Raw genomic sequence first — 63,915 nt, 5'->3', positions numbered from 1 at the left:
CCAGCACGCACTTGGCTTCTGTCTCCGGCTGTGAAAGCGCAAGTGGTGGTGGTGAGACGTCGTTGACACTCACACAGTGGAATAGCGAAGAGTGCTCGCCAAGCGGTGCTGGAACAAATCCAGATGGTGAATACACCGAGACACCTCCCGAAACAAGCGACGACCCAGAGGAGGACGATACTGCAGGCGATGACGCGCAGGAACAGAATACTGTACCATTGTATGAGGAAGCAGAAATTTTGGCCAACTGCATCGATGAATTTGGCTATGAAACACTACCAAACTCATCTACAAAGAAATATGAAGCAATTGCTTTGATACTTTCATTTGCCACAGGCCATTCTCTGACTTGGGCATCTGTACACGACTTGTTGCGACTTATAAACACCTCGTTTGGATCTGAAGCTCTGCCACGAAGTGCCTATATGCTTAGGAAGCTTTGGAATCCAAAAGTAGCAAAGTGTGTGACAGAATACTACTATTGTGACAATGCACTACTTGAACAGGATGAAAGTTCAGAACTGATATGCTCCGTGTGCTCAGGCAGGTATGAACAGAGAGAGCTAAAACCCTAAGGTAGCTTCTTTAGCATTCTAAATTTTGCTGAACAGATAAAACATGCAGTGCAGAAAAACAGTGAGGTCCTTTACAGCAACCTGGACAATATAGAGTAGCATCAAAATCCTGAGGTGATAAGGGATATCACGGACGGAGTTCTCCAGAAAAAACTAAGAGACGATAGTGTCATTTCGAAGTCAGACTTAACCGTCACCTTTAACACAGACGGGAGCCCAGTGTGGGCCTCATCAAAAATGTCTGTGTGGCCCATTCAAGTTAACATCAATGAGTTGCCAGTAAGTGTCCGGTTTAAAAACTGTATGGTTGTTGGCCTTTGGTTTGGGAGAAAACACCCAAACATGCCAATGTTCTTGGACAAGTTTGTCGAGGAAGTAAATCGAACACCAGGAATAACATGGAAGCATGGGTCTGACTGCATATTCTCCAAAGTTGTGCCACTCTGCTGCTGCGTAGACACACCTGCATGGGCTCTTGTACAAAACCACGTGGCATTCAATGGCTACTTCCCGTGCACATGGTGCTATGTAGCAGGGGAATACAGAAATGGTGAGTTAGCTTGTCTTTTGTTTTCAGCCCTTTAATAGAAATGCTGGTTGCATGTTTCCTTATGTAAAATTCATGCATGGTATTTCCCCCGGCTCTTGAGTATTTCCGGTTTGTTCAAGCTGGACAGGTGCATCATAGCAGCTCATACACAGTCAGTCAAGAGTGACAGCGGTGTGGTGATCTCGAAAGCTGGCGAGCTGTTAAGGATTGAGAGAATTTTGAGGGTTGGAGCTCAGGGCGAGCAGAAATCTTATATTCTGTGCAGGAAGCTTGTCGAGAGCACAACTTGTACATTGGCACTGCCAAACCACATTAAAGCATGTTTCTTGTCACAGCTTGAAGCGTTCCAGGTTATTGAGCCAGGAGACATTGCACAACCTTGCCTCTTTATTTATTTTTCATGTGATGAAATCTCTTATGTGTGCTTACTCCCGAACACCATAGAGCGGGACTAAATCAAGGAAGTGGTACCTTGGAAGGAATAATGCATCTTGTATGTAGAGCCTGAAGTCTCAGGGTTTAACCCTATTCTTCCCTGAATTTGCACCGGAATTGAACGTTGCCTCTTTAGGGTGAAACTGTATTTTTACGCGGAAAATTCCCCCCACTGGGGTGTGTATAGGAATGCACTAAGTTACTTCTTCGGCAGCACTAATTTACTTATTTGGCAGCAAATGCAGTTCCGTTACCGTTACATTATCGTTCATACCAAACCCCTACAGTTATCTTGCGTAATTGACCCTGACTTCTTTCCAAATTTAGCATACTGGACATTTTTCACTGCAGTTCGCATTAATTTTCTATACATGTTTATTCACCTGATTTTTGCCCCTTGCCTTCCAACGAAAACAGCTCCATGGCTGCCTTCAGTCAGTGCCATAGCAATACGGTTGTACACCGGGGCATTCAGCTTCTGACTTCGCAGGTCGGCAATGCTATCGTCCCACAGGTTGATGAGATGTCGCGTCACACCCTCCGACCAAACAAATTACTTTTTTTTTTTTACTTTGTTCGGCAAGCAGAGTTACTTGCGAAGATTCCGTGGAGGCAGCCACCCTGCTTTAAGGTTGACTCGACAATGGTTGTGGAGTTCAGTCGAAACTCAACCGTGCTCGTGTAGTCAACCATGGTTGGCACCACCGTGTAACACCCTCGACCATAGATGAACTCAACTGTGTATAAGTCTTCATGGCAGTTATACTTTGGCATAAACATCATACGGGACATAGAGTACATCTGTTACATAGTGAATCATCTAAACTTGAGAAGCATACATATGGCTAGTGCAATTTATTTCCTCGTGCCTCTCTGTCTTCTGAGAGTTTGGTCTGTTGTGGTGTTCGATGATCCGGGATGGTTCGATGAGGTAACGTCCTACAGGCAAAGCACTCAACAACAACAGGATTTAATCACACTATTTACAACAACAACAAAATTGGCTTACAGCATGTTGTGAACACAAACCCGATGGGGCGAAGACCAGGCCCCAGACCATCTGGTAGTTGAAGTCCCCGCTTGAGCTACCCAAAATCGGCGTGCGCCGACTTAAATGGCCCAAACTTGGACACTGCCCATAACTTTCACGTCCTAGTGGGAACGTTTACAGGAAAACGGAACTAACCATTTAATTGGGACAATGAACTAGGTTAGGCACGTGACAGTACGTCGAAAACTCCACCCCTACCCAAGGTAGATCTAAAAATCCTGTCCGCCATCTTGGACACGACGTAGTTTCCACAGCGCTTTGGGGATCAAGGGATTATCTAAGCTGACCACAAAGGTGAGGTCGCCATGAGGGTCACCACGCAGTGACACGAGGCTGGCCAGCATGAGCGGAACCATACACACCACATGGAGAGCCCGAGAGTCCTTGACTGAGATGCAGCTTGCATGCTCTTCTTCAGCGTCGTTGATATGCACAACTCTTACATGGCTGCATACGAAATCATTTGTTTTAAATATGCTGTACCTTCCTAATTCATAACTGCAAAATCTCCTGGTTTTAGACCCTGGGATTTAGGCTGTTTTATGTGGTTGTACGATCGAGAAACAAACCTCTGGAAAACACACTTTCCCTCTTTATCTATTGAAGCACTTGCTTTTGGTCTTGCCACATCGACAAAATTTCGAACCCATCTCAGCCCGACTGTCATTGCCATCGTCGCGACAGTTTCTCTCGTTTCCAGGCAACGAGTGCAGGCGGTGTAGTTTATGGTAAGCGAAATGCATGTGCAGACTATGTGAAAGGCTAAGGCGCTGAAACAATTGCGCGTCAACGCGGTTGACGGCTTTAACAATAGCCAGGCACAGCTGTACCCCACTGTTGTGATATATTATGTAGAGGAGTCTTGCCTGGCTGAGAGCCAACAGCTTTGTTTAAGCTCTCTGGGAAGTCAGGATGGGCCTTTAAAGTTCAGAGGCATTGCTGAGGTAATGCTTGGTATTTTATTCATACAAGGGAGAAACGCTGAGTGTGGGTGACAGTTCAGCCTCGTGAAAAGAACAAGAACACAGTTTTGGGCCTCTATGTCTGAGAAGACTCTTGTGCACGTTCTTTAGACAAAGTGTCAAGGAGTGGCTCTGTCACAGCCAGGGAGAGGAATTTCTGAAGAGAGTAACGTTAGCTGCTGCAAAATTTTCGCAGTAATAAAGTTATGCCTGATAAATTGCAGTGGCCAAGCCATCTGTTGTATGTGTAAGCCCTCCTCTCATTTATGTACACACAAGACAACATTACGTTGGAAATCCATATAGAACACATAGGCACATGTGTTGCTCGTGTGCCAGGAAAACCCGAATCATCATCATCAGCATAGGCACATTACACAATTTTTATGATACGGAAGTACGCAATAGCGTTGCCCGCAGATTGCATGGACATGTGCAATCGTTATGCGCACTACACTCTAAATCTCACACTGCTTGACTACCGCTTATTCAGGAGTGACAAAATTGCAAAAATGTCGCCACTGAATTAGCTGGTTTCTACGCGGCTTCGAACCACATCCTCTGTGCTGGCCATCAGGCGGTACCTTGGGGTTTGCATTTCCACTCGTGCTCTTTCACACACCCTTTCCCCCAATTCACTCACCCGCTGCCTCGCCCTGGCTGACAAAAATGTGCACAATATACAGATCAAATTCACATTATTTTCCAGTGTCACGTTATCTATGCATGAAATTCTTACGTATACAGGCATATATAAAAGAGAATTCGACATATTTCACCATGCTTTACCGTGGTTATCCATAAGATGTGTAACACTCCTGCGCTGGGAGCACGACCGGAGGAGCAGGAAAAAGAAACATGCACACGCGTAAAACACTTTTGCCTGTTGAGTTGTCGAAGTCACAGCGTGAAGTTTGATTTCGATAGTCTTTCACGGAACGCAAACTCTGTTGACACACAAAAGTTCGTCGGAGCGTGGTGCACTGCGATGCTTCACTCTGGATTAGTAGCTGCTTCATCCACGTCAAAGGCCAAGCAAACACAACGGACTGCCGGGAATACCTGCTGATGAAATATTCGGATCAGAACTCCGACCAAGCAGTTCAGGTTTCATACCTACGTGCAGTGATCTGCTGTGCTTCTAGGTGGCCCTGTCGCACGATCTACGAATCCTGCAAAGTTGAGTGAAAACACGGTAAACCTTGAGATACGGTTATCCGGGACACACGACGAGCTACATTAGGTAGCTTAGGAAACACGTTAAAGATAAGACATTATGCTCGACTCCCCCTCGATCTCTTCAACCCCGCAATAAAGAACAAGATTTGAAAATGAGCATGGTTCAAAAAAAAAAAAAAAAGAAGAGAATAAAAGAAACCATTCAGCAAGGTAGAATTCTGCGCTCACCTGTGCCCTCGAGTTATCTCCGTATGGCATTTGGCACAGCAGCAATCACGGGGACCTGCAAGTTTCAAACGAAAAATTAAAAACTGCTTCTGCTCACACTTAGCCCTAAATCGTTGCACGCTAACTCAACGAGGCCAACACCGATCCTTCGACTCGTGTAAGAAAGAACAGACAGTACAATGGACCTTTTTCACATACGCGTCGTATCCTAGCAGCTCTCGAAGGAACCATGCTCGGCGCGTGTCAAAACCAATCCACGTGGATAGCACAAAGGACCAAAACCGGTCAAGGATGGGGCCGACAAGTTCGCGCCATTCGTGCGGTCTCCCCACTGGTCTGCACTTCTGTCGTCCCCATAGTGCGCCATCTAGTGAAGACGGAGATAATCCTCTCCGGCGCCTCAAGGTCATATGCATGAGCATAGGCCATTGTGAAAAAGGTCCATTAGCGGGTGTTGGAGGACTGATGCGTAAATGACAGACACCATAGTTCTCGATAGCATGACCACCCAGAAAATGTTGTCAAACTGCAAAAGAATAACCGCGAAACAATGAAATGCGGTCACCCGTTCTCCCCATTCTCCCCGTTCCAGGAGCAAGGAAGAAATATAAAAATTAAAAATAGAGACATAGGAAAACACATCACATTTGCGGTACTGCATGGTGTTGTCCATGTCTCAATTTTGAAAATTCTTCCTCCTTCAATATGTACTAGCGAGCTTTTGTGCCGTTTTTTCTTTTTTAAACTGAATATTATCATTGTTTATTTCTTTTTTCTCTTTAGCTTATTTTTCATTGCTCTCAATGGGTGCCACTGAGTGCAAGTTGTCACCGACACACATCAGTGCCAAAACATTCGTTATTCATTGGGGATGACATGAAATATAAAAATATGCTCTGTCTACGAATGCACAAAACTGCCAAGTACAAGACATCGTACAAACACTCGAGTTACAATGTGGCGAAATGTCACGAATCAGGTACATCTCAGGCGGTGGAAAGCATAAACTTTGTCCCTTTCAGCCCTGAATTTTTTAATAATGGCAGATTTTTTTACTTGCTTGACTTTTATTATATACAGTCTAAGAAAGTGAAATATGCCAAAGGCGTCACTCAGATGTTTCCGGTATAAAATATCCGAGCCCGTACTAAAGTAGTACGTCAGGGCTGAGTGGTTGTGAAAAGACGAAAAATGGAATGTGTTAAAAATGATTTATTTTCAAAAAATTGTGACATTTCTTCTTTTTTTATGGCCTCAGGGACTCCTCCCTAGTACAGAACGATACCTCAGTGCACATGGAAGGGAAACAATTTCTCACATTTGACATGCAGAGATGAACGTTGCATTTTTCGCACTTTGTCTTAGAACAACCTTGGCATCCTTCAAGCTTTCAGCGCTGCTGCTCTTCTGTTGACAAGGGCCAATGGCCAATCTGATCTTAGCGAAGACAGGGGTGCTACGGCTGCGCCAATTGCGCAATTTTGATACAAGGTTGATTTCTTGCGCCATCGTGCGCCGAAAACGTGAAATCGGCGGAAATTGCGCCATAAGAGCAAAAGTCGAAAGCTCTCAGCTGGGTGCACCCCTCTGGAGGCCCGGCGGCGGCGGCGGGGCCGCCGAGCTGATCTCTTTTTTTCGCCGTGGGTTCGAATAATGCTCATATGCAGAGTACTGCACCGAATATAAAAACAAAAGAGGGTGAACCATTGCAGAACATGAGACCATAAAGTTCTGTTTAAACCAGAGAGATTTTAGAGCGTTTTTGGTCGAAAAGCAGACTTTGCACCGAATTGCCACGTTGGCGGCGTGCAGACGTTTTGGGCCGGCGGCGGCGCGCACCTCTACCGCCAGGGTGTCTCCTGCGTCTCCTGCTGTTTGTGTGGCGGGTGCCTCGGTGGCGTTAACTGTATGCAGCGACAAGCGTAGGTGTGTGTCAAGATAAGCAAACGTAATTAGCTCTTCCACATATATTATATAGCCTTACCCGTAATGCTTCCCAGTTGCGTCCCTTATCAATAAATTCATCGCAATATACTGTTTTCGAGACGTATGGGCGGCCGCGCTGTTCACTGTAAACAGCGCAGCCGCCCAAACCGAAAGTGTAAATTACACTTTCGGTTTTCACAAGGGTGGTCCCAGTTCCGACTTTTGTGGCAATACCTTGGCTAGCTTTGATCGCATATAGCGACCGTTTTTTGCTTTGTTGCTTAGTTACAACACAGAGATCGCTTTTCTGAGCTTAGTTGCGTGAGAGATTCGCATCAATTTAATGGTTGCGTTTGTCGCCGCAGGTCGGAGCACCAAATTCAGTTGAACTGTGCTAAATGAAGCGGATTCCAACAATGACCTCATCAGCGTTTGGTGCAAACCAGAATTTAAGGACACTGATGCTGTGTGCGTCCTTTGCAACGTCGTAATTTCGTGCGCTCAGCATGGCGTGGCTGCTGTTAACTTTAACTTAACAACGTTTCCTAACTTTCTTCACCGAGTTATACTTTCTACTTTGTGTCGGACACACTCATGGACTTAATACATGCGGGAAATGTATTAGCAGAGTCCTTTCTTGTTAACACGGACTAAGGCTATACCTATGCTTCTTCAGATGTGGTTATTTTCCTTGGTGCCATTAAAAATGTGAAATGCTGTGCTCCAAGTTGATCCAGAACATGACATTTTTGTGCTCCAGTATGCTCCAAAGTATGCAAAATTACTGCTCCAAGGAGCTCCAAAACTCAAATTGAACTGCTCCAAAAAGTGCTCCAAAATCAGTTTTGCCCGTAGCACCCCTGCGAAGATCATCCACTGGTATCGGACTGAAAAGATTTTGTTTCTTGGTCGGCTGAAGAGGTGAGGTTGATTGCCGTCCACGTTTCCTTGCCTGGTGAGGCATGCTGCATTTGCACAGGGCTTCAATGACGCCGAGTGTGAAGTCTAGTAGGTCCATTTGGCTCTTTGTATCTATCCCGTGGTATACAGCCTGGCGCCTGTATTCCAACCAGAAGTTTGTGACTGCAAGGTTCATGAAGTGCGTTATTACGCGCATTGTCCACTTTCTTGAACGGATAGAGGTCTGGTAGAGGGCAACAAGAAAATCTGTCTTGTCCACACCCTCCACGCTGTTATGTACCCTAACGACCTCAGGCCGCTTGACTTCAATGAAGGCGGCATCCGCTTTACTCCACCGTATGACCTTGTCTTCATTCCCATACGAAATTGGATGCCAAGCTTACGGCTCTATTATCCATCCAGCGAGTTATGGCAATTGTGCCGTCTCTGGTTACGTGACAGTCCCACACCCACGCCCCTCACTTTTCAGCTCCTTTCCTGACTTCAGAGGACATTTCTCCATGCGGTTCGGCAAACAGTTGAGACTGGAACATAGGTGTCCAGTATAGGCGTAGTCTCGGGTAGCGCAACACTCCCATGGCCAAACGTAGCGAAATAAGCTTTCGGACCTCTTCTTCGTTCGTCTCACAGACTTCCCCTCTTTGTAAACCGAATACATGTTTGTCTTATCTGGTAGTTCAACAAACACGCTCTTCGGAACGTAACGGGAGAAGTATTCAAAAGGGGTTGGGATGGAACCTTAATTCCCAAATTTTCGTCATATTCCCCACGAAATTTCGTGGAAGGAGTCTTGAATTTTTTCCTGGACTATGAGGTTGCCTTCATTTTCCGGTTGTGGGGTTCCTTGGACTGCTTCTCAACAACACCAGACTTGTCGTATTTGTCTTCGCTTTCCGTTTCAGGGTGATTCCACCGAAAATCAGCCAAGCATGGAACCTCGACACCACCGACCTCACCGTAAAAAAAAATGTGTTACCACATCGCAAATGATGAAAAAAGACCATAAAATAAACTTCCATGTTATAACCGTTCTCGAGGGAGAGGAGGAGAAAGAAATGCGGTGTATTCGTGCCTAGTCGTTTCGGCCTACTTTGAGCGCTTCCCAAGCGGCAGCGGTGGGCTGCACAGCAGTTAATATTTTTCTGCTTATCCTCTGGCAGGCGGACAATAGATTGATGGCTTCTTACTGGTTTGGCGCAAATAGCCACTATTTGAAAAAATGCCAAACTTGGTTGAGAGCGTTAAAATGGCTGCACTTTAAAGCTTTCTTCTGCGCAGTTCATTTACTACACAGACATTTAACACGCACTGATGTGTTTCGTCGTTAAAAGCTCTTTCTGTTGGTATCAAAATCATCATCATTTCATCAGCGCATCGCATCCATATTGGCCTGAACACAGAAGCTGCTTCATAACATTGGCAGATTTAGCACTCTTCTGACCCAAAAACCCCACCAAAAACATGCCTCGATTTTTTAATATGTTACGCAGGAATCCTTTCCCCGCACACCTACAAAAAATCGCGATTCGTTCTTCATCGGGCTTCACGCAGCGATTTTTTAAATGAACGTCGGGTACGCGCACTACGGGGTCACCCGCCGGGAACCCCCCCGGCGCTGAATTCATGCACAGTTTACTTGATTAACTTCGTAGGACAACACAGATAGAATTCTGAGTATACAACAACAACAGCAAGATAAACGATAACGACATATATATTTACACTGGTGACATGACTTTCTGTATTTTCTTTAGCTTGACATCTGTTGAGGATGCGGTTTGCTTCTCCCACATGTAATAGCAACGAAGTCCACCAATGGGCCGAACACCTTTCCACTCCTCCAGTTTTATTTCTCTGTACCTGTGCACATCTTCAGCTGGAAGATGCAGGAGTGTTATATCATGGATCCTCTTTGACAGTGCTGCTGTGAACCCTGCTGCATTCTGTATTGCCTCAGTTGCTGAAGAGCACAAGTTCTACATCGTTGCTGCGTGCTTGATGATGCCTCCAACTGCATCGCACACATTTTTGCCGTGACCCAGAGCCGAAAAAATCAATCTCTTGGCAGTGGCATTATGACTCATCTCAAAGTACTGGAACCTGTTTTTAAAATGAGCGGTTGCCCCATCGGAGACGTATACTGCGCCCCCGTACAGAGGGCCGTGGTCTTTCATGTGCTGTTCGATGGTCGACAAACAAAGCAGGGCTACTGCGCTATCATGTCGGGTGTCGTCGGATAAGATGGCGTAGCAGCGCGCTCCAGAGGATGCTGTCACTACGCACGTGAAGAGTGAAATTTGGTTTTTATGCCGATGGTTACTTTGAATCCTGTTCGGCAGAATGATCGTCCAGTTCCCGGAAAAGTCAAAATGAAGCACGACATGGCCAGGCCTCACAGCATACTTCTCCTGATGTATGGCTTCCCGCTGAATCTTCCTCACATAATCGTGATTCACAAAAGTACCGACCCAGCGCTGCAAAACGGCGAGGAATTCGCTCACTGTCACTGTCCGTCTTAGCAGTCCTCCGTTCTCTCATGTAGCAAACAGGATCTCCTCATCGTCGGGGTACCTAAACTTTCTGGTGTCAGGGCTTCCGAACCTGCACACTGGTCACAGTCTCCCGAGAGGCATGCTTCAGAGTTGATGTCATAGACGAACATATTGATGATCTCTTGTAACGTCAGCTCTTTCTTGCTGTTGTTTATGGCAGCTGTCGTCGTCAATTCAAAGTTTGCGCAATATGTACACGCGCGTTCTTCCCTGCAGGGACTACCAGTGACCCATATCGCTCGAATTGAGTAGAACTTGCTTAGGCTGAGCTTCACATTAGGATATTTAGTTTTAAATTTCCTATATGCTTCGTCGATAGAACAGGTCATATAACGCTTTGCTTTAGTCGTCTTTTGTCCCCCTTCCTTTACTTCTAAGACGTCTCTTGCTCTTGGGCTCTGGACGGAGCAGTCTAGTGCATCCACGGTGTAGAAGCTCATCGCTGCTAGCAAGTCCTCTCCCTTCAGGTGACCTCTTTCGTAGGGGTCAGGTATTGCCCACACATGCTTCTCTGCAACCAGTCTGTTTGATTTGCGAATCATACACCGCGTTGCTCCTGGAATGACTTTCTGTATGTCCCACTCTGACATGAAGCAAGGAAGCAGGGTGAGAATCTGGCAGCGTACTTGCTGTGACTTGCTTTCTCCATAGGCTGTTCTGATGTTCCGATGCAGCTCCTCATTCAGCCTATTGTTGGAACTTGGTGTCCCAAGTAGTGAAACATCAAAAGCCCCCTCGATCTGTCGGCGTGTCTTCACAGTAAGTGCTTCACTGATTTCCATCTGCTTTTTCCTCAGATACAGCATTGAAGGCTTTTTATGTTTCCTCACTGGTGTCACGTCGATTCCTTGTGTTTGTATGAGCTCGTTAATTTCTCCAATAGTTTCGTCGGGCGTTACGAAAGGCATATAATCGCCGTTGCTTCCAGACGACACTGACGTTGTCATTTCCTCTGATTGCATCAAAGTCTTTAGGTGAACAAAACAGTTCCCGCAGATCATGACTGATTCGCGTGCATTCGCTCTCCTCTCAGCACCAAGAGCAGATTTCAGGGCTTTCATACCGATGATAGACACATATCGGAAGTCCTTTGTACGTAGAACTTTCTTCTTGTGTCGACGGCAATTGTCTGCACAGTAAACACGTTCACTACTGTGCACCGAACTCATTCTTCTCAGAAGAAGGCAAATTGTCATTTGTCAAAGGAAAATTGTCATTTGGGTCGTGTGAACACGTGATATAGGGCTCCAACGGCGTGGGTTGAAGGAAGGGTACAGGTTCCCACAGCCTTGACGTCAACTGCTGTCGAAGTGCAAGGTCACCCGAGGAAGTGTCCAAACGCTTTTTCGCAGACACAGTGAGATTAGCAGTGGTCTTGGCGACGCATAGGAACGCGGTTGACTGTGCTCGAGCACGGCTTCCTAAGTAGTTGCGGCCTTTGGGAAGCTACGTTCCGCGCAATTCATATGTAAGCAGTTTTAGCACGGCACCATGTATTTACTCTGTACATGGACCCTGTTCATATAGGCCACAATACAAAGCGCAACGGGAAATTGTTCATGTTGCGTCCTAAAATTATTTTACAAATATCGACCACGTCTGGTGAACACGTATTCCATGTGCCAAGAGGGCCCATGTAGGCTGTGCATCCGTCGTGACTGAGGTTAGGTTAGGTCTGGTGAACACGTATTCCATGTGTCGAGATAGCCTATGTAGACTGAGCATTCGTTGTAATTGAGGTTAGGTTAAGTTAGGTTAGGTTAGGTTAGGTTAGGTTTTTGTATTTCACACGTTGGAGAGTCAATCACTTTGCGAAGAATGTGCTCAAGTCAAGACTGACCAAGGTTGGGTTAGGTTAGGTTTTTATGTATCTCACGCGTTGAAAGAGTGGCTTTAGGGGGACCATTTTGCCCTAATTGGGGATCATCAGTGCGGTGCAGGGTAGAGTACCCAAACGCATACGGTCGCCCGAAAAGGGTCCGTCAAATATATACAAATATTTACAAGTATTTACAAATATTTACAATATCTACAGTGTCACTTCTAGGCTTCAGTGTGATGTCCAGGTGTGTACAGGCGCTTAATGTCACTCAGCATCCTGTCGAAAGGGTCTTCGTGTTTGTTTGTACAGTCCAACCTCCAGAGGTATTCGGTGAGGTGGTGTGCCATGTTGTCGCTGGTCACTCCTCCTCTGGCAAGCCTGTGTCGGAGTGGCCTCCATTGTGATTCGATGTGGTTTGTGGTCACACCGGTGTCTGGATCCACAAACTGGTACTGATGATTGACGATCATGTGCTGGAAGCCTTCAGCGGATAGTCCACAGTAGCTTTTCCAGCAGTCAGTGTATATTGTGGTCCCCTTTTCCACATTGGCATCGATGAGGGCAAGGAGCGTGTTTTTGTCCCTTTTGTTGTCAGGACAAATAACAAGTCGGAGCTCCTTTGTGTCCACATCGATAAGCCCCAGGATCCAGGTCCCCTCCACAACACAACCACATTGGTATTTGTGTCTGCCTATGTTGCATTCGTCGATTTCTACGACGTGGTTTGTGCCGCCGATTTTTCCCCTGTGCACGTCTGAGAGGGAGTCAGTACACACTTCCCTGCAGTACGAATACCAGTCCGTGACTGTCGCCTCGGACATGGTACTGTCCAGGGATGCTTCTTTTACGTCTTGCCTGAAGGTAATTTTTGTTGTGAAGCAGTAGGTGAGTATCAGTACTTGCTCCGGCACCAATCGAATGTTCTCAAACCAGGTCCCGGTAGCGTAATTCCAAATCCCTACCCAGTACAACGGATAGCGCTTTATCTAGACATGGCGGGTAGCGCCTCACTGGTCTGGCAACCAACGTTGTTGATTAGTGAATAGTGATGTCTAGTCGTTCTTTTCTGCTAGGTAGGTGAATGCAGTTTATAGAATCAACAACTGCTATTTTAGTCTAATGATTCTTAGAATCAGTAGAATCATGTTGTAAACAAGAGTTGTGAGGCATTTGTGCGCAGTTCACACACAATCTTCAAGATTCTGGAATGCAACAACAATGCGATGAACTTTGTAGCTTTGTAGGGTATAAACGGTGCAATACTTTTGTACCGCAGTTATGAGACGTATGTTTCGTTATATGGGAGGTGGTGTGCGACACGTTTTCGCGAGTTACGTTGTCTCTTCTGCTGCGAATGAACGGTTACTCCAACGAGTTGGTAAGGAAGCTACTTTGGCTACATTTGTGCATCATTCTTATACGCAAATATATATTTTTCACTTTGAGAATAGGTTATTTATGGCATTTCAAACTTCCATACTGGTACATCTGTCATGCGTAGCTAAGAAAATAATGTATGTACTTCAAATAATGTATGTATTTCAAAATAAATGCAGGCATAACAGTATACCTCTGTTATCACACACAGTCAATTACTGGGATGGTACCTAATGGCCATAGCCATGGGATTTAGCATGAGGCACATTAAGGTCCACATTCACACTAAGGTTGTGCAACCTTTTTGTTCCACGCTTGTGCATGGTTTTCTTTTGCGGACAGCCTGCTGCCACCCTGTTGGATACCCTTGAAGATCCCACACGTCGTCTTGCAATTGAAGTTGGCTGAACCCGAATCTTAGCACCACGTCGAGTTGCACTGGTAAGTGCAGAGGCAACAGTCATTGCCACCCCCGTCGCCATGCTCTCATTTTTATTTGCCTGAACAGGCTCCAAATGTAAAAATGGACAGTCATCTTTGTGCCAGAAACGCAAGGCTCTCCCAGTGGTCGTGTAGGTTATGAGTGGGAGTTCAGTGAACGTGCGCCCCATAAGCAGGTCTACTGTTTGAGTTTGATCTAGAACCACCAGGAGAGAAACAGTCTTGCCCGCAGCTCTATTCATTTCTAGGCCTGCGGTGCAATTTCAGTCGTTCTTGTCGCAGGAACAGTCTGATTCCCAAGGCCATAAAGAGGCATTGCCTCCAGCTGGACCTCGGCACCACATAGCCCTGCGGCAGATTTGCGTAGGAGTCAGCTGGAGCTGCCAGTGTCGGTAGTTCCCAAGATGTCCGCTGCTCCATTCCAACACACCATTTTGGGGAGCACCTGTGGCTGCAGGACATCTATCGACAGCTTTCTTACAATGTTGGTGTCATTTCCGTTAGCGGAGTTTGAATATTGACACTGAGTGTGACCAGTTTTTCTGTATCTAAGGGAGAAAAGTGCACACTTGGGTTTCGGACAGTGTAGGGCGATATGACCATACTCGTTACGGTTGCAGCGCTTTGGGTCCCCTTGTCGTTTCCCAATGGAGGATGCAAGTCCTTTCCTTCCAAACCTTCGTTCTCGCTCTCGCCCTCCCGGTTCAAACTCTTAAATGTACTGCAATAAGTCGTCCTCATTATCGTGAACCCGTGCCACCAGCGAAATTGCGTAGCTACATCTATTGTAGTTATAGCGGAACTTGTTCTCCTAGGTCCCGATTCGCTCCCATGCACAATGTAATCCTTGCATTCTTTCATTCTGCTGCTGAACCCTCTCCTTCAAGTGCCTGAACTGCTCCGCCGCATTAGCTTGAATTACGAACATCTTCTTGAAGCATTCTTCTGATTCTTCTGGTTTGTACCAAATATCATGGCTAAAATTGTACTTTGTAGAGGCACAAGGAGCGGCAAAGCCTGTTCTGCCACAAAAAAGAAAAGAAAAAAAAAAAAAAAAAAACTTCTGCTACAGTGCTTGTTAAAGATAGTCACCCCTGCAGCACATCGGAACGGCAATGGCATCGCCGCTTGTGAGTGTAGTTAATTCCATTAAATGTGCATCGTTCATTATTGGCACCTTCTAAATTGTTGCACATTTGGTACCGACACCCAGGAAACCGGTGTTAGCACAAACTACCGACGAAGGTTTCAACTGAACTTGATTGGATTAGAGTGGACAACTTAGAACATCTGGAAAGGATATGTGCTACTTGTCGTTAGAAAGTTACGAGCAACATCAATGATATAGCATCTTTACTGACCACTACCCCATTGGATACCTCCAAGGTGAGACCGAAGCCTGCGTTTTTGGAAGTGGAAGTCGCGAGATTGACTGAATTAAATTTAGCTATCCAGGCTCTCGTGGATCAAGGCTTGTTGGAGAGCGAACGTGTGCCTTGCGATCGATACCTGGAATACCGCATCACTATCACGGTACAAGCGGCGCTATACTCGACAGTCAATCATGAAGACTGCGACATGCTGTATCAGCCACGTATGATGGAGCTTCCTATATTTGGGTCAAAAATGTCTGGCAGAGGACCGCTCTTCTGAAATAGTTCTCGAATCTATAGCTGGACTGGTTCAAAGGACTTGGATACTGGGAGCAAGTCTGACCTTGGGGACAAGAAAACTCCCTCGTCGCTTTTGAACATTGGGAACAACGAAAGCCCGAGCATAGAGCCCGGTACAGTGCAGAGATCGTAAGCCCCAACACAGTTGTGACGTGAGCTGACTCTGAAGCGGGCAGCCCTGAAAAGTCACGTTCTGCTGCGAAGCCAAGAGAGGCTCAAGAGGCAATGAGCAATGCTGTAGTCGAGGACAAGCTCTCATGTTCACTGAAAAATGAAGATGTGCCATCAAAACTTGGAGCCCGTTATGACAAAGTTTAATAGGACTTCAGCCTTGACAGGTGTGATGTCACTGAAGAAAGTGGAGAAAAGGTGAAAGACATGTTCACCTGCACTCTTGAAGTCTATCCGAGGACTCATCACAGTGAACCTCTCCAAGTGATCTACATTGGACTTCACAGGGCATGGTGGTAATGATACACTGATGTTCTCAATGTCCAAAGACTTCTACATTAGTGGGAGATGTTCGGGAACTGCTCAGGCAAACTTTCCCAAGAGTCCAGAGAGTGGTGTAGGCCCCTTGTGTCTGCAATGAGCAAACAAGGAATTCAGGATGGCTTAACACAGAGACTGGAGGGCATGAAGCCAGAGAGCTCAAGGAATCTCGTCCAAGACGAGCACAAAACTGCGACAAGCTCGGGGCGAATTATTCGCGTATCTTATTTTCAGAAGAGCTGCCAAGAAATGGTTCAGAGATGTACCTGGATGGCCTGATTGCACCACACCAAGCGGACGACGTGCACAAAAGCACGCATATGCAGTACTGCGGTGCGACTACATCGACCAAGTTTCTCTTGGATGACCTAGACGTCTTCCTGAAAGATTGCGAGATTTGAGAAGGACGCTGGGGACGACGTGTCCCTGAACAAAGTTACCATTTCAGGAGGAGAAATCAGAGTGACAGTTCAGGCCTGTCTGGAAAAAACATTTCTCCAGAACAGGATGAACGGATGTCCACGAATGGCGAGATGATTCTCCACAATTTCTCCAAAGACACTTCCACTTTAGAGGAGTGCCTGTATAGTCTCTTTGTAGGCTACAGCAGCAAGGTGATACCGAAACTGTCTGATCCTGACAATATCCTTGGAAGACATGGAGGATTTTCATGGGGTCCTGCACGTCGTTTTAAAAGCCGCTCGTGTCTATCCAATCAAGTCCGAAGGACTAAGCACAGGTACTCTGAAACACAGATAACACAACAGGTGCGTTATTTTTGAAAGAAAAGTGATGCACATGTGCTGCAGCAGTTTGTCACTAGTACACGGAGGTGTAGACGCAGTTCTGTACCAGTTGCACTGATTGCACACCTTTGGCCCCTAAAAAGAATGAGGAGGTGCACACCTCGTCATCTGCTATGGAGCGTTTTTCAGAGCAAGGTGGTGTTGGTGCTTGTTTTTCTTCAGTTTGTTTGTGCTTTGTCTGTACGAACAATTCGTAAGCGGTTATTGGTTGTAGCGTCATATTTTAATACAGCGCAAGTGCTCACAATAATGCTCAAATAATGGTTTCTGCACATGGTATGTTATCCTTTGGACAATTAGGTGAAAAGTCAAGTACTAGTTATCACTAATCCGCAGTGCGCACCTGCCTATGTTGTTCATCTGAATTGCATCATTCTAGCTTTTGGAGACGATACCATGCAGTTTTGCAAAGCAGACTGAGATGGAGGGGTACGAAAAGGCAAGGTGATGAACGTATGTATTTACAGTTTACTTCTGCATTAGGCTTGCAAACAAGAAGCATGACAGCTACTATTTACAAAGCAGACATAAATCTATCTTGATGTCACAAGTAAATACTCCCCACCTTGAATGATGCGCTCGCCATTATCCGACAACACTGGATCAAGCTACGAACGAAGTGCTCTACACCATCTTGTCATTTGCTACTCTGCACCCTGACGTTGCACGACCGGGATATGTGATTCAAGAAAATAGAGAACTAGTGCAGAACTAGGTCAGCACCTACCCAAAAAGAATGAGGACGTGCAGACGCAATGGGAGTGCACAGTGCTGCGCTCCTTGCACTAGTTCAGGAAGCGCAGGCAAAAAGAATGAACCTAAGCCCATCAAAGCTATAGCCTGACTAGGATAGAAAACATCTATGAAGCAACATCGAAGGAAATCTGCTAGGAACATTTTATGACACTTACACAAACTAAACTTGCAGTTCTTAGTAAATTCAGTATCTTACGCTTCGGTGCTGCCAGTTTCTTTGAGGTCAGAGCCCACTCGCCGCTCACACACTGTTTTAAGAACCTCTGCCGTGGTCTGCCGGTCATGTTTCGGCCTCGGAGTTCCTCAGGTGACCAGAGAGCCTGTGCTATCTGCCGCATAAACATGAAGTGCAAGGCACTCCCTATTGCATATGCGAGCTTTTCGCTGGGGACATGTTCCTTGCTCTCAAGGCCCCTCTCAAATGCAATGGAATGAGATGTGCGTGATGTGAACTATACTCGGAGCACAAGTTTAGTGAATCATATGGATAATACCGTCTACTTGAGGCTAACTCTAAGGTGCTTGATTATGTGTAAAACTAGACAGGTATAATTGCAAATTTAATTTTAGTTCCGTAACATTCTTCGGATCGGGTGCCTCCGCAATTGCTTTCACTTTTGTTGAAGTTGGATAGATGCCATCAGTGGTAGCTTTATGACCCAAGTACTAATATATATAAGCCGTATATTAAAAGGGAGTCTGGCCATTGGGAGGACTCACAAAAAGAGGCTCGACTTGTCAATCACAGTTTCGCTCCTCTGATTGGTTTGCTTTTTACCAAGGGGGTCGCCATGACACCATACTGCCACCCAAAATGGCGACGAAAACAAACACAGTGAAGCGGGGATTTTGTGACAAAAAATTTTCATATACTAACCTGATTTTACGCTGCAAATGTACATCCTAATATAAATTTCTCGGAAATCAGTTTCACCTTATGCTCATCCATCGATATCTAACTGAAAATAATACGAGAGGATAATAATACACGTTTTGTCGCCGGTGTTAGGCCTAGTGAACACGGTGATCACGATGAAATCATAACAAAAACGGCGCTGTGCTCTACAATCTTATTTTTAACAGCTGGATTTCATGGATATAAACGTTCTTGCCTCTTATATTTCAACTATTCATGTAGATTTGTTTAAAAATAATACCGACAACAGAATGTGTCCCAGCAGGTGGTTCTGCCGGCAGCGGTACAACGACGGAACCAGAAGACAATTCCCGACGTGCCTTACGCTCCCTAGGTGGCGCTTATCAAATTTGCACCAACAATCCACTACTTTTGCAGATTGAGAGAGGTATCCATTTCAATCCCATCCATTCCACTTGCCACCCAAAATGGCGCTGCCCATGTTGGATAGGGGGCAAATAGTGAGGATAGGGTGATTGATACTGCCCCATATTTCAAGACTTCATTGGTCGGAAAGCTGAAAAAGTGGGTGGAGCTTCAGGTATAGGCATGACCCATTAATGGCCAGACTCGCTTTTAATATACGGCTCTGGATAGTGGCAGCTACGTGCGTCGCCTGCGGGGACGCAAACTGTAGCGACTGGGAGCTGGTCCGGAAGCGGAATCCTGGTCCAGGTCCTGGAGAGGAGATGGCTGATGATCGGTCTCCTCTCCGTCGGGGTCTCGAAGGTGGTAAGCTTTCAGATCCGAGATGTATACTGGCCCAGTTTCCTTGCCAGTGTCGCAGCGACGGAGCCTGTAAGTGAGGCTGGAGGAGAACGCACTTACCTCGAATGGGCCGTCCCACCTATCTGCGAGCGAAGCTGCAAAGCCGCGTGATGCATCACTAAGCGGGTGAGTCCGTCGCAGGACAAGGTCACCGACGCTGTAGGTGAGATTCCATCGTTCACGGTTGTACTGGCGAGCCTGGTCCAACCTTGCGACGTCCAAGTTCTCCCGAGCCGTCCGAGCTGTGACGTCCAGTCGGCTGTGGAGGTCCTCAGCCTACCTTGAATAAGGAGGCTGGGTACTGCCATCCCGGAGGCCCAGAGCATTCTCTACTGGAAAAGGAGCCTCTCGTCCCAGTTCAGGAACGCCGGGGTGAAGCCTGTAGATCTGTTGACCGTCGTCCGTGTAGCGAACGCCAGCTCAGTCAGGCGAAGATTCCAATCACGGTGGTGCTGACTAGTAAAAGCAACCAACATCATCTTCAGGTTCCGATTAACACGTTCGGTAATATTAGCCTGAGGGTGATACGGGGAAGTCTTCTCGTGCTGAATGCCTAAGACAGTGCAAGAATCTGAGAACACCTTACTTGTAAAGTAGGTTGCGTTGTCAGTGATCTGCTGAGCGGGAAACCCGAACCGGCTAAAGGTGTCGAGTAGTCGTTCACATACTCTTTGGGAAGTCAGCGTCCTGAGAGGAAACAGCTCAACCCACTTTGTGAAATGATCAGTAACCACAAATAGGTACCAGGTTGGAAAAATGGTTGAAAAGTTTGCACCACATCACAAGCAACTATCTGCCAGGGCCTATTGCTCTGAACCGGCTGTAAGCGCCCAGGGGGTAAACCACCACGAGGTTTTGCTCTCTGGCATATCGGACAAGCACGAACTTACTTAGTTACGTCCTGCCTCATTCTTGGCCATGGCGCAACACGACATAACTTTTCATAAGTTTTCCTGCCACTGCTGTGACCTGCCAAGGCCGAGTCATGAAAGTAACGTATGAAAGACTTATGCAGCTTCCGTGGCACCACGACCCTGAATGGGGATGTAGCGTCGTCGTCATCCGCCTGAGGTATGTACCTGGACAGGATGCCATGCTCGCCCAGCAGATAGAAGTCGTGCCGTCCGTCAGTCGTTCTGGTGTCCACCGAGACCTGCTCAGCGAACCATTGAGACACCCGCTGACAAAGGCTGTCTGCTCTCTGAGTGTCTAGGAGCTGCTCTCTGCTCACGACCATGCCCCAGGACAAGGATCCGTCCCGTGCCACTTGTGCTGCTGCCAGGAGTTGAGAAGGTGCCTTGGTGCCTACCTCTTCCCCCTCCGGTAGAGGCGCACAGGATAGTGCGTCCGCTACCACGTTCGTGGAGCCCCGCCCGTACTCCATGTTGAAGGAGTAGCCTTGTAGCTTCAGGGCCCACCTGGCGAGACGTCCAGCTGGGTTGTGGAGCCGCTGCAGCCGTGAGAGTGCCTGGTGGTCAGTCTGGACGGTGAAAGTGCTGCCATCCAGGTAGAGATCAAACTTCCTGAGAGCGAAGATGATCGCCAGGCACTCCTTTTCCGTGACGGAATAGTTCCGTTCTGCCGGATTCAGCGTGTAACTTGCAAAAGCCACTGGACAGAGAATAGCGTCATGCTCCTGCAAGAGAACTGCACCAACACCATAATCGCTAGGATCTGTTTGCACAACAAACAGTTTATTTCGGGCAAATATAGCCTGGCCGTATTAGCGATTGCATGAGATAGAGCTCGGAAGGATTGTTCCTGCTGTTCTCCCCAATGCCAGCGTGTGTCTTTGCGCAACAACTGGTTAAGCGGCTGCTCTAACTGAGCACAGATAGGAATGAATTGCCGGTAAAAACCAACCATACCTAGAAAACGCTGCAAGGCTTTTACGTTACCGGGAACCGGAAACTCAATGATCGCCTTTAGCTTGTCATCGCTAGGACTGATGGTGCCTCCGTCCACCACAAAGTCGAGAAGGCTCATCCTAGGCGATGCCAGCTGCACTATTACGATTCGTGGAAACTTCTCTTTTGGGAGTGTCTTCCACTTACATACGTCAAATGGTGGTAGCTTGCACTCGTCCGTTGTGCACGCCAGCATAATGGTGAAATGGGAATGTTCGTGTTCTGTTGACATGCCTATCACATCTTTTGCCCCCTTGCACGGTCGACCGATACGGCATGTCGAACCAGATAGGCGTTTCATCCGCCTGTTTGTCACAGCAAGTAATCATGTGTCTGCCTCAGGTTGGTGACATGGCGTTGGAAGTTCGGGAGCTTATCTTCAAACTCCTCCGGCAACTTTCGGCATACAGACGACTGTCTCCGATACTGAGCGCCTTCTGACACATAAAGCGTCACAGCCACGAGTCACTTCCCTTGAACTGGGCTCTGTCCAGGCCTGTGGCACGAGCAGTCCTGACTGCTTTCGTACAGATCACTTCACAAGTCACTGGGAACGATCGCTGACGCAGATCGTGCACAAAAGCTACCAGATTGTCCTCTATTTGTGGATGCAGTGGTGCACGGCTACAAAACGCCTTCTTCCAGGAATTGTTGTCCCCTAGCGCGCTCTTTTGCTGCCTCCAGTATCGTAAGCACTTTTCTGACACGCCAAGGCGACGTTGCGCGCACATGTTTCTGTGTTCTTTCGCAAATGCAATGACCTCCAGCTTGAAACGAGCAGTGAACAGTCGTCTCATGGCAGCAGAGCGACGTTGCGTCAACACGAATGAGAACAAACTGAGAATGAGTACATGCGATGACAAACTCAAAGCGCGAACGCGGTGACCACGCCTGGCCGTCTACCCGCTCACGTAGGCCACATGACGGAGCATGTGTTTCCAGACAACCGCATGTTGTTCGGCTAACTGACTGGTATATAATACCCGGGCAGTTTTCAGCGTCCTGTTTTTGGGAAGAAAAAAACCTAGACCTATAGTCCGGTTTACACAGTAACAGGACCAGAGGTACGCATGCTACGTGCCATGCTACATTCACTAGTAAAATGTTCGCAGTGAATGTTGCTGCAGTAAAAGCTCGTTCGTTCACAAATCATTAAGTCGAATTTTTATATAATTTGAACTGATCGCTGTGGTCCTACCATGCTTTGTCAATGTGCAAGACAAGTCATTAAATTGCACAGAAGTAAGCTCCGCTGCTGATAATTCGAACTGCGTTCCACCATACCAGGACTCATTGAAATGCCGCTTGCAGCCTGCACGTCAGCAGGCTGCAGCCTTGCAGCCCTACGTCAATGCGGACAGCACCGCGGTTTTCTATGGAGTGTTGTCAGAGGAGGACATCGTTGCACAGGTGTCCATCAGGCAACGACCAACAGAACACGGTGGACACTTACCGACAGCAAAGCGGATAAGGAAGTCGAGAAGATGATAATCCGGCTCTCAGCATGGTCATGGATGCGCTCAAAGTTGTGCGGCTTTTCTTCAGCTTTGAAGAGGGACAAGGCGAATCACTTCGTCACATGCATGCACTCGAACAAAGCCTGCCGTCGATTAATTTTCGGAGGCAGAAGCAAATGATGATCACAGACTTTTTTCAGGAATAAAGTTTAGAAGGGTTCCTTGTCTCACTCATGCTTCACATAACTATTTCTTTGTTTCTTCTGAGTTCAAAGTTCGATTAGTTCAAACTCTTTTCACATCTCAGTGAGGTTTGAATTGACATGCTTTTATTGTAAAACCCCTATAACAAATTAGAATGATGACTGGTCAGATATTGGCAGGTTCATGTGGCATATTGATGGTACATAACTAATTTTTATATAATGAATCATTTCTGACCTACTCAACTAGACCCTGAAAGACTGCGTCAGTTGTTCTCCTGGAGAAGACACAGGCTGCTTCACACATTCTGTTTCGAAGGCATGACCTGTTTTCTCCAGGAGAGTTTCCTGCAGGCTTTGACACATGTCTCGCTTGAGCTGCACCTGTGTTTTTGTTTCCTCTAGCTCTACCCTGAGGTTTCAACCTCCTCTGGTGCTTCCTCGAGGAGACTCCTTGAAACAGGCTCATCTTGCCCAACCTTACATCATATGGTTTACAGGCAAAGACTTTGGGGGAAAATGCGGGTTCAACATAGAAAGATAACACTGAGGCAGATGAACACAGAGCAGACATTACAAAAAACAGAAGGCACACAAAATAAAAATAAACTCGAGACTTTTTCGGAGAAATTTTATATTGTAATTTTATCTTCAAATTATTGTCCATAAATTGCACATTTTTGCGTTTCGGAGCTCGTATTGGTTCATTTTTCTGTTTTCTTTTGTCGACCTTATGGTTGTTCGATGTATTGCTTTTTCTACTGTCTGACTTTTTGCTGTTTTGATTCTTCAGCCTTCTGAGTTTCCTCCTTCTCATAGCTAGGCTGTCTGATTTTTCTGCCTTATGAGATTTCGAAAGTAGGGGCCACACACCATGGAGTGAATTGGCATGAAGCAGGTAACATGTTGGACGGGATCAGCACTGCATGAGTTTTTGGGAATGTCTATGTCCTTTTTGTTGGTTCCAATCTTCATCTGTGCGTTCTAATAGCATAACAAAAAGAAAAGAAAAACAGTGCCCAAGATGTACTTCGTCGCCAGCTCCAAAAGCACCAACAGCTCAGGGAGCTATTTCCCTCGAGTGTTTCACGAAGGTATCTATGGGTTATATTTCTTTACAGACGGCCTTCCTTGCGCACTACGCTGATATTAGTCCAGTTCAGGTATAGAAGCACCGTCGAAACCGTCAAAGTACCCATGAATCAGGATATTTTCTGGCACTCAATGTACGTGTTGGTGGAAGCCGATAAAGCCAATCGTGTTACCAAAAAGTATCTGTGCAGTAAAATGTGTCTGCATATTTGACGATGCTGATAATTGTGACGAAAAGGAAGGATTTGACAAACGATTAGAATCTGGATACCCGCATCCAATCTATAGTACTTGTGTGCACACACATGGTAAATGATGCCCATCTAAAAATGTTTTCGTGAATCTCTTCTCTCAGTTTGTGTCCATACGGGCCAACAGGCAATACTGAATGCTTGGTGTGCAGATGCAGGCGATGTGGCATTAAAGTATGCCGAACTTTGCAATTCTGTTTTAATTGCGAGGGTGCTTTCCTTGTCTTTGTTTTCCTTGTATCACTACACATAACATGTGTGTGTTCATGTGTAATACATTGATTCGTTGTAATCCATATTCATTGTAATACGGTGTAGATTGCTTACAGTGTATGTCGCATGAGGAGGCTGATACCTGCACTTTAAGCGGTACCACATTATAACCAAAACATGGATTTTTTTTTAAAGTTAATGTGCATCCCTCATAGAAAACGCACCTTTCAAGCACTTCACACTAACTAAAGCAAAAACTCAATGCGAGAAGGGTTCGTATTGTGTGTGTCAACCAGAGTGGAAGAATGCGGTGATTTTCTATTGCCCCAACCTGGCAACAGCACTCTGGACCATGGCGTCATCGACAATACTCAGACACTTAAGAACCTCATTGTTCAGGTTGTTCTGAGCACAATAGCCCTTCAGCTTGCTCACGCATTCTAGTGCATCTATGTACGACACTTCCGACGCCGTCCCGTCCCAGTCACCATCGGAGTTGTCCTTCGGTAGGCACCCCTCCTCAGTGCCATGCACAGCTGCTATGATCAGTTTGTTTGTAGCTGTTGGTTCACAGATATTGATCTCATCACATTCTTCATTGAGGGAATCGTCGAAACTGTGTTCCGTTGAAACAGTGTTATTTCTGACGAGGTCATGCCAGAGGTCTTCAGCGTTAGCATCCTCATCGTCAGTTGTGTCTATGTTCGGCATGGTACAGCTGTCAAGCACGAATCCAGCCTTGCGAAAGCACTTGTATCTGAATGACCACATTGACAGAGTCACGAAACTGTCTCTTTGCGTCCTTCAAGATGTCCATGACTGGATGTTATGGAATTTTCGGGGGCATAGTTCCAGTGATGTACGGCTTCTCAGATGTTAAAGCATTTGCGTCTGTTCTTGGACAAGTTGATGAAAGCAGAGAGGTGCATATTGTACACTGTGTGTGCTTCAGCAAGTTATTCCAAACAGTCCTCTTTATTAGTGGGTAGTTGAAGCTCATCTGCATCCTATGGCTCTTTAATTGGGATATCCTGATGGCCTCTGACACACTAAGAAGCAGCTGTGCGTCACTTCCCGATGCATAGCTTCCCGATTTACTCGGAAGTGTAAATTGTGCTGTTGCGGTGCTCTGCAAAGCAGCTTTAAACTGGTGTGGTTCAGGAATTAGTCACCATTCGAATAGCTTTCCAAAGCATCTTGGGAAAGCGAGAAAACAAAACAAAGTCAAAGTTGTGCTTCTGGGTATATAGTTCCTGCAAGCTAGGACGTTGCTAGCAAAACACCTGTTTGGACAGGCTTCCACACCCTTTTTTCATCACCAATGCTGATGTTTTCCACTAACGTCATGAAGCTCTCCAAGAAAGCGACACCATCGTCCAGCTTATGCAGCTGTTCATCTGCTTCTGTATGGGAAAGTCATCATGGACCATTCGAAAACTTCATTGAAAAACCAGGCAGTTGTGAGTGCTTCTTTTTCGAGTTTCTCAGTGTAGACCAGGTACCGTTGAGCAGCAACCGTATCATGGTTGAAGAGGGTACATGCCAGACCAACTTTCATCTTGGAATAATGTACTAAATTTACACATTCTTTATTCAAACGTGGGGCCAGCTTTAGTTCATTTTCTTCATCCACCTCAATGAGTTGCTAAACCCATAAGAGAGATACCTTGGTTGTAGGTAGGCCATTCGTAATGAGATCATGTCGTATATATATTATATATATATATATATATATACACAAAGTGAAAATAGCCGAAGCTCTGTGTCAGCAGCTCTGCGTCACTTCCCGATGCATAGCTTCCCGATTTACGGACGGCTCGCTTTCACTGGCTGCACCTTCACCTGCAGCACGACCTGCAGCAGGGTCAAGTGGTAGAGGGTCTGTGGAATAAGGGTCGTCATCGAGCACAATTTCTTCGGAGCTGTAGTCCTCAGAATCACTTGGAACCGACGCGGCGTCACTTTCGTATTAGCATTATTCTCTTCTCACGAAATAAAACACCATTTTTAACACCATACTCCCAATTCAAATGGGGTGTAAAAAAGGTGTATTAGACGGTAAACACCTGTTTCAGCACCCCACTTTACACCCTTAATGATCGGCATTGGATAAAACGTGGTGTGTGTCGATATTGCACCTTTAGTAATGCTCTTCTTGCACCATTTGCGGAATAGAAAATGGTGTTTTATAAGAATGCACATTTTTTCAGCAAATAAAGGTGTAAAATGATTTACTGTGCAAGAACAAACGAGGTACTGACATAAGGGCATACATGGTTTTTGAAAGCTCAAGAGCAGGACAAATGGAAAGAAGGAAAAAATAAGGGCGTAATACCTTGCGCAGTACAAATACACAGTGAGAGTGTAATTATCAGGGACATCTTTGCATCTCACTTCTGCTGGTTCACAAGACCACTGCAGTCATGCCGCAACACATTAATCAACCACTAAAAACAAACAGCAACAACAACAAAAGAAGGAAAGAGAGATGACGAGTTCTTGCATACATCACCTGGCCATGTCATTATTACGTCTGGATCTGGATATTGGTTTCAGCAGCCAGGTTATTTCCAGTATCAATGCACATTTCCACACATTCCACAGATACTGGGTTTCACACATAACACATAGCACTCGGAAGAGTAAATTGTGCTGTTGCGGTGCTCTGCAAAGCAGCTTTAAACTGGTGTGGTTCAGGAATTAGTCTTCATTCGCATAGCTTTCCAAAGCATCTTGGGAAAGTGAGAAAACAAAACAAAGTCAAAGTTGTGCTTCTGGGTATATATTTCCTGCAAGCTAGGACGTTGCTAGCAAAACACCCCCACACACACATCTTGTCAACACCTCCCATGAAGTTGTTGTACTCCTTCACTATCTGTGGGCATGCTACATCAAAATGTTGCTTGCTAGCCTTGCACCAGCCGTTCACTGACGACATTTCACCAACACCGACATACATCGAAGCATGGTTGACCAAACCATTGTCCTGCCACCTCACTGCTGTGACGCCACCTTCTATCGTAACAGTGCTGTCGTAACTTCCCCTCCCTTCCTTACGCAGTTCTTTTTCGGACCTCAGCAGACAGCCCTCGAGCCTGTTGGAGCGGACTGTTCCGACAGTATGGATGCCCAGTGTCTTCAGCTCACAAAGTAGGCCAATCGACGTAAAATAGTTGTCGAAATACACCTTCACGTTACAGTTCTGTGGCAAGATCTGTATCAGTCACATGACGATTGAACCACGAAATCCCAAATTCTTGTGAGCCTCAGACACAATGGTTCCCTTCCCTTGATAGAGTTCGAAGTCCAATGCAAGGCCATCTGACGAGCAGCAGATGAACACTTTCACTCCTTCGGGGTTCGGCTTGTTGCGTACAAACTGCCTTGCAGCTACACATCCAGTGAAGGGAATAATTTGCTCAGCAACACTATTTTTTTCATCACGTGGAGGCTTGAGGCAGCATTTCCATACAGTCTCCAGCACAGGCTTGACCTTCCAGAACTTGTCTGTGCATCCATCTGGTCATGTCGGTTCGGTGATGTGCAGAGAGTTTCTGAGCTTGAAAAATGTGTTGACGTTCATTGCTTCAACGATACTCTTGATCTGTGTTGCCTGCTGCCATTACATGCATACATGTGGAAACTCCAGATTTCCCATAATCATGAAGACTCCGAAGAACATTTTCATTTCAGCAGGCGTTGTGTCAAGGATGGTGCCTGACGTGTGCAAGGCACAGATGTTGGTGCATCTTGCAAATTCATTGAAGAGTTTATCTGTAAAGTATCTCTGGAAGTATTCACAGGGTTCAAGCATTTTGTTGTTCGAATCTGTGATGACAGTGCATTCTGTTTCAGGGGGATGAAAGTTTGTTTTCCTTCAAGGAACCTTGGCTTTTCATGAACCTGACGCTCGTGGCTGTTGCTCCTCGGGTGACCTTTCAAGTACTTTCTGTAAAATTGCCCCTATTAAAAAAGCACCGCATGTGTGACCCATCAAAACCCGCTCCAATGTGAACAAGGTACGGGGTCCAATTAGTGGAATCCAATTCGACCCCATACAATGGCGTCCTATAGGATCTTGGAGGACTGGGTAGATCACACGGAGTGGATCCCAGTCGACAGATCGCATTGGATTTTATAGTGACCCCATTAGTATAGGTCTCATTAGATCCTGTTGGATGACTACCTATGAGGTCCCCGCTCGTGATATTGAGCCTGAATAACCGCACTAACTGAATCGAAAGACACGTGACAGTGAAGTTCAATGTTACAAAAATATTTATTGTGACTAGCAAAACAGTCAGGCTTGCTGACAGATAGGTAAAACGAGCAGTACAAATGTAAATGACCAGTTGTGACAGCAAGCCTGCCAAAAAAGTAAAACTAGTTGGGAAACTACAAAAGCGAATAACAAAACAAAGTAAGGTAAATGTAATACTCGTTGGGCACAGAGTCCCATTCCGACAAACAGTCAGACGAGCTTGGCGGCTCCTAAAACAAACACTAACATTGTAAAATCGCTTGTTGTGGCAGTACGCCTTATTCCAGTAAAACAGTAAAATGCTTATAGGAAGCCCAGGGGCCCTCAATCCTGGCAACAGAGTAAAACGGTTAAATGTCAGCTCCATGGTTCGCGAACCAGTGAAATTGATGCAATATTCTTGAAGCTCACCTATAACTGTGTCCTAAATGACCCTTCATTCTCCATTTAGGCCACAGTTGTTCCACGCACACAGAAGGCCACAGGCCTTCATTCTCCATTTAGGCCACAGTTGGAGTTGTGCTTTCAGAGTATTGCATCCGGTTTCATAGGCTCGCAGACCCTCGGACCTGACCGTTAAACAGGGCATACCCTAGTAACACAAAATGTTGCCGGAGCATTGTTACAATGTTGCCCCCAAACGTTGTCAAAACGTGGCTAATGTCCTTTTGAAGCCACATCCTAGTAACGTTACATGCGAACATTGCTCCAACATTGCCAGAATGTTTAAATTAGCTCTGCAACGTTGCTGCAATGATACTGCCACATGATGACAACATGCTTTCAACATTGTTCCAACATTGCTGCAATGTTACTGGCATATTTTTTCTCGTGGAGCCAACGTTATTCCAACATTGCCCCAACAGTAAAGCCACTATTACTGAACGTTCAGGTAACATTACAGGAATGTTGCCACCAGGATGATGGCGGCGGAAAATGCCGGCCCATGAAGCACAGTGTCTCCGCATGCAAGAACTGAACCACATGCTGAGAGTTTATGTTGGGAAAAGGGCGAGCACTGCATCAGTTCCCCCTTCATCTTGCTATGTTACCATGGGGAAGAGGCATTATACTTACAACGCTAGGTCAAGAGGAAACCAGTATAGTGCTCCCACTTTTCCGAGCAGACACTCCCAGCGTGTGCTACGATTTTGATGCGAAGCCACCGTGTGCTGTGCGCCAGCATTGTCTGAAACCCTTTACAGGTCAATCCCAGCATGCCCTCAGCCCCTGTTTACGGTCCTCAGAAATATTCTGGCTCCACCGTGGGACTTGTGGGTGGCTCAGATATGCGATTATGACAGGCTAATGGCGCTCAGGTAGATTATGGTGCAAAGCTTTTTATTTTAAAAAAGCTTTATTTATGTGTACAGTTACACAGATGGTGCTTGTTCCTCAGGGCTGCTGTTCCTGAAATGGAAATGTGAAACATGTTTAACATAGTTTAAAGCAACACATGACGGTGGCCGCAAAATGCAACACCAATGTTGGGCGAAGCAAATGAAACACCCAGAGCAATGTAACCACTGAAGAAAACAAGCATAAAGTGTACCAGAAGGAACCCCCTGTACTGGCATTCCAACTTCCAACCGAATAACCGAAGTGTTTGTTATATATTTGAAAACTACTTGTTTCGATTTGAACGTGATTTGACACTGGACCTATTCGATTTCATAAGACAATGCACCATTTGCACGGGTCTACCTTCCAATGTTCCATACGCTATCACTATACATGTGGCGCTAAACATATACACACAGCAGGGCTTGCACTCATCCCATTGCTCCCATTGGAAATGAGGAGGGAGCATCATAATGAGTACATATCTCTCATACCGTTTCTTCACCCTTGATGGAGCATAGCGTAGCCAGTCTGCAACGTACGTCTTCAGATGTGTGTCAGTTTCTTCCAGGAAATGCTTCCGTACTGCGCCTTGTATTGTCGAGAAAACAAAAAAAGGAACGAAGTCAGCTCACAAATTATGTGTACTTTTTTCCTATTTACCCCCAAAAAGCACTCTATTAACATAGTCATGCCATGTGTGGGTTCCACATTTGTGAATTCACACCTTCAGTTAAAGGCTTCCTGCACAGCCCAAAGCTGAACCAGTTTCCGACGTTCTGCCCCATCTGCGGAGGGCAACATTGTTGTCAAAAAAGCACCCCAAACATCTCCAGAACATTTGTCGTGATGTCGCATGCCATTTCTATCCTTTTCTCCTTTACTCTTAGTTGAGCTCACAACCAGGTAAAAATCAGGATGTTTCACTTCAGTCGTAAGAGAACACAATAGGCTGCTTGTCCAGTAGCCAATCAACCTTGCCAGGAAATCAAAGCTTGCAGAAACGGGCAATGACAACATACTCCACATAAATAATTGGAAAACAAAACCTAAGCTTGAGCGAAAAACGACTATACAGTAAACTCTGAACAACTAGACGCCCCCAGTATCCACCACTGTTTGTTTAAGTTAAACAGTAATTTGAGTTATTAAATGCATTGTACAACAAAGTAGATAGACCAGGAAAATCATGGTGGGTTTGAGTCAAGCATAAATTTCAACTTATCCGATTATGACTTAAAGGGAGCTCGCTGTATTTTAAAACTGTTCTGTTTTGAAGGTAAGCTCTACTAGCTGTGGCTGTGAACTTGGAGACAAGGAGAACGTTTTTAGTCACCTTCAAGTTTGTTTTGGTTTTGCGTTTAGTTTTGGTGTAGAAGCACTTTAAAAACTGGACCAGCAGGCTATGTATTCTTGTCATAGATGTTTTAGAACCTGCTAGCTAGGTAGTTCTACGACAGATAGCAATGCGAGTTTTGAGTCCAAGTTGAACAGCCAACCACTAAGAGAAACTAATGCTCCTTTTTACATCCCTGCAGTTCAGTAGATGTTGTACAAGAATGCTATTTTAGATCACTTGAAAGCAATGCACACAACTACACTGCCTCCAGTGGGCTATTGGCAACTGTGATGACAACCTACCAGTGACGACGTCCAACAGCTTGTAGCCCAAAAAGGCTTGTTTGCCTTTCCTTCCAGTCATGCAGAAGCCTTGAGCATACGAGTCCACCATGCACCGCCGCATGATGTGACGCACACAGTCTTGCGGTGAAGCCCCGCCAATAGTTGAGAGGTAGGACTCCTATGGATGAGAATGGACTGTCACATACGAAGGGGAAGAATTATTGCTACAAAATGGGCTGCTCAGCTTGGGAAAATTGGACATAACTGGGTTATTATTTTTTTTTCATTTGCACTACCATTGGCCATATTCACAGTCTGAATTACCCTTGCATTTTATTGCCCACTTGAAAGTGCGCAATCAGTAGATGCTTCCGTAAGCAAAAATACTGATGGCATAGCACATTAGACAAAAATAATTACAGGAAATGCAAGCTGTCCTTACAAGATCAGATCTGCTTTTGGGTGCATAGAGCTGTTTCTCAAGCTCATCAAGACTGCTGCTGGATGCTAGAGGTAGCAGTTCGAGCACTTGACTGTCTGGTGGCTCAGGTGCTGCTGGTGGAATGTGTGCTGAGAGTGCCGTTTCAATTCTTTTCAGACTCCCTGCTTGTATAGCTAGTTGTGTCTTTATCCCCTTCAATACCTTGAGGGTCTTGTGGTCTAATGCTGCAAAAGACAGAGGAATGACATTTCAGAATCTATGCCACAGCTGAGACTGCGAAACAGTGCAGTGTCTGAGGGCTTTTAACTGTAGGGGTAGCTATTGACGACAACAGGATTTCTTTGCCCTCCAGTACAACTCGATCTCTACACAAAGGTACGCAGCTGATATGGTCTCATATAAACGAATTACGTACAGCTATAATGTGAACATAACGTTTAAAAGCGCAGTTGAAGATAAGTGTTACAATCACAAGTGTTACTTGTGATAAGGTGCAAGATAATTTGTCAAGGCTATACTTACAAGACTTCGTGGGACTTTCTCTGGCCCTCACTTCATGGTTTCTTGGCCCTTGTGACAGTGACCTTGGGGGAGAGAGTGAGCGAGGAACCGACGCAGTTTGTGAAGTGCGAGGCTGAGATCCTGGTATCTTTGGAGGTCGTGGGCGTGGAATACACTGCGCTGTGAGTTGCTGTTCAGCAGGAGGTTCTGCCATTTCGTCTGAAACGGCTCCATCCACGGCATTCATGCTCTCTTCGTCAGAAGATAAAAAGCGTTGTGGTCGGCGACGCTTCCTCTTGAGGATGCAGATTTCGTCATTGTCGTTGTCGCTTGCTAGGTCTGACGTGATCGCTGCCTGGCGCTCTTTTTGTCTTGCCATTTCATAAGTCTCTGGGAAAAAAATAACAAAGTTATTGGCGCTTCCACAGATGATGTAAATGACAACCTACCGCACTGATAAAGCACCCGACACTTGTGTTCCGTCCAGTGTTTCACAGGCTTTTCACAATTCCGTATTGCATTTGCCAGCTTGGCAGCATTCTTGTATGGTGGCCACATTGCAGTGCCATGTGGAGTGACCCACAGTGTAGGAATTGCAGAAACCTCGTCACGTTCCTCATAGAACACGATACTGTACTGCGCAGTTCCTAGAACAGCGGAACATGGGGTTGATGATGATGCTTTGTTTGAAAAACAGTAACAAAGAAAAGTTCAAAGAAATGTCAAACAACAGTGCATGACACTGTGCACAGAACGCCCTCTAGTTGATTTTTCATAGCACGTCGCAAAGCTTAGGCAGTGCTTTTGCTGGTAAAGTCAACCGCTGATCCGCATCAGATCACGGCAACACAAAAATTACTGCCCGTGCCTCAGGACAGTTTAACAAAAAAAAAAGAAAGAAAAGAGGATGTAAGGGGCCCTCCAGTGGTGCATGACGTATTACTTGCATGTGTGCAAGAGAGGAAATATAGCGTAGCGGCCTGGTCCAGCTGGCAGGCACACACATTTGTGCTGAATGTCGTCTACACTCCAGACAGCATAATCTGTTGAAGGGCCCGTAACTGCAAATATGCCCAACTCAGAGGATGTCAGCGGCTGATGATATAGGTTCTCCAGCTTTGGAAAATACCGTCCGCAGATGCTCACGCCACTTGCAGTGCTTATAATGTTTACAATCCATACAATGTGGCCATCATTCAGCTTTGCACAGCAGTCTGTTCTTGAAAGCTTGAAAACAGTGTCTTCAATTTGAAGCATGGAGTACTGAGTGCAGGTGATCCCTGCAGGGGTTGGCCCGTTGGAATGCTGTCGTGAGGGCTCACATGACAACGCTGGTGGACACCCTAACCTGCACATCAATTGCTTTTCGCTGAGGCGGTGGACAGCCTGCTGCAGAGCCCTGGCGTGAGAGTTCAGTAACGATTTGATTTCGTGTAGAAAATTCTCGAACGGGAATGCTGAATACGCGTCAAGTGGGCCGAACCTTCGCACGTCATTCACGACGTGAAGCAAGGAATGGACGTTATACACGTAAATTCCACTTCCGTAGAGCTCACCAGCCTCAGCTACGAACTCCTGAAGAAGACGCTCTGCAGTATCAATGTGTGTCACGGAGAACTTCCTGCAGACCAGAATCGTCATGGAGACGTTGAACTTCATGAAATGTTTGAAATGAGCACGCCCCAGGGTGCCTTGTAAAGCTACAGCTCCGTAATAAAGCAGGAAGTTGCGAAATTCAACTGCTTTCCAGAGCTCCACGACATGGAGTGCTCTTGGCCTTCGTTTCATGTCGCTGGGGACGTGGGCATTTAAACGATTAAGATATTCCGAGACTTGTTTCTTTGACAGGTTACTCATCTTTGCTGGGTGCGGCTTGCTGGACGTCCAGTACTGAGTCAGCAATTTCTTCATTACTCCCAGGCACACTAAATGCATGTAATCTAACGGGAAACGACTCACAAGTCCCACATTTAAGGAGAGCAAAGGAGAATACCCATGGTGGTGATCTGGTTGTTGTTGCAGCTCTCATCAGTACGTAGTAGACTTCCGCACTCAGGGTAGATGACCTTGTTGTCGCAACTTGAATATATGCCTTTCTGAACACACTTCTCACAACCATAATAAGCAGTGTGTCCTTTGATGCACTTCAAAAATGCTCTAGCTGGTGCATCACATATGAATGCGTGCAGCACAACGCCGAACAGGTGATCATTGTGAGTAATGCCTTCCTTTAAAAGCTCATTCATTTCTTGCACAAAATCGCTCAAGTATGCGCTCAAATCTTGTGGCTTGCAATCACCTTCGTACAGTGCAGCAATGAATGGTGTACTGTTTGAACTTTCATTGAATCTTATAAGTATGGGCCAAAATTGCCTCCTTGAACTCCTTGATATGAGAAGCCCATCTATGTTGATGACCAAGGAAAGTGTGGAGCAGCTGCTGGGTATGTTGTCCTCAATAATGTGGCGAAGCAATGTGGCACGTATACCAAAGTAATGGTACACACCGTCCCCCAAAGATTTGAACTCAATTGACCGCGGCGTTTGCAAGAGCGTCCTTGCATCTTCGGGAAGATCGGGGTGGAAAGACTTCAGGGCTTTTAGCAGACTTGTCAGGTGGGAGGCAGGTACTTTTGTCTTGAGCGCCCACTGCTGCAACTTAACCTTTACACTGCCTGTGTCCGCTGCAGAATGGACAGTATGAGTAGTCGAGCGTCCAGAATTCACGTCTGTATCTGAGTGAACATCGAAGGCTTCATGCGACACACTGCCCAATGCATCTTCCGAATAGCCAGCGTAGGCGACAGAGACGACGCTCTCGTAATCTGAGCTGTCACTCTCTTGACTGCTCCCTGCGGCATCCACAGACCAATTGAGTATTGTCAGCGTGGCAGGCACCTGACCCTCTGGCACACCTTCCAAAGCGTCGTCACTTGGACTGTCAAACACTGTGTTATCCAGGAAGTTTTGTAGATCCATTGAAACATCATGCGAGATTCGCCTCCGTAACTGGCGAGAGCTCACATTATGCAACGAGCTTTTCAGCCTACACCGTTTCATAATCACAACAAAATCGTTCTGCGTCAGCGGTAGAGCGACTAGAGCGAAGAATGCGAAACGCGGCGTTCACTTTTGAAACTTGGCGCGCTGAGCGTCCCGCGTTCCCCATGTGTGATAGAGACGCAAGGACTATGCAAGAACATGCCAAGCTCTGCTATCGTCAAAACAACGTTAACAAAGAGGGTATACTCACCGAAATCCTTCAAAGCTGAAGAGGCCATGAAAGTGACTTCAAACTGTAACCTACGGTGGTTGCTCTACAACGCCCGACAGCAAAACGCACACCGGTATAACAACGACAAGCACCATTAATCATGTGGCCGCATCACAGCCGGGCTAGTGCGGCCGATGTTTCGTACAATAGTTGCGTAAATATGTGCGCCCCTCAAACCATGTACAGCGGTTATAAAATCGTTCGAAGGGGCAAAAGGCTCTCTGACGTCTTGGACGTTTGGTACAGTGGACAATCTCCTTCAAATGAAAATTTATATTGCAGGTACGCGATCCGGCTATGTTTGGACAATGTTGGGCAGCAATATTCGGTAAACGTTTTAGTGTGATGTTGTGGCGACGTTGCCGTGTGTAGAAAAAGGTTGACCAACATCTAGCAATGTTGCCACAATATTGTTGAATATTGCAAAACATTGCTCCACTATTTACAGCATTCGTAACGTTGCAGCAACGTTGTGGCAACAATACGTGTTACTAGGGTACAGGGGTCTGCGAGCTAAGGAAAACACCTCGTGAACACTTCGGAGCCTTATCCTCGTGAAACAGTGGGGTAATTACTTGATGTTGAAGTCTCAAGGCGAAGATCACCTACACCCGCGTTCGCAATACTTCTTGTGCCGTCAGTCATCCTAGCAATGTCCGTTAAGCCACCCACAAGACCAAATGAAGGTTCAGCATCATATGTTGAATGGGAACACAACTGGACTGGACTCGATGATGTGGATGGTGACCTTCAACCTTCAACAAATAAAGAATAGGTGATTCCTTGGGATGCCCAGAAGCCCCATCAAGGTTGACGTGTCGAATTTTTCGGTGGAGTACAGAACGTGTGCCTATAAGCCCCAGTAAACAAAAAGCGACAGTGCTTTGTTTTTAAACACTCACCAAGGCTTCTCGCATCTTTTGGATCTTGTAAGTTTTTGCAATGTCACGAATTTTGGACTGAAGAACGCTGCGGACGAACACCTGCTGCTCATTTCAGGTCCTCCTCAGGGACTGTTTTTCAGAGTATTTTTCGAACAAATCTGTAACAGTAAAAAGTAATGTGTGTTACTTCCATGTAGAAACAAAAACAAGCCATGACACTCACTGTACAGGGCCACAAGCTTGTTGTTGTGAACAGCATCGTTCACCTCAGCTCTGCTGGCTATGAGCCTATTTGATGGAAGTCCCGTGATACTCTTGTTGAGCAAGCTCGCAGTTGAAAAAAGGGAGATGGCCGCCTGCCTTAGTACCTTTTTCTCGTCTCCGAATGCAATGAGGTGGTTAAATTTCTCCACTGCCATCCAGATGCCGTTCCCTAGGTGTATCTAGTGTAACCTACGTTCCAAGACCGAAGGCTACATCAGATCACGTTGAAGCAATTCATTCATTCATAAATTCATAATTGAGGATATTCAAACCCGTCCTACCCACGCCGCTTACCTTTGTCGTAATACAGCTCGTGCACGGGTTCGGGAACAAAATGCATAACGGACCACCTCACTACACAAATGCAAAGACTTATACATTTTTTATACGGTGGGAAGAATTGAAAGACAGGAGGAAGCACCTAATTTACTAGGCTCTGTCTTAGATCTTAGACGCCAACACGCCAACAGAAATTTACAAGTTCAAAACAGATCCTGAGTTGATGCCGATGGCGATTGGTCGCATATGACGATGAGAGCATTATAGCTTTAGTTTGGGTTTGGAAAACCGGGAAAGCTCACGTCTCGCAGCGTAAAGCCAGAAACATATCGCATACATCATATTGCATAATCATTTCTTGCAACCTACCCAGGTACGTGGAGTTGTGCACATAACTTTGCACACTTTGGGGTATTTATTTATTTTATTTTATTTTTAATGTTTTCTTTATTTTTAATTATTTTATATTGGACCATAAATTATTTGCACACATTTGTGCAAATATTTTCGGCATTTTTTGCTTTATATAAGCCCAGGTTAACATCACAGCCAGGAACCTCACTCAATCCAGCGTGCTCGCTGGAACACCCCATTTCCAGCTCAGCTCTAGCAGGGTGCCATCCTGGTTTTCGAATGGAAGTTAAATGATTTCAGAATGGAAATTCCAACTGCTCTAAACCAAGCATGGAAATAGCCTTGGCCAGCCGAGATGTAGCCTGGGATCGCTTTTGCAGGTTGGTTCCACAGTTTGTCCAGGCTGGTTTGTTCTTCTAGGGATATCAAAATGCGTGTGTGTGAAAACTCATTACACTTTCTTTTGTCTCCAGTAAGCAACGGCGATAGCCAGTGCGAACTCTTGTTTTCTGACACGTACGCATCATGATTTTGGAGCCGTCAACCTGTGCTTGTACACGTGAAATGTGTTCTGTATAAAACTACCTCCCATGACATTCGCAGTTGGCTGCTACTTTGCTACTCACGTTCACAGCTCTTTAAAGCTGAAAAGATATGCACCGGATGTTAAGTACATTTCCTTGTGCTTTTTTTTTCTGGAGGTACAGCATCAGAGTTGAAAAAATTTAGAGTGAGACATGATTGTAAGAAAGTGAAAATCAAACGAGTCGCCCCGTGAAAATTCAGCTCGCACTTACTGTTAAATATAGTTTTGAAGGTGCCTCACAGAACATAATGTGATGCAATTGGCTTCTTTGAGGTCACAGTTCAATGAGGTTCAGACTTGTGGGGTTCACCTATGGCACTTCAATGATACCTTATAAGCCTCCAAGATGCATGGGGTATTGAGAAATTTGATCTACTTGAGGTCACATACGAACCCCTTGCCTTGTTCCAGACTTGTACACGTTACTAAAAAAAAGTAATTGATTACCGTTACCGTTACCTTCCACGAAAAAGTAATTTTTTACCGTTACAAATTACTTGCTGGAGAAAGTAATGAAGTAACGCCTTGAAAAGTAACGCGTTACTTTGCCAACTACTTTCGATATCTGAGAAAACGATTTGAATAAGATGTTGTTTCTGTCCTTTCGCTCCAGCGCTCTGAACATGCCGGATAGCTGAGGCCACGGCGCCAAGTCATTGCAGATAGTCGACATCGTTGTAATATCGACAGTATTCCGCACAAGACTGACAGGGGCTCATGGTCACAAGAGTGGCATTAGGTTATCGGGGTCGAGAGTTCTGTGAAAAGAGTCCCAACTGGAACTCCCACAAATGACTCATCAGGTTCACGGTACAACCTACACTCTTAAAAATGAACTTCACCGCATAGCACCCTCTTAGCCAACCATAATCTGGAATGATATCGTTATCTGCCCTGATTTGTTGAAAACGGGAGGCGTACGCCTTTTTTGTGACAATTATGAACAGCATAAGTGTCACAAAAAGGTGTACGCCTCCCGTTTTCAACAAATCAGGGCAGATAACGATACCATTCCAGATTATGGTTGGCTAAGAGCGTGCTATGAGGTGAAGTTCATCTTTAAGAGTGTACAGTCCAACTTACTGCATACAGGCCGGGTTACGGATAGATAGTACACATGAATGGGGAGAGGACAGTGGACTCAAAAATACACTACACGTGCGGAACACTGTGGCAATTGACCTCGGGGTCCTCGGGTAAGTAATTGTTGCGGGAAAAGTCCTAAAGATAAGGCAGCTGCCTTGCACCGAACTTGCAGAGGGCAGTTGGTTTTGTCTTCTCGCAGTGGTGAATCATCCCATATATGTGTGTGTGCGTCGTCCCGAACAATGTGGATTCTTTAGTTTCCAAGTAATCGATTGCTTGGTAATTGATTACTGAAAATTGTAATTAAATTACTCAAAAAATTACTGGGCCCCAAAAGTAATCGATTACGTTACAAATTACTCAAAAAAGTAATTGATTGCTAGTAACGCAATTACCCGTTACCCGTTACGTACAAGTCTGCATGGGTTGCATATAACACCTCTTGGGTCTTAGGTGGCACACCACAAACACATTAAGCCTTATTCGATGATCTAATGGGATTCTAAAAGATTTGTTGATAGGGCATGTAGAGAATAGGGCACATGTAGAATTGATGCAGTGACAATGCTCCGTAAAATTTCCCGTGCCAATTTTCATCGCAACGAAAGAATTACATAGCAGAGAAACAAAATGCAAGCAAACTTCTGTATGCTAGTTGTTGCTAGCTAATATCTTCTTGAATCACCCTTACTCAGGAGAGTTATGGTGACAACAAAGGAATTCCAATGTGTCAGGTATAGTATTTACAGAATTGAAAGAAGGTTGATTCCTTCTTTTTTGAACATTCCCGCCTTAGGCGACACTGAAGAATTGCTTGTCACTTGAACATATGACCACCATGCCGTCACTTTTCGCACATTAGCCAAAAAATGACATGCAATGCTACGTCAGAGGAGGTTTCAAAAAGCATTCGTTTCAAGGGCTGGTTATGCAAACTCTGCATATGCTGAAGATCTGACTTTGTCCTACAGAATATGCTGTTGGACATAGCGTATAGTGTTCATGTTTCCCCAGTGGTGTTTATAAGAAAAGGAACTTATCGCAGTGTAGAAACTCCACATTTGTGAAAATTTGGTGCAGCTGATCACATTGTCTCAAAGGGATGAAGATGGCCAATGTCTCCTAGGAGGCCAGACGCATACTGAATTTAGTTCCCTACTCTTTGAGAACCTGGCTGCCACAACGTGCTCTTTGACATCCTCTCTTTAGAGTGGCTCATTGGAGGTGGGAAGCTTCTTGACCTGCAGCTCTTCTTGGCATGCTCAAATGAGGGGCATGTGCTGCACTCAGTTACTTGTGCAGAAGCAAGTGCTTGTGCAAGCCGCTTTGCAAAATAATCTGACAGAGCAAGATAAGGTGATGCATGAGATGTCTACAGAATTCATTCAAAAGTGAAGGTACATACCGAATGTTGGTGGAGTCTTGATGGGGCAAGCGACTTGTTGCCCTTGTATGACTTTATAGGTTTTCACCTACTACATTTGAGCTCCTGCCAATGTCTCCGCTCGGCAACATTGTGCATTTTCATTGTAGTGCAGGATTGCATCCTCATCCAGTTGACACATAGATTTTGTTATATTTTGCGTTATGAAATGGCAGGTCACCAGTAGCTGGCCTGGAGAGCATGCCTTTGGGAGAAAGGGCCACAGACTTTGGTGCAAATCTTATAAGCAAGCTATGAAAAGACTCCAGCGCATAAGTCAGAAGGTTTGGAGACATTTGTGCAACATCGTTCAAGATATGCTGGTCGTCTGACCTTCTTGAATTTTCTGTAGGCTACAGAATCTGTAGTGGAGATGCAGTGTTACTATACATCAGGCAGTGTACTTTGGCATTGGCCTCACAAACAATTATAAAAGCAGCAGAATTTGTTGCACCCTTCAGGGTCAAGCCATGCTCCATCTGGAATGAGGTCATGGAGACACTGCAGATAGGAGTTGCTTATGTCTGTCATGAATGTTGATTATATGATGCTGCAAGCTGAGCCATATGTTAACTGTTAACTGGGCATCACCTCCACCGGCCTTCGCACACTAATACAAATGGTTTGATATTCCCTGGATCCAGGCATCTAGGCTGTGACAAGTAACACTCTTGCTGATGGTGCTCAGTTTTTTCCTTTATACCTAGAATGGTATACCGTGGAGCCAAATAACATACACATCATGATTCAACTCACTTTTTGATATGTGCCAGATGTCAGACATGTCTTGTGCCTGGATTGTGTGTTCACGAGAACCACAGAGCCCAACATAACACATGTGGTTCTACGGAATTCATACTGCGCACAACAGATTCAGAGTACAACACAACGCATGAAAGAAATGTGCACCTTCGACACCCGTTTCGTGCCCCTTTTTAAGCTTTTTTCCTAAGATTGCTCCAGAATTAGCTTGAAGAAGGTTAGCTTGACGTTGGACTGCCTCTGGCAAGGACTGTAAGGCTGTTATGGGGGGCTGGAGCTCAGAGGCTGCAAGATCAAAATTAGGATCAGATATACAGCTATGTACGGTGAAAGTTGCATCTTCAAAGTGTGCAATATAAACACAAAGACAAAAGCTGGTATTCAATGCAAAAAAAAAAAAAAAGAACGATTTTGGAACGGTTGTGAGAAGCTCGCAGCATGGGGTGTGATGAGAGACCTAAGTACAAAAGGTATCTTATATTGCGCTACCTCACAATGATATACTCAGGCTGAATAGACAGACTTGGCTTTGGAGCTAGAGGACAGCTACTAAGTTGACAACGTTGGATAAAAGTTATCGAGCTAAATCACCTACTATCACAGACTTACCATAGTGTTATGCCTTTAGACAGTACGACGCTAGGGATTATTTAATCATAACATGAAAATATTGTTTTACGAAAATAAATATAATCTGCCATCATAACTGCAAAGCTACGTGGTTGGTCACAGCGTAGTCTGGAATTTACAGTGACTATTGTGCAACTTATTTGCAAACACGAAGTGAATGTGATGTTGTAAGAGGCAACACGCACTATCAAATGACTTACTTGTCGACTGTCGTTGACCGGGTATCTGAAGGACGAGGCGTTCGGACACTCAAATTGTTTCTACACCAAGAAGCAGAACAGAGATGTTGCGCAGGCATCTTCCCTGGCGGCTGTGGCTTTTCGAAGACGCTGACATGATGGGGCCAGCGTTTTTAAACAGGAAGCATCGGAATACACTGCTTTTCAGCTGACAGCATGGCTAAACATAGCAACAGTTTGGGCGAGACTAGGAAACCTTGGAAAACTTGGGGAAACCACTTCTGCGTTAATGTAAAACAGCTGCCAAGTCTGGGACATGTTAGAAACGTGACAACCCTGCCCATGTAATAAAGAACGAGAATCTTACTCACCATTCAACGGGATGTTACGATGACAAGTGGAGTGGAGTAGTGAAGTACGCACATGAGTTTCTAACAACCCGGTCGTCGATGTTGTTCACTGACAGACGGCCCAGCGTTACTGCATTCCCCTTCTCTTGAGGCTGAAAACGCTCATGTGTGCTGTTGCGGGGCGTCCATAAATGCCCACATGGAACTTTTTAACGGGGAGGCCCCTTAGAATGACTAATACAGTTGGGGTCTGTAAAATTTTACCCCAACGAGTAGGGTAATCTGTCCGTTTTTTTGGAGAAAATTTTTCGAGTGTGAAGCGGTTGGGTAGAGTCTGTGGCGGCCCGTGTGCCTTCTGGATTGCATACAAGTTTGACTGTTCTACAGTTCGGTCTAGTGTGTCATCACTGATAATGTCCACAAAGTACTCGTGTGGAGCTTTGAGGTTCACAGTACTAGTAGTTACTAGTAGTACTAGTAGTCACTGTGGCTAGTAGTTCTACCCAGTCAGGGCATTTAGATAACCTTTGCGATTCGTTCGCCATTTCAGAGGCGGGTGTGCTGCTCGTAATTGACGTTCTTTTGTTTATGCACTGGTTGAAAGCGCGGAAGACTCAATGTCATCTTGATGGTCACTCTGTTCATCGCTATCATAATTCTCAGGCGACCAAAGAATGTCTGTAGCCGCTGCTAGGACGTTGTTGTTCTTGAGGTTCATGAAATGCTGTTTGAGCTGACTCATGACAGAGGATGACTTTGGAGAGCGTCACGTTTCCTCTTTTTTTTCACTACTCTTCTTTTCTGTCAGTTCTTTAAAGGGCTTCAATATGTGGCAGGCCTTATCTAAGATTGTCCAAGCCATTGAAGTCAGAGGCTGAAGGCCTGTTGTTAGGATGGCTATGGTTAACAGAACTGCTTCTCTTAAATACGACATTCGGGAAAACACGTCGTTGGTGAAATGCCACCTAGTGACTACGTCCTGCATTAATTTCAACAAGTCCAAGCTGCTGTTGTGTAGCTTCTAACGTGGGCGTTGCGTACGAGCTTGAAAAACCTCACAATGTTCTTTACTTTGGCGTGCACATCGCTCAGGTATTTCACTCCTGACTTAACCACCAGATGTAGCGTATGGCCCAAACAGGGGATGTGCTTCCACTTCAAGAAACGAATCGCCGCAGTGATGTTGACGGCATTGTCGCTCACCACAGCACAAATTCTGTTTTCAATGTTCCACTCAGTCATGCTTCGATGGAGTTCAGCTGCGAGTACTCCACCGTGTGTCGATCTCTATAGGCAAAACAGTCCAACAGGCGTGTCGTCAACTTGCAGTCGTCATTAATGAAATAGACCGTCACAGCAATGTAGCTTTCGTTTGATAGCGATGTCCAGCTGTTCGTGGTGATACACACACAGGATACACAAAAAGTTCATCTGTGACCTGCTGGCATATTTTCTCACACATTTGGGGTCTATGGACAGTCGAAAGTGTTTTTCTGCTCCGTAGATGGTGCAGACAATTGAGCATTGATACAAACAACTGGGATTATTTATTGTCTTCAAGGGGTGGTACTCATTATTTCATTCCTCTCATCACCATCAGCGATGAAACTCCCCATTCCTCATCTTAAAAAAGAAGTTGTTGTTTTCTCAGCTTGCTCCGCAGCCATTTTTCTTTGAGGAACCCATTCATCATTGGAACCCCTGCTCTCTGCTTCTTCGTCACTTCCTTTCGGAATGGGGGCAAGCGTACGGGATGGTGTATGTTGCCTCCACCCGTAAAATGAGCTTGGGTTCACGTTCAGCACCAGACTGAAAGAAGATAGACCAAAAGAGAGTCACCTAAGGCCACCACTGTACTTGTGTACAGTTACACAGGAATCACATACATGTTTCTAGCTGGTAGCCTGCAAGGTGTCAGAATTGCTGGTTGTGCCTTATGCACGGCGATCCTCAATGGCTAAAGATGACGTGCAAATTTTACACTATCCAGAGGAAGTATGCGGACGGGCATTGCACTCACGCCGTAACGCGAGACACGCGCCATTTTTAGTGGCTTCCACACACCCCCTTCTGGCGAAAATAAGAAATAAGATGGAGAAAACGATGGCGCATTGTGCTCTCAGTGCAACAACGCGCGTTCTACGTGGCTTTTATGGACAGCTGCTAAAAAGCCGAATCTGTGTGCGCTTTCAAATACACATTGAGAAATTAAGGGCTGACAAGCGCTTTCCTCCGCATGTTGCGTTCGGGCCACAAGTTCCTCATGCATGCTCATTACGTAATCTGGGGGCAAAATTCCTCCCAAAACTGTCGCTTCAATTCAGTCACGGACGGAAATGGGCTTTGAGGCTGACGCCATAAAGCAGCTGAGCTTACCAATGCAGCAGGAGTTATCCAGCGCAGGGGGCCTTCGTCGGGTGCTCCAACGACTGTTTGTAAGCATCCAGGTCTGTAAAGAAGTCTTCGACTGACTTGGCGTTGTTGCTGTAGCCCGAAAATGTCGGCACCGTCAGGTTCGGGTATAGCGGGGTTTCCGAGAGTGCAGAGGGCAGTCACCTGTCCTCCGCTACTGATGGGTACTCCTCATAGGCTGGCTCGAGATACTTCTTGGGCAGTATGGCTACACTCGAACTAAAAGACAAAACCAAACAGCAAAGGCGACAGCGAGCGAAAGCACGAGTGACAAGTGCTTACCTAGTGCAGGACGACGGTCCGCCCTTCTCAGGAACAGCAAAAGCTGCCCCCCTCCCCAGCGCTCCGCATCTTGTCTAGACTCTCCGATAGGCGCGCTGAGCGCCCCATTGCGTTTCGTCTGCTTTTTTGACATCCCGTCTCCACAACATATTCCCAGCACTTCTAAGGTGCACGCTTTCCATCTTTATTGAGCTTTTGTATAAATCCAGTATCGACTCTGTTCATCTTCACTCGCACAACTGCTGCGGCTGCCTTGTTCTTCTCAAGGTACATTTCCCACAGTGGCTGTGCCACTCAGTCTTCTGCACCCAACCCTATCGAAAATTCCACCAGGCCAATGGGCTGGTGGATCACCAGCACGAAATTTGGGACAGTCGACCGGAGATTCCGGTGGTCTGGTGGGCCACCAGGAATTTAGGCGGTCTGGTGGGTGACCAGAATCGTGATGGTCCGGTGAGGCGACCAGGAATTCTGGTGGCTTGGAGAACTGCTTTACTAAGTGGTGTCATGAGGTTTAGTGTGCCAAACAGAATATATTCATTCATATATTCATTTGGTTGCAGTAGAAGAATATGAAAAGCAATTGTTATGTGTCTGTTGTACTGAAGTGATACTATCCTACATGTTCCAGTTTCTCACTGTTTATTTTTGGCGCTTAAATCTGACAATTTTTGGGACAAGAAGTATCTTGCTCTACGTTGTCCTGTCTTCCGTGCCTCCTCAGTGGTGCAGCCTTGCCTCGTTTCAAACATACCTGAAAAATATATACACATTAAGTATAACTGTGACGAATTCCACGCAGCACAGATGTGTATGCGCAGCACATATCGAATGCCAGAAGCTTCAAAGCTTGGACAAATTACTTTTTGAATTATCTAAAAAAGCAACCACTTCTGAAGGAGAAGCATCATGCGTATCATGCATACAAATGTGGACGACGTACATAAAGTCACCATGGAACTCGCAGGAAGATTGCATACAGGACAGGAGTGCAAAAACGCAGATAACACTTAGGTGAGTGGCTAATGTGGATTCAGGTCGATCAAAATTAAGCTTTCATTATGTTGAAAAAACAAACAATGAGCAGTACAAGACAGCAGTTTTCATACATAAGGCATGCACCCAGGCGGACACAAAGTGAGAGGAGTATTATTGCCGCCAATGTAATAATTAACTAAAATTTGTTAATGAACTTTTGAATGAGTGAAATTAGTGGGCATACTTACGGGGTGTCCACGCTAACTATAAAAATTGTTTCTAAAGCGTGGCACGCCCAACGAAAAACAGACAGGTCTCCTATGATACTTGTGTTATAAACAGCTAGAGCAAAGGATGTAGCACCTGTTTCTAACGCAAACGTCATGGTTTTTCTTTAACCAAGTTGTGTGTTACCGATCGTTTCTATAGTTAGCGTGGATGCCCTGTATATTGGAAACATTGGGGCAGTCGTAATCCAGGACTATTGCATTTTGTAGAATCATCTAGCACACCTGTGTTCCGAGGTATCGGCATTAAAATTTTTCATGTGACCCCTCTACTCACACATTCAGAAGATCGCAAAACTTCCGCTTAATCATGTGTAGTATAGTGGAAACAAAATCACCTTTCTGCGTTCAGGATCTTAATGAAAAACATGCTTTTAAAGACAGAAAGGCACCCTATATTTCTGGCTTAAAGAAGCAATAAAGTGACATAAAACACTAGTTGAAGCCTGTCCTGCTTCATCAAGTAGCTCAATGGCAAGCACCGTGCCAAATATTTTCGCTTTAACGTTTTTGGAACACTCAAAAAAGCTTGGCAGCGAAGCACAAAAATGCGAGGTTGAGCGAGTCAGTGGTGCACACATAAAGAAAACAAAATGAACAAGCCATACCATAGAGGGCCTCTAGCTTGTGTGGTGTCAAGGGCTCCTGAGCCTGCATGCAGCCATCTGCTTTGGCATGATTTGAAAGGGTGCTGGTGACACTTTTTGTTGCCAGCACTGGTGCAGACCAAATTGGCAGTGCAGCTTGCTTCACATACGTGCTGTCCTCGTTGTAACTGTGTAGTATTTTATCCTAAACCATCTTTGGTATCCACACGCCACGACCTGCATGCACCTATACAAGTGCAGCAAATAGAGCAAAGTCACGCGTTTTGAAACAATATAAACATCCAGTATGCAGCTACTTAGCACAGCACAATGGTCAAGTAATTGTCAGAAGCAGTGTGAGAAACTCAACAACTAAATCCAAAGCATTACTTCCGGCAGAACTGAACCTGAACTGAAATTTCCGAGACAGGCTTGTAGCCGAATGGGAAGTGAAAAATAAAAATAATCAACCAAGAAATGATTATATAAATAAAATTAATGGTGACCGGTTTGCAGTGAAACTGTTCCGATATCAAGAAAGTAAGCACGAAATTCCCTGGGAGAGCCAAATGGACATATTATAGCGCCAAGGATGGGTTCTGTTAAGATTAAATTGTTTTTCAGTAAGTCCGTCAAGGCAAGGCAGAAATCAAATGAACAGAAGAGTCTCCTTTTCCCGAAACTATATTCTTTAGAGCAGCTCGAATGCGAATATTTTGGTTCAGCATTCTAGTCAGAAGAATGTGCACAGAAATCCAAAATGGGCTACCACTAAAACACGCTAATGACTGGCATCATCCAGGTCACCAGCAGAATACATTTTTTATGATACTAGGGCCACCCCTTTTAAGAACTGAGGAGACCAAATTAATGCAAAACATCATGGCAGTGGACCACAGACGAGACCTCTTATAGATGTGCTGAGCAGTGTTAGCTCTTACTTGGCCATTGCCGTCCTCTTCACCGATAGCAGTTATGGTAGCCTCTATATTAAAACATGATGTGGCTTCATCTTCAGCAGGGTCTTGTACTGTGTACATATAAGCAGAAAGTGCTTGTGCGAGGAAAGTTGCATGAAACAAGAGCAAAACAATATTACTGGCTCCGAACTGCAACTACTTGTGATTGCTGAAAACAAAAGCACATGTTTGAGGGGCATCAAGCACCATCACACCTACCTTTATCAGGAGGACACGGCGAAGAGGCACCAATAGCAGAGGAAGTCCCAGCTTCCCAAACTGTGGAAGAAATGACGAGAAACAGTATAATCATTATGTCGTAATGTATTGACCTTTGATGTGTAGGCAGTGGAGAAATATTTTATAAGAATACAAGATAATATATGCTTTTCTTTTTTTTTACGAAAAGAACGCCATGTATGAGACGGTACGCAGCTAAGAAATATTATTGATCGACCTTCTAATTGAGATGACCCCAGCACGTCGATGTCGACAAAACTGCATAATGACCAGGAAAAATATGCATAATGCATACTGAGCAAAACTGCATAATGAGCGCACCATGCACGCGTCCAAATCAAAGCACAGGGTCATGTGGCAATGCTTCCGATGGTGACATGCCTTTTATAGTTATGCGAGAATGTGTGGCATGAAGGAAAGAATGCTGTTTCCAACTGTATCGAATAATCATTACCAATTTGCATATTGCACATTTCTGCCAATTGCAAATGCTGTTCCACTTTGTCGAGACGCACTCTAACAAACTGCTTTGTGGTTATTGGGATGGGCCGAGATGGCCGGTTGAGATGTGAAAACTTCTGTGTGGCTTACAAAGGAATGACGTTTGAGACATGTAGTTCAGTCTGAAGATGGGAGATCTCTTGTAAAACAATTCTGTTTTTGTAACACAGTTTTTGTGCGCGCAAATTTTGTGGAACACCCTCATTGCATGCCTCGTCCTCATTACTTACGTTTGAGTCACCTTGCCGAGAGACCTGTTCAAGAACAGGTTCACAGGAATCTTTCAGCAGGTTCACAACACTGTCTCTGTGTCGATAGTACAGGTCCAAGGTAGTCTTATAAAAGAAGCAGCAAAACCAAAATAATAACGAGAGTACGTACTGTATGCCATCATGTATGCGTGCCATACGAAATCACACCCATTAAAATAGTATATTGAAGACATACTTACTTCCACCATTTTCGTCCACGGCATCGTCCAGGAGGTCAGTGAATATAACTTTTTCTAAGGGAGAAACATGCAGTTCAACAATGAGCGGGACTGACTTTTAAGAAGACCATGAATCAACCCATGGATTGACCCATGGATCAACACTGCCCCATTCCATAACAACACAACCTGAGTTAATACGGAAAATGTGCTTTCCCAGGTTGGCTCACACTACAGCTAGTGATCATCTGCCATGAAAGTTCCAGCTGTCCTCTTGTCTGTTGAAACAATTCCAAAATTTTTATTTTGAATTTTCACTTTCATGTCAACTCACCCAATTTACAAATCTTGGAGCACAGCGCTATTTGCAGTTCAAGGTTGGCCTTTTTCAATGTCTTGTTCTCATGCAACAGTTTTTTGTACTTCTTCATTCTAGTCTCAAATTCCTTCTTTGACACGAGCTCGTCATTGGACGAATTGGTAGAGTACAGAAGACGAAGCTCTTCTGCATGCTGAGCCACCTTCTTTGTCTTTTTTGGGTTTGGTTGCTTCTTTGTGGCCAGCTGACATGGGAGGCCAGGACAGTAAGTTGGCAGTAGAAAAAGAGATAAACGGGCAAGCTTACTCCGACAGGAGACAAGTCACTTCTTCGTTCGTCGTTTCTCATGCAAGCTTTGTCTTGCGTCAATGTCTTTAAAGAAAAAATAAGGTACGCCCTTACATAAGAGCACTATACGTTCCTTTGCTTTCTGGTGACAGAGTTCAACTTTGGTTTGCTGAGTGGCATTCATTGTTTGCCCAAGTGAAATGAAGGTAATCTTTGTCTTCAACATTCTCAGAATGCACTCACATATTTACCATTGCATGACGGAACATGCTTATTATTCGTGTCACTTCGAGAGAAAGAAAACATGGCAGTGCTTACCAGTGATGTGAATCAGTTTCGCTGAATAGAAGTCCCCATCCGTTTTGTCATCTCCAGCCCAATTAACCAAGTGTAATCGGGATCCAAGTCATAGACATCCTGCGGGCTGAAGTTCTTCACATGCTCAGATGTGGTGATTTGTTTTTTGCAGTCGATTTCAAATTAGGCGTCTGTCATTGCGGTATCGGTCAATCTGTTCACTGAGCTTTTGTTCATGTCGCGAGAAAACTGATGATATAGAATATGCGCATGAAAGCCGTAGGCTTATTCTGCGATGATGACAGCATAGCGATGGCGTTATTGACTCTTTAAAGTGACCTGCATTTCTAAAGACCAACCTCTGCTACGTGCATACGAAGGTGTGGCGTACTATCGGTAGTGTCGAGTGATTGTGGTCCAATGTTGTGATTTGTGATGCCTGGCAAGGAGTTAAGGTGGTTCCGAAATGTGCAGTAGAGCATGCGTGGCAACTTGACGACAACATTTTGAAACTATGCGGTTTGTACCCCTCATTCAACTTATGTTTGATAATAAAGCAATCCTTCGCTACTACAGGTGTGTTGTCGTAAATACGCATATCTGGCACCAATAGCAGGAACTATTGCACCTTTGTTACGAAGTGATAGAACACAGTGACGTGGGCATTGTGGTGGGAGACTTTGTTTCTGTCAAATATATGTGGTAGACAGGCCAGAACTTCCATACAATACTTCCATATAAAGTCAATGTAGTTTAATATACATTGCGAGCGAAAGTTCGCTTATTCGAACTGGCGTTTTTCATGAGGGTGAAAATGCAAAGTCGATAAGCGGTAATTAAAACTTCCTGCATGTTAATGCCAACGAAAAAGATGTGCATGTGCAAAAAAAAGTGCATTGCTGATATACACACGGAGTACACACATCTCACTTTTCCAAATATGTAATTTTAACGGATTTTAAATGTTAACAAGCAATACACAAAACACTGTCGCTACTTCCCAGCCAACCAAAGTTTATACGGGCGACGAAGTCTGAATGAAGAATTGCGATGATGCGTTCATTCGGGGGACTTACGGGAATCTCCAGAAGACGCTCGAAAAACATTCTACGTGTCCGCACATAGCCAACCAAACTTAGTACGAGGGACGAACGCTGAATGACGAATTGCGACGATGCGTTCATTCGGGGGCGTACGGGAATCTCCAGGAAACGCGCAAAAAGCATATTACGCGTCCGCTCAAATAACGCTCCTGCGATCCCCCATGCGACGAATGATGAAGGACTGCTCGCGCGTCCCTGGGGGTATTGGGGTGAAGGAAACATGCAGGAAAGGACATGTCGTGAGGGGGAAGCCGGCTTGCTCGCGATGCCGGTGGGTGCTGACAATGAACAAAATAAGACACAAGAAAAGAAAACGAAAACTACAAAGTGTGTGGGAGTTATTTCTAAGCCTTTTTAGTACATACTCCTGTACATCTATGTTACAGCAATGGCTGTGCCGATTCATGCGTAAAGTACGCCAATTCCTGCCATAAAGTCATAAAACCGTTGGGAGTAGTGCCCTTGCCGAGACACGTTTGCTAGTCCTGTTCTCTCCATGCTTCACTGTTATCATCAACAGATGATTCACTCTTAGAAGGACAACTGGGACGCCATAAGGCATAAATATTTTTATTACAACGGAGGCTAGTTTATATTACACAACTAAAGAATGTGAACACGCTATATATATATGACTAGGGCACACGCGAGCTACATGACTAGATAGTAGTATTTTCGCCATCTGCAGTTGTCTTCACTGCAACACACGCTGCAAATATTATATATCACATTTGGCTAAGGATAAGTCCACAGCTTTATACACATACACGTTAAGGTTCTCAAAGTACTTTCCACCCAAAACGAAACAATGTGTAAAGACATTGAAGTTACTAAAAACACACACCAGTGGTTACTAGTGTGGGATCTGCTCCTATTTAGGAAGCCTATCCCACGGGTGTGGGCTCTAATAGCCTAGTTCGTTCCCTGCTGCCAACCAAGAATGACTCTGACACGGAAAGTATACCGACTCACATTTATTAACTTGAGTCTTCTTCCAAACTGTCCTCCTTCCGCACCGCCCCATCCACCACCCTTCAGTCCCCATCACACGTCGTCTTGACCTTCACTCCCCGGGCTTCCGTGGACAGGGGAACAATACCAGAGGAATGTGCCCTGGGGTGAGGTCACGCCGGAGTCTGCCGTCTGGGATCCCCACACTCCCCCCCACCTAAGGTCCGGTCACCGGGTTGGGCCCCAGGAGGTCCCGGTCAAACGTAGACGCTGCTGGTTCCGGGGCCTGGCCCATGGGTGTCGTTGGGGCTGGGAGTTGGGAGTACGGAAGTAGCTCCGGCCGAAAGGCCCGCAGCACCTGGAGTACCGCCAGGACTGCCTGTTCAGGGGTGGTGATGGCCGGGGGGTCGGACGAGCCAGCGGGTGTCTGGCTCTCCGATGGGGTTGGCTTGGCCAACGACGCCGCGGCGATCTGGTGGCGGCTGCCCTGGTTGTGGGTGGCCAGATGGACGATCAGGCCCCCGCACACCTTGCAGAGACGGGCTGCCTCTTCGTCGGTGTAGGAGGCCGGGGGGTCGGAGGGGTGATGATCGCTCAGAAGGTGGCCCCGGAAGGTGGCGGCCACAGTCTCGGGGTCGGCACCGCGAAGGGGGCGTGGCTGGTCCCTCCACCTCTTCCGGGACACAAAGCAGACGGTCTCCTCGCCGGACTGCACCGTCCATGTTGCCACTGTGTGTCGTGAGGGCGGGGCCTGAAACTGCGCTCTGCCCCTAGATGGCCCGGGAGGCACGACCCCTCTCCCGCTCCTAGACCGGGAACGGGTAGTGGGCCTTCTCGACGGGTTCTCATTCCCAGATGCCCTGCAAAATGAGAGGATAGTGCGGAGACACGGAAAAGTTTTCGCGTGCGCAAATTGTACACGCGGGAACGCTGCTGTGCAGTCCGTGGTCCGCCGCGGGTAGAGCGTGTCGTCCTACCACGCTGCCTTGAGCTAAAACCGCTCGAGTTTCCCCGTGGCTGACTGTGTGTGCGAACTGCCTCGCCCACTTCGTCCGCCCCCTGGGCTCGTTCATGATAGCGTTTTAAGTCGCCAACGTGAACGGGTCCAGTCTCCTCCCCCGTGGTGACACGGCGGAGACGATATGACAAGCGGGATATCCGAGAATCTACTCGGAAAGGCCCCTCCCAGCGCTGCGCCAGCGACGCCGCGAAACCTATCGCAGCGTTGCTCAGCGGGTGCGTGCGCTTTAAGACCATATCCCCTACTTCATACGACAGAGGACGATGCCCCTTATCGTACTGACGTGCCTGTTCCGAGCGACCAGGCTCTCCCTTGCGGAATTCACCGCATCCGAGAGCCGACTACGCAACTCGCTTGCGTACTTCGACAGATTCCGAGCAATCGGCTCCGTGCTTTGTCTCAGTCCGTTCTCCAATGGGAAAGCAACCTCCTTCCCAAAGTTAAGGTATGCCGGGGAAAACCCCGTTGATCTATTCACAGTCGTCCTGGTTGCAAAACCTAACTCAGGAAGATGTGCGTCCCAATCCTTGTGCCTATCGGTTAAAGCCACCAACATGCTCTTCAGGTTGCGATTCACTCTTTCAGTGATATTCACCTGGGGATGATACGGAGTTGTCCTCTTATGCTGGATACCCAGCGCAGCACAAGAGTCAACAAACACCTTACTGGTGAAGTACGATGCGTTATCCGTTATTAGCTGTGCCGGAAACCCGAACCGTGAAAATGTTTCGAACAGCCGGTCCCATACTCGTTCCGACACCAGCTTCCTAAGTGGGAATAGCTCCACCCACTTAGAGAAGTGATCAGTGACTACCAACAGGTACTGATTACCCCGTGGACTCCTGGGAAACGGACCTATGACGTCACACGCAACTATGTGCCAGGGGTAGTTACTTATTACCGGTTGCATCATCCCGGGCGGTTTGCCACCCCTCGGTTTTGCTTTCTGACACACAGAACAGCTACGGGTAAAGCGCATAACATCCTGCCTCATTCCCGGCCAGGTCGCGACACGACATAACTTGTGATAAGTCTTGCTGCCGCTGCCGTGACCTGCCAAAGCTGAGTCATGGAAGTACCGCATAAACACCATTCGCAATCTCCTGGGAACTACCAACTTAAAGGGTGAAACACCCTCGTCCTCCTCGTCTATCCCAGGCACGTATCGCAGCAAAAGCCCATCCTCACCCAACAAGTATGAGTCGAGGCAACCATCAACATCCCTGTCAACGTTCCCTGTGTCAGCTGCACTATTTTCCGCCAGCTTTTCCGACACCCGTTGACACAAACCGTCAGATCGTTATGCCTCCAACAGCTCTTCCCTGCTTACGATCGTACCCCAAGCCGAGGAGTCTCCTGCCCGATTTGAACCAACCGCGGCCACGAGATGTCCCCTTTGAGTTAGAGCTTTCCGACCTTCCGGGAGATTAGCGCAACTGTACGCGCATCCCATCTCCCTTTCCCTCCCACCGCTTACAGCAAGAGAGGCTTCCCCGCGTCTAGCGCGTGTAACTAGGTCAAAGTCACCTGGGAAACCGGCTGATGACCCTCCCTGACCCTCGGATTCTTGCCGTGAGTCACAGCTTAAACCCAGTGGCGCACGAGACAAAGCGTCTGCCGCTTTGTTCGCGCTTCCTTTCAGGTACTGCACTTGGTAAGAATAGCCCTGAAGCGCTAAGGCCCAGCGTGCTAATCTACCGGACGGTTTCTTCAACCGCTGCAACCACGCGAGAGCCTGGTGGTCGGTCTGAACGGTAAAAGTTGTCCCATCCAGGTACATGTCAAACTTTTTCAAGCCGAACATTACCGCCAAGCACTCTTTCTCCGTAACGGAATAATTCATTTCCGCCGGCGACAGTGTGCGACTAGCGAACGCGACGGGGCATAGACCGCCATCGTGCTCCTGTAGCAGCACTGCTCCCACCCCATAATCGCTGGCATCAGTTTGCTTAACAAATGGCTTATTCAAGTCCGGCAACCACAATTTAGCTGTATCTGCTATTGCTTGTGTTAACGAGGAAAATGCCTCCTCCTGCCTGGGACCCCAAATCCACTGGAAATCCTTCCGCAGTAATTCGTAAAGTGGCTTAGCCAGAGTCGCACATCGCGGAATGAACTGGCGATAGAAGCCAACCATTCCTAAGAACCTTTGTAAGCTCTTGACGTCTCGCGGACGAGGATAGTCGATTATAGCCCTCAACCTTTCCTCGTTCGGACTCAGTGTGCCACGATCAACTACAAACCCTAGGAGATCCACCTTAGGGGATGCAATCTGAACTTTCCCCGGATTAATTGTCAACCCGGCGTCCCTCATCCTACTTAGGACAGTACCCAAGTGAACGAGATGCTCCTCGAACGACTTGGAAAATACCACCACGTCGTCCATGTAACAGCGTAATTGAACTTCGCGTCACCCAGCACGACGTCCATTAGCCTCTGAAAACTAGCAGGCGAGTTGGAGAATCCAAAAGGGAGTCTCGTAAATGCAAACAAGCCCCAATGACAAGTGAATGCCGTCTTTTGGACGTCCCTCTCCGCTACAGGAATCTGTAGAAAACCTCGACTACAGTCCAAAATTGTAAACACATTGGAATTCCCCAATGCGTACATGATTGATTCGATGGACGGAAAAGGATATGCATCTCTCACCGTTAAGGCGTTAAGCTGGCGATAATCCACGCACAACCTCGCCGTCCCATCCTTTTTAGGAGCCAGCACCACTGGAAAAGCCCAGTGACTCTGCGACCGCCTAACTGCACCTGTCGCGATCATCTCGTCCAGCGCCGCGTCGAGAATGTCTCTCTTACGCGCGCTGAGACGCCTAGGATTACACCTCCAGGGCCTCGACGTACCCGTATCTATACTGTGTTCCAGGACATCAGTCGTACCTGGGTTCTCCGTAAACATCTCTGAAAATGGGAGCAAAGCGTCCAAAAGCCTGGCGCGCTCTACCCCTACACCCTCGAAAGATGCTACCACCCTCTCGATAACCTGTGGTATATTTCCCACGGTGAGCACAGCATCTCTACTGTTCGTCTCCATCGATTGGGAGCCCTCGCGACCGGTTATGCTACCAGTCGGCGTAGGAACCGCGAAAGGGATCACTGGGCTCAATGGTCCGCCGCACCGATATCCGTTCGCCTTTAAATCGAGAATCAGTCCCTCTCGGACAATGAAATCTCGTCCCAAAATAACTGGGATTGACAGCCCTGACAGGTAAATGAACCTTTGTCTGCACCATCCCCCGCTAAAGCGCATTGTAAGTCTCACTGCGCCTGTAGCACTGGACATTCCCGATGCTAACCGCAATATGGGATATCAACCTTCCTGACGCGGACATTTCGTTCACGGCAGTGCGCGTACACGGCGTCTCCGATTAGCGACAGCGTGGCACCGGTATCCACCAGGCCAATGTACTCTTTCCCAGCTATCGTTACGCCTGTGTACGGACCGAACACAGGAGCAGCCTCCTGAACCCTGCAAGCTATTAGGGCGAAAACTGATCCATCCTCGGCAAAAGACTGCGGCGAGGTATGAAACACACGCCCCGAGCTTTCTCTTACTGCCGACGACGGATCGGGGCTAACCCCAACTGCCGCCGCCGGCGTTACTGGTTTCCCTGCGCCGAGCGGAAATTTCCCCGACGCACAGGACAGTCACGCGTGTAATGCCCTGGTTGATTACAGCCATAGCATCTGGGCTGCGCCCGCCCGCGGTCCGCCTGTGGCATTCTGCTACTGGGGTTCCTCTCTACCTGGTTCTGCCTATCCTGAACCCTCCGGGCAGTGGATGTTCCACTCCTCGGACCGTCGCGTGAGTTTTCGCCGAACCCCGCCTCTGTTCAAAGGAGAAAGGATCCAGGGAGCGCGGCGGGACGATGACGTCCGACCGGCACCCCGCGTCCGCAACCATGGACGTCGCTTCCCTTCCCTGTGGAACAGAATCCTGAAGCCCTGCCTAAGCACAACCCGGCTCAACTGACAGTTCCGGTCGCGGTGGTGGTCTGTACCGTAATTCAGACAATAAATCAGCCTGAATCACCCGAGCTTCTCGTGCAAGCGCATCGACGTTCTCGAAATTTCGCCCCCGTAAATACGGACGGAAGCTAGGATGGCTTTGCCGTATAACCCGCGAAACCTTATCCTGATCTGTGGCCGTCGGGTCGGCCCTATCGTAGAGCTCCTGAATTGCACGCACAAATTCAATGAGGCTCTCGTCAGCATGCTGTGTGCGAAACGCTAACTCTTCGCGCACACGCATTGCGTAATCGGGTGGCAAAAATTCCTCCCTAAAACGCTGCCGGAAGTCCGCCATCGAGGTAAAAGGCTTCTGCAGCCTTCGCCATCGAGCGGCGTCCCCAACTAGCGCTACTGGCAAAACCTGCCCTAGCACTACCTCGTCGGACGCTCTGGATCCAACCTGATAGGTCTCCATCTCCAATAGGAAGTCAGCTACCGACTTTCTATCAGAGTACCCCGAGTACGTTGGAGTTGTCATACTCGGGTGGAGCCGTGGGGGAAAAGTAGAATGCGGGCTAGTCTGCGCCGCATTCAACTGCTGGGTCAATGAAGCGACAATATTTGTCACTTGCAGCAATAAGCTAGTGGTATCAACCGCTTGTGGAGTGGGGAGAGGTGGATGCACACCTGCCCCCGTGTTGGTTCCGGCATCGCCGTTGCCGCCAAGTGCTCCTGCTTCGCCGGGCTCAATAGTGTCCCCGTTTGTTGCTGACCCGGACTGATTCTCCATGGATCGCGTATGCACTACCATACCACGAGGCGCCTAACACCCGTGTTCCCCCAAAATCCTAACAGGGCCCCAAATTGAGAGCGCGCAGGACCACTCTCGATTGACAACAAAGGAACGAATTTACGTTGGGCGCCAAATGTGGGATCTGCTCCTATTTAGGAAGCCTATCCCACGGGTGTGGGCTCTAATAGCCTAATTCGTTCCCTGCTGCCAACCAAGAATGACTCTGACACGGAAAGTATACCGACTCACATTTATTAACTTGAGTCTTCTTCCAAACTGTCCTCCTTCCGCACCGTCCCAGAGCCGACCGCCCCATCCACCACCCTTCAGTCCCCATCACACGTCGTCTTGACCTTCACTCCCCGTGCTTCCGGGGACAGGGGAACAATACCAGAGGAATGTGCCCGGGGGCGAGGTCACGCCGGAGTCTGCCGTCTGGGATCCCCACACTAGATACCAACACTTTTAGAAACTTCAGTCAGTTCAAAACACAGTCATGAAGCTCAGACGGCGCTGTCTGTTGGGTTTCCCTGGTCTGTGGGGTTCTCCGCACGTTTAGCATGTCGCTGAACTCTCTCGTTTGCGTGGCCAAGCCACGACTTGATAATTTCTTCCACTCCTGATTCGGTGGTACGCTTTGCGCGAGGATTCTTCAACACACACTCTGAAATTCAGTAGCGATTATATGAATTACTGTGTGTACACACAAGGGTAGCTGAAAGAACAGGAGACGGAAAGAGCGCAGTGCTAAAAAACAGCACAACGATACTGTGAGGAAAGGAATGAATGCAACGGCTCTTTTGTACCGTTAAAGGATGGAGACGAAACAAAGTTTAAATCCAGGCGGGTTCGTGATCGATTCTAAAAACCACTGTGATTTAGATTACTGCATCTCCTACCATCTTTGACGCATCAAATTCACCCTATGTCTTCCGAGTAAGTGAGCAATGTGTACGGTATTAGCTTAATGCCAGTTCCTAAACGCCTCAATGAAACTTGCTCCCATTCATTGCTCTTACACTTATACACTGCTTACAAAAAAAAAAAAAAAAAAAACCAGAGCAGCTTGTAGTTTGGACGCATTCCTACTCAAGCTTGCAGGGATTAGGAGCTAAAAGGCATTTCATGCACCTTCTGTTTATCACTTATTCTGCCCTCGGCTTGTACGTCTTTGTGCCACAGGCTCTGTTGGCATCACATTGTCTCAAGTCTGTGGGCAAGACAGCCAAAGATCCACAAAAAACGAGCATAATGGTTTCATTTTTTGGTTGACTTTGCCTTTCCACTGAAAATTTGCATGCGATGAGTGCAGGTTCGGAATTCGGATTAACAGATACTGCTTGCGTCGCCCCCGTCGTAGGAATGTGTGTGTGTGGGAGAGAGAGGGAGAGAAAACATATGAGAGTGAAAGCTTAGCTCACTTGGTAGAGCCATGGACCGGTGACCCAGAGGATGTGGGTTCGAATCCTAAAGCTAGCTAAACTTTTCAGTGACTTCCTTATTTCGTTCCTTTAATTCACACAATATGGAGGATTTTCATGAGGTGCCATAAATCGAAGGGTTTCCTGACCTTCAAATTTGCATTTTAAAATTACTATATGTTCAAAGGTTTCGGTGAGAAGTGGAAATAGTGGGTTGGTGGACTATACATTAGTCTGCCCCATCGGACGGGATGGGTGCAAACGAAAATATTTAAATAACCATCCTACGTACTGATGAGTAGCTTGCACACATTGAGAGCGCTGAAGCTCATTTTTCCTTTTCGGCCCTTGTAACTGAATTGCTCAGCTAAGCTGTTGGTGATAAGACGGCGGAGGTTCCTTTTTGTTGTGTCTCTTTCGTCCGTCCCACCGTATCTCAAAAACTCGTTCTCCTGAAATAAGCAGAAGACGGAGGGAAAATGCGCAGTGAACGAATGGAAGCAGTCCTGTTTTAAAGTGGAAGCTGGTACCCTTGGATAGGTACATGTAAAATACTTCAAACGCACCAATTCAAGGCTCCTGGATGGTGAGGAAAGGTTTGAATCGAATTCAAGGAGCTTCTGGAGATCATTGAATGGTTCGTGCAACATCTCACTGTTCCCTGCCTCTTGTGCTGGTGGTGCAGTAGGCAGTCGCGCCAAAATAAGGTTCATCTGGGCTGTGTGGTACTCTTGTACAAGCTTCATAGTGTGCATCATCTGCAACATCTCAGCCTGAAATGCTGAACAGTGGCGTTAAAATACCGCAATAATTAGACTTAAGCAATTGCAGTGAACTCCCATTAATTCAAGCTCAATTGCACCTGAGACTTTTGCTTGAATTAACAGAGATTTAAATTATCGGACACTGATCTAGCAACGTACTGCAAGACTAAATCATGTGGTGTGGTCACATTTCTGTACGAGGTGCTCTAATAACAATTGCTGTAGGCAATGCTTAGATCGACGTCTGACCATCTTGAATTCTGAACGATGCTGCTCTTTACGGTACACCGTCTAGCACCAACTGCTTAACTGTGTATAGTCACATAGAGGTGACTACATGTGACATATTTTACATGAAACTACACGGATGGTTCCAGGCTTTGATTGCAGGGTTGACCTAATTGCTTCAAGACTGCGTATCTACGTATTTGGTCAAGCCAAACAAAATTTCGAATTTTACTCAGTCAACAGGGTTTGAACTAACGTGTCTACTGTACAAGAGAGCAAGTCCATTATTCGAAACGTTGTAAGCGTCTCACATAATGCACCTCGCAGAGCGGACGGGATAGCAGAGCCGTGTGCGCGTGCAGGAGCACACGGGACGATTCAGTGTATGATATGGCACATACATTTATGGACAGAAGTTTACAAACAAAATATGTTAGTGATGTGCCTCACCATCTTGGTCCCAGGCTCCATATGTGCCTTGTTCTGCATGAATACATAATGAGTAAGATGGCTGCTTTGTTTCATACAACAATTTTTATAGAGGGTGTCCCAGTAAATCATTGAATTATAATATAAAACATGCGGTCAACGGCATTTGTTCTTACTACGTTTTTTCCACCTCCTAATGTGAATGTCATGTAAAGTGAGTTTAAGTACGTAATTTTTGGCAAACTGAACTAGGGAAATTTGCCAAGCAAAAGTCACTTTTTTTTACCCCACCAATGCGAAGAGCGTGCCGGATTTACTCAAATTAATGATAATTCACAGGGATATTGAAGAGCTATCCCACCGGAAAAAATAGCCGATCATCAGGCCGTACGGAGCTGCCAGAGGATAGCTCGCGACGAATTTTTCGACGCGAATTCCCCAACGAAAGGAGGTTGGGGACCCGGCCCACACCAGCATCGTAGAAAGAGAAAACACAAAGAAAGGGTTCTCGCGCCCAACTTAGGTTGGGACCATGCCTTCCCTCTCCCAATTTCAGGAACTGTCGCTTTTTCTACTATCACTCTGTGGGCTCGGTTTGCAACCTCCTTTCATAGGACTGACGGCTATTGCGTTCAGAAAGTCTTTGCGCGGTATGTTGGGTGCTCCGAAAAGCATGATGTTGGCCTATTTTTTCCGATGGGATAGCTCCTGAATTTCACTGTCGTGTCATTATCACGAACTTGACTAAATTCGGCACGCTTTTCATATTGGTACGATAAAAAAGTGACTTTTACTTGGCAAATTTCCGAGTTGAGTGCGCAAAAATTTACATAATTGAACTTACGTTACATTACATCCACATCAGGAGCTGGCAAAAACCTAGTAAGAACAAATGCCGTTGACCGCATGATTCTAGGTGGCGTAGCTTTTTTTTTTCAAATTTTAATTCCGTGACACATTTTCTGGGACACCCTGTAGATGTAACAATTATCTTACCGCATGAAAACGGTTCGCCAGACGCAGAAGCCATATTCGTAGCACTGCTACAGGCTGTGACAAAAAACGGGTTCAATAAATGAACAGCTAGGAACAGTTAGGTGAGCACATAACGACGAGATGAAGATAAAACGCAAGCAATGAGAAGAACAGAGGATAAGCGTTAATTTGCCACTGAACATTTACTGACAAAAACATCCCACAAGGAACCCATGGAGGCCCCGAAGGGTACACGGGGAGAGCCACCTGTGACGTACACCGAAATAGCGAGGTCATGTACAAAACAGTAATGTCTCCAGAAACTGACCTTTTGGGCGAAAACGAACTTTACAGCAATATGTCGGCCATATGAGCCACGTTGTCTCTCAGAAAATTGAGGGACGTGTATGCCCCCTGAGAACAGTCTCGGGCTATTACAACCCAACAGACGGCACACAAACACATGAATAGTCTCCCCACCAACGTATCGCCCATCAACTTATTTAGAGACAGATGGACTACAGTCATAGCACCAACAACGTCCAGGAAAATGACTACCATGGCTGTGCAAAAAAAGAAAGAAAAAAAAAAGAAAAGAAAAGATGAACCAAATATTGAAATTTACCGCACCTTCATTTGAAGTAGCTCGACCTTGATATGATGTCCCACGGGAGACAACGCCTTAACCAAAAACGGATACACATGTGTGAGATTTTTTTTCTCGGCTTCAGCCCGATATACTTTCGAGGTACAGCTGCTGTTTTAAAGGAGGAAAGCAAGAGATAGAATGAGAAGAGAACAGTTAAAGCATGCTTATTTGAGCACAGTACAAAGGAAACAGGTACAGCCCTCAATGAGAAAACTACGTAAAATTGTCGGAGAGTCAGAGATTCTTTCTGAAAAGAGAATGGAATGTACCTACCGTACATAGGGTACGATGGACCAGTGGCAGCGTGGAGATGTTCAAGTTGTGCAGTTCCGATTGGGTTGCGTTATACTGAAAATACAATGAGCTAGCACAGTGAAACCTGGCCAATCAAAAGAGCTGGTACTTTGCAGAATTTGTCCTACCACTTTGCGGATTCCGTCTTTGTGCTCGCCTTACTGACTGGCTCAACGGCTTTTGCTGCTGTGTGGGATGCTGCTGAGAATGACGTTGATCTGTTCCCCTTGGTGAAAAAAACGACGAACACTGCTGCGTGGCTGACTGTGAAGTGGCTTGCGAACAAAGACATGAATCTTCAGAATGACGCACATTGAACTGTCCTGCATTACAAAAAAAAAAAAAAAAGAAGAAGAAGAAGAAGACATAAAATATATATATTTGTCATGCAGAAAGCTATATAATCCAACCTGCCTTGATCAGATTGAGAGAAACCCGGTGTCGGAGCTTTATACATTGCAGTGTTGACAGCGTTGGCTGTAATATAACCACATTTAAGTTGACTAACCGAGAGCGAAGTAAAACAAATTACGTACATTAAAAATGAGTTCGTTGGAAGGAGGGGGGAAGCTGGGATGTGTTAGCGTCCCCCATCTGTCTTTGTGCTGCGGTGCAAACTGGGTAGTTCCATTTTAAATCGACGAGGGTGGGAAATTGACAATTTTTAATTTTCATGAAAAAAATATATGTTAGATAGCATATCGATCAATGACAAATGCAACAATTCCGAGCTCCATCCGATGAACCGTTTCCGATATGGAGAGGGGGAAATTTGCGGCGGCGAATGTTGCTTCGAATTTTTTCCCAACTTTGGCCTCCTGGCACCGCGCTTCTTGCCTTACCACATCCTTCAAATTTGGCTGATAAAAACTATGGGTTCAAGACAGCACGCAGAAAAAGTCTCGTGACTCCTACTTTAAAGGGGCGCTACGAAAAAATTCCCGAACATAGCACTTT

At 46.3% G+C, this 63,915-nt stretch overlaps 1 protein-coding gene and 1 long non-coding RNA gene across 3 annotated transcripts; both read right to left on the bottom strand.

Moving 5' to 3' along the window:
* Positions 1 to 3,551: 3,551 nt before the first annotated feature.
* On the bottom strand, positions 3,552 to 6,585 carry LOC135392876 (uncharacterized). Of its 2 annotated transcripts, none has more exons than XR_010422275.1 (4): positions 6,299 to 6,585; positions 4,981 to 5,035; positions 4,690 to 4,745; positions 3,552 to 4,635 (listed from the first exon to the last, which is right to left on the bottom strand). It is a non-coding gene; the product is annotated as an uncharacterized LOC135392876 (long non-coding RNA). The 2 variants fall into 2 exon arrangements; XR_010422276.1 differs by having other exon boundaries at positions 4,694 to 4,745.
* Positions 6,586 to 30,050: 23,465 nt separating this feature from the next.
* Positions 30,051 to 33,953, bottom strand: LOC135392875 (uncharacterized). Its single transcript, XM_064623546.1, has 6 exons — positions 33,171 to 33,953; positions 32,743 to 33,111; positions 32,221 to 32,444; positions 31,797 to 31,956; positions 30,650 to 30,746; positions 30,051 to 30,224 (listed from the first exon to the last, which is right to left on the bottom strand). Exons 1-6 carry the CDS (start codon positions 33,277 to 33,279, stop codon positions 30,188 to 30,190), a joined length of 996 nt encoding a protein of 331 aa, XP_064479616.1. The 5' UTR covers positions 33,280 to 33,953; the 3' UTR covers positions 30,051 to 30,187.
* Positions 33,954 to 63,915: the final 29,962 nt, after the last annotated feature.

This window comes from Ornithodoros turicata, chromosome 4 (assembly GCF_037126465.1).
Source record: "Ornithodoros turicata isolate Travis chromosome 4, ASM3712646v1, whole genome shotgun sequence".
NCBI lineage: Eukaryota > Metazoa > Arthropoda > Arachnida > Ixodida > Argasidae > Ornithodoros > Ornithodoros turicata.
Note: the sequence above shows the minus strand (reverse complement) of the source record. Positions and strands in the feature narration are given on the sequence as shown.

Bases quoted from the DNA above. Each gene is read 5' to 3' on its own strand.
- LOC135392875 (XM_064623546.1), bottom strand. From the start codon at position 33,279: ATGTGGCCACCATACAAGAATGCTGCCAAGCTGGCAAATGCAATACGG. The intron at 32,445-32,742 runs GTAAGTATAGCC...TGTCTTTTGCAG, and splicing joins AGAAAGTCCCACGAAGTCTT to CATTAGACCACAAGACCCTC. The intron at 30,747-31,796 runs GTAGGTTGTCAT...CGACAATACAAG, and splicing joins GCTGTTGGACGTCGTCACTG to GCGCAGTACGGAAGCATTTC.